This window comes from Cannabis sativa, chromosome 7, assembly GCF_029168945.1.
Source record: "Cannabis sativa cultivar Pink pepper isolate KNU-18-1 chromosome 7, ASM2916894v1, whole genome shotgun sequence".
In the NCBI taxonomy this organism is placed as follows: domain Eukaryota; kingdom Viridiplantae; phylum Streptophyta; class Magnoliopsida; order Rosales; family Cannabaceae; genus Cannabis; species Cannabis sativa.
Genome location: NC_083607.1, coordinates 4,174,826 through 4,232,395, shown reverse-complemented (window position 1 = coordinate 4,232,395; position 57,570 = coordinate 4,174,826). Strand labels below are relative to the sequence as shown.

General features: G+C 33.0%; 2 protein-coding genes across 2 annotated transcripts; both read right to left on the bottom strand.

Annotated features, from left to right (window-relative positions):
- Nucleotides 1-13,632: 13,632 nt before the first annotated feature.
- LOC115697042 (putative Myb family transcription factor At1g14600) lies at nucleotides 13,633-15,864 on the bottom strand. The gene is made up of 5 exons (XM_030623941.2): nucleotides 15,179-15,864; nucleotides 15,023-15,099; nucleotides 14,864-14,900; nucleotides 14,607-14,736; nucleotides 13,633-14,524 (listed from the first exon to the last, which is right to left on the bottom strand). The coding sequence occupies exons 1-5, from the start codon at nucleotides 15,519-15,521 to the stop codon at nucleotides 13,795-13,797; spliced, it is 1,317 nt and encodes a 438-aa protein (XP_030479801.1). The 5' UTR covers nucleotides 15,522-15,864; the 3' UTR covers nucleotides 13,633-13,794.
- Nucleotides 15,865-21,519: 5,655 nt separating this feature from the next.
- On the bottom strand, nucleotides 21,520-23,332 carry LOC133039575 (uncharacterized). The gene is made up of 5 exons (XM_061118465.1): nucleotides 23,198-23,332; nucleotides 22,092-22,781; nucleotides 21,806-21,997; nucleotides 21,584-21,718; nucleotides 21,520-21,537 (listed from the first exon to the last, which is right to left on the bottom strand). The coding sequence occupies exons 1-5, from the start codon at nucleotides 23,330-23,332 to the stop codon at nucleotides 21,520-21,522; spliced, it is 1,170 nt and encodes a 389-aa protein (XP_060974448.1).
- Nucleotides 23,333-57,570: the final 34,238 nt, after the last annotated feature.

The window sequence follows — 57,570 nt, the reverse complement described above, 5'->3', positions numbered from 1 at the left end:
TTTATTTATTTGGTTGAAATAAATGATTTGATTATTAGTTTTGAATATTTATTTTTTGGGTCAGCAAGACAAGTGAGACTTTAAATGTAGTGAGGTTTGTTAGGTAACTTTTTAATTGGTGGTTTTGTATTTGTACAGGCACAATATGATGTCATTAATTAATGTGTATTTAATCAATGGTCAAAGGACTAATAAGTTGACTTAACAAGTCTTCCTGTAATGGATTCAAGTTGAATTTTAGGAGTAGTAATTGACTGCCAAAATGTTAGTCCAATATCAAGCTTGTTGAATATTATGACCATATTACCAAACTGTTTGATCAAATTTGTTAGTTAAGTTAAACTAATAACACATGGACTTCTTTTCAGAAAAATTAAGATAAAATAACATATGGATTAAAAAGCTTTATAAAGGCTTTGATTTCAAATCCTTTTCCCGATCAGCCCCAAATTGGTAAGTAGACAATTTTTTCTTTTTTTTTTTAAGGAAAATAGTTTGTGTATAAATAAAAAATTAAACCTTATAGCATCATTACATAAAATGTTTATCAAGATTTAGGATATAGATAAGCAATCATATTGATTGTGGGTAAATGTCTACTTTGCCAAATTATGGGCAATAAAATTACATAGTCGATCAATACAGGAAAATAAACAACCCACAAAATAAGGCAAAAGACTTACAAAATGAAGAGTAATTCTCAACTTTCCATCGAGTCTCCTTGCCATTAAGAGAATTGATTACTACTTTTAAGTCACTCTCCACAATAATGAACCTACAATCTTTTACCTTGGCCTTGTCTAGGGCCAAACAACACGCAGCTGCCTAGCCACAAAGGGCATCAGAAAAATTCAACTTTGTGGTGCTTACCCAAGCCACCTCGCCTTCATGGTTCTTAGCTCATACTTTCTAAATCCACTTTTACTGTCGCAGTTCAAATTAATCCAATCATGAAGAGGAGGACGCCAAACTTCCACCAAAATTGGAGTAAGAGTAGAAATGAGGGAAGCTCTATAATTTACATAAGAGTGAGAAATATAGTTAATACAACGCCTCACATGTTATCTAGATTATTATTATATACCTTATCATTCTAGACTCTCCAAATAGTATCAACAACAATTGGAGCATACATAAAGACCTCATGTGCATTTACTCCTTTAGAATTTAAATTTTAGATGAATTTGACTCAGTCCCAAATTGATAAGTACTAGACAACTAATTAATTCAAGCTCATTTCATCTTTAATGTTTTATTAGAGCATTTCCAAAGTCCTAAAAATGGTGCTTTAGCACACTTAATAAAAGTTACTACTCTAATGATATTTTAAGAAGTGTGCTAATTTGACATATGTTAGAGTTACGCTAAATTTAGTACAAAATATAATATTGTGTCAAATTAAATTTACAGTAAATTATACTTTTTTATTTACCAAAATATCATTAATTATTATAATTCATTGACTTTTACTAATTTTTTCATTCATTATTTATCATATTACTATTATTTAAATAATAAAAATAATATTTTTTTATATATTTTCAACAAAATATAACTATCAATAAAATTAATTTTTTTTATTTATTTTACAACTTGTGCATTAAAACAGAATTGTGAGCTAAATATAACACAAACTCATTTTTAATGTCAAATTTAATATAAATTTTACATTTTACATTGGAGATGGTCTTACAATACTGCTAATACTAATAGTTAATAGTTACTAATAACTATTAAGTAGCTCTAATTATAATCTTTTTTTTTTATTTTTTGTTTTTTAACAGTAATTACAAAGAACTTTATGCATTTTTAATTTTTTTTTTGAATAATTTACAGCTTTTAATAATTTTTTTTCATATATATATTTATTTGAATAAAATTTAATATACTTCTTTTATTTTAATTTTTTGTCTTAGTTTGTAAAATATGTCTTATAGATTGTCAAAGATTTTTATTATTTATTTATATATTTTGTTCAAATGTAGCCGAATTTTGTACACTTCTTTCTCAAAGAAAGTTCTACAAGAAAAAAAAAATAAACATGTAAGGAATTTAATTTGGTTTTATACATTTCCATTTTTATATATTTTTTCTCCCTTAATAATAACATCCTAACTAACATCAATCTTGCCTCTTCTCAGAAAAAAAAAAAACATTAATTCTTGCCTACTAATCTAAACATGTTTTTATTATACTTAATTAGAATTAGAGGGTACATATTTATATATATATATATATATATATATATTTATACATGATTAGTATTACCATTTTTGACTTGGTATTATATCTTACGTACACCTCTTAACTATGACGTGTTTTCCTTGCAATAAATGATATAAATAGTCAAAAGTTTCAACCCAAAAACTTTGATAAAAGTCAAAGAATGACTTCTGTTTATACCCCACAATTGTCCTAATTATATTTTCTGGTCTTTTTTTAACACTTACTGAGCTATATACTTCCACTTGTTTATTAGCTTTTATTCTCATCTACTTAATTAATTTATCTCTAATAATTTTTAATCATAGGATATTGTACTTTATTTCCCAAAGAAAATACATTATCAAATTTGCCCAAAATTAACAAGCATTCAAGTCCTTTCACGAATAGTTAAATAAATTAAAGAGCAATTACGTACAAAGATAGATTTGATGTCACTTATTTCATTAAAAATTATGTTTAATCTAAAAATAATATTTTGTTGACAAATATTTAATTTCAATATCATTTTAATTTGTAGAAAAATAATGTGTAGTCACATTAAATAATAGTAGATTTTTCTAACGTAATGCTTGATTTCAGCAATGTACACTTGAAAAAATTAATGAGAAATATATGTTTACTACAACTAGTCCTATAAACAAAATTGAAATTATGACAAAAATACAACAAAATAGACGGGTCAGTAGGGTTGTACATAAATTTTTATAAACTGATCAACTTGAATAATCTGCCCAAATCAAATCGAATAACCCGACAAAAAATACAAACTGAAAAACCCGATGAAAATGTAATCCGTCCAATCTTTATATTGGGTGATTAAAAAAAATATCAGCCCGTCCAATCAACCCGAACTAACTCGACTAACCCATTTAAGAGGTTTTTATATATATATTTATTATATATAATATAATTTATATATATTTATAAAAAAAAATAAAAAGTTTCAACTACTATATTTTCTTCACGATGGTTAATTATTGAATTTTGAATTCAATTATATTTATCACATTATCACAATTATTAAAATATAACAATTGAATGTAAAAAAAAAAAAAATTAGTGCTCAGTTTGGACGGGTTACCCCGACCAAACCGACCAATTCATTAGGTGGGTTGAAGATTTATTTTTTCTTAATTAGACGTGTTGCACTTAGATTTTTATAACCTGACTTTTATGTTGGGTTGAATAAAATGTAACGTAAACTGACCAAATTGACCAATGTACACCCCTACCGGTCGGTAAAAACGAAAGACCATTTTTTTTTAAAGGATGGAAGACCACTTATTAAGAATTATCCTATAATTATGGCCGACCCTAAAATTTAATGGGTCATAGAAAAAAAAACTATTTTTGGACTCTTATTTAGAAAAAATGTGGTATTTTTCAAAATTAGTAAACATATTGTATATATTTAAAATAATTTTTTTTGGGCCCTTAGGCTATGTGCGCCCTAGCACAGGCCTAGTCCGTCTATGTCCAGGACCGGACCTGCCTATAATATATTTTGTTGACTAAATTTTAGGAAGTTTACAATAATGTATATTTTCTTGCATCTAATTTATAATAATAACGATACTATTTTTATTGACGTGCTACGTAAACTAAATCTAATATTTTCTAACATCTGTGACTTTTTTTTTTTTAATTTTTATGCATTTTTAAAAGTAACTTTTTGGTTATTAAAAGTGTTGATAAGAAACCGATTAGTTATCTTTACATAAAGAAATTTATTTTATATCGTATAATTTGAGATATATTTTGGTTGGCTCCAAAACTTATTTGTATACATCTTAGTAAGTAATTAATTATTTTTAAGTTACATTATGGTAGCTTATAATTTTAAAATGATAGCTTTAATATTTATTTTCGAGACTAATGAGTTACCATGTACGTAATAGAGCAATCGTACCAATTTTATATACCAATTATTTTTTATATATTTTTTATTTTGAAAATTAATTAATTATCATGTATAATATAATATAATTTAAATTGAACAAAATTCTAAAATAACTGTTAATATGATTAAGAAATATTATAAAATAGTAACTAATTTTTATATTAGTAACTAAATAGTTTCTTTTCTGAAAAATAGCGAAAAAAATATATATATATTATTTCTTACATCTTGAAATGTTCACATTGAAAAGTAAATTACAATGGTATTTTTTTAGGATCAACCAAAGAATGACCACGACGTGGCCAGAAATTATTTTTAAAGTTAACAAAAATAATTGAGAATAAGAGAGGAATGCATACATATATAACATTGAAACATACCCAATAAAAGAAAAATGTTATTAATATTTGACTAAATTACTTTTGTCGATTAAATTAAAAATAGGGTCTAAAATGTAAAAATCTCTAAAAAATTTTATTACATATATTTATTTATTTTTATTTTTTTTAAAAAAAGTCTTTTATAATTTTTTTAGTCATATTAATTATACATACGATTTTTTTACAGAAAAAAAAAAGAGATTTGGAATTTAAAATCTCAATAGAAATACCCAAAATCTTAGTAGCCACTCTAAGGTCCTTCTTAAACTTAGTAGCCATAATTTTGGGTATTTATTTTAAAATCTCATCAAGAAGATATATAATAAGTTTTTAGTCATGCTTAGTTGTTAACATGGTGAAATAATGGTACTTTATATTTTGAAAAGGAAATAGAGATATTTAAGTTTCAAAATAATAAAGATGAAAACTGTCTCTATGGTAAATAGCGGCATAAGTACCTAAAGTTTTATATTTGTAAGCGGCGTAAACCCAATATTTATTTTTAGCGGCATAATCTCTAATTTTGTCAGTACAGACTCTATATTGTCTTAAACAGGGTACATATAAAGCGTAAATTCTTGATCATTGGGTCTAGATAAAAATATGTAGTATCAGTTACTTCCAAATATTCTTTTAATAAATTCAAAATAGAGTCTGTACTGACGAAACTGGAAAAAAATTACAGTTTTACAAATATTGGGTACTTATGCTGCTAAAAATAAATATTGAGTTTATGCTGCTTACAAACATGAAACTTTAGGTACTTATGCCGTTATTTACCCTTATTTAAATAATAAATATGATTTAATTAATAGAGAATTAACTACTATTTAAGCCGAATTTGAGAAATCAGAATAAGCTTTTCACTATGTAATTTTTGAAATACACGGAGAAAAGGAAATTTTTTTTCTCTCAAATAGTTCTTGCTCATGTGTTGAGAATTTATCAAGAACAAATTATACACTTTATCTTAATAGCCCACACTATTCCTTGGTGAATCGATTTAGAAGATTATGGTGTGAGGATTATTGGATCTAACTTACAAAAAGAATAAAGGATATTTTGATAGGCTTCAAGAGGTATATATTTATTTCATGTAATTTAGTCTTTGATTTAGTGTATACACATTTAGAGATCTTTGGGACTATGGTATGATTATAATCAAATATACAAATCTTCCGTTACGTACCTGATTTAGTACCATAAAATCAACAGAAAGAACATAGGATTTTTGTCAAGGTTCACCCAAATATTGGGTGACATCCTTGTCGAGCTTGCCTCAGTGATGAAAGTTTCCACGATCGTCAAAAATAGGTACAGTTCTTCGTTTCTTTAAGATTTCATGCCACAAAATTTAGCAGATAATATTTTTCTCTCTTATATTTAGTTTACTTTCTTTTTATTTTACTATCTCTTTCTTTCATTTCTCTCTATACAACAATGGACAAACTCTCTCTCTCTTCTCAATTTCAACTTGTAGAGAATGAAAATTGCAGCAGGTAAATGATTTGGGTTTATATAGGCTTTAGGTTCTATTTTAAGTAGCTATTTTGTGTTAAGCTGGATCTATTGTAACTTATTTCAATTTTTGTAATTTCTATTTTTGAGAGAGAGGCAATGACAACCAGTGAGCTTGAGCAGTTGTGGTTTGTAACTTTTTTTCTATTGTAAGTTGACTTTAGCTTATGAGGGTATATAATAAATTCTACCTAAATACCCTTATAAGTGATGATAGTATAGTTCACTGAGGGTCTTAGCTCTCTGACCCTTAAGGTAACTTCCCTTGTCAATCCCTAACAAGTCCATACAGTGTTTGAACTTATGTAAGGGTATGAGTTTAGTTCCTATATCTGCGTGGTTGTGTTTTATGGGAGCTTTCTCCATTATAACTTCTTGTGTCACTTTGTCACGTATAAAGTAATACTAATTTCTATATGCTTGGTCCTGTCATGGAAGGCAAGGTTCTTCTAAATATGGATACAATTATGATTATTTGAGTAGATTGTAGGTCCCCATTTTCTTAGTTTTAGCTTTTCCATAGAGCCTTTAATTTATATAGCTTCTTTGATAGCCTCTGCAGTGGAAATATATTATTCTTCAGAAGTTGAGAGTGCAACAACAAGTTGCAATTGAACTCTCCAACTCACACATTTTCCACCTATTAAAAAATAATAGGCAGAATTAGATCTTCTGGTGTCTCTATCCCCAACATAGTTAGAGTCACAAAATACTTCTATTAGAGTTGGATTTTTTGTTTGTTTATAGATCAAACTAGTTTCAATAGTCCTAATTAGATACCTGGAAATCTATTTCATAGCAAACTAATATTTTTTTCCTAGATTAGCCATGTAACTACTAAGTACACTTATAGAAAAAGCAAGATCAGGTCTAGTGTTCACCATTTGGTACATAATTGACCTTACAACATTAGAATATGACACTTTACTCATCTATTCCTTCTCAGTCTTGGTAGTAGGGCAGTCTTTCCTAAATACTTGGTACTGATTAGTAATAGGCTGAATTTTTTTCTTAGCCTCCTTCATAGGAAACTTCTCAAATAGTTTCTCTACGTAGTCTTCTTTACACAACTTAAGGACTTCTTTTCTTCTATTCTTTTCAATAGAAATACCCAAAATCTTAGTAGCCACTCTAAGGTCCTTCTTAAACTTTGAACTTAGGAATTGCTTTACCATGTTAACTTTGACTCCTTCCTTGTTGATTATCAGCATGTCATGCATCAACATATATAGAGTAGCAAATAAATGACTTGTTTAATTCTGGTTCCATTAAAGTATAAGCATGTGTCATGGTAGCTTCTAGTAAAGCCTTACTTACTCATAAAACTATCAAAAATCTAGTTCCACTGCTTAGAAGACTGCTTGAGTCCATATAGTGACTTAATCAACTTACAAACCAGATCTCCTTTTCCTTTAACCTCATAGCCTTAGATTGTTCTATATAGATGTCATCTTCTAGTTCACCATGTAGAAAAGCACTAGTGACATTCCTTTGGTCAGCTTCCATGTTGTACTGATCAGCAGCTAAAGACAACATAATTATCATTGTTGTATTTGACTCAAGAGAGAAATCTCAGTGTAGTCAATACCTTTTTTTTTTCTTTGAGTAAACCTTTTGACCACTAGTCTTGTCTTGTATCTTATTGGATCACCTTTGTTTCTCCCTTCCTTCTATCTTTATAGCCACTTTTAGGAAACAATATTCTTCCCTTTACAAATATCCAAGTCTTATTATTTTAATTAGAGACTTCATCTCTGTTGGAATTTATTTTACCAGGATCTTAGATCTACTCACAAGTATGTTGTTTAACACCCTAAATATGAACTTTCTAAAACGATAATTAAACACATATAAAGTTAAGAAAACCTTACATTGGTTGCAGCGGAATATCTCCTTCCACTCAGATCTCTAACCTTTGTATCCTTTCTGTCGCAGAGTATTATCAAGATCTGAGCCTGAATGTCCTTCTCTTTGTGTATGATCCTTCACAGTCTTTCAATCTATGATTGAGGTACCACTTGCTGTGTGTGGGCACTACTCTATCACTAAGGTTCGAAATTAAGAAGAGGAAAAGAGAGAGGTATAGGGTCGGCTATAGAGAGAGAAGTGGAAGGCTCAATTTTTCTGAAAAGACAATCTTTGATTTTCTGAGAAAAAGGTTATTTTGAACTGAGCCATCACTTTCTATTTATAGGCAACTACTAGGTTTAGGTTAGTAATTATTTGACATTAAAATAATGAAAATATCAATTTGAAAAACCTGCTTAAGTGGCCGGCCAAGGTGTTTATTAGGCCTCACTTGGTTTTTCCAGTTTTCACAATTTTTATTTCTATTTTCTCAAAAACGCCAATTTTTCAAATTCTAACCTTTTAAATGCCAAAACTAATTATTTAATAACTAAAATAGATTATTAAATAATATTGTCATTTAATTTAATTATTAATTAGACATATAAAGTCTCTTAATTAATAAATAAACCTAGAATCCCTTTTCTTTACAATTTCACCCCTACTTAGTGAAAATTCACAAATTAGACATAGTCTAATTTTAGAATTATAATTGATTAATCACAAATCAATTATTGAGTCTTACAAGCAGTATAGTCTCAACTAGAATGGGGACCGTGGATCTATATGCTGAGCTTCCAATAAGTGAACCGAATTTACTAAGTAAATCTCTACTTATTAATTCCTCGTTGAATCCACTCTTAGAACTTAGAATTGCACTCTCAGACTTATATAGAGCATATTATATGTTCCACGATATAGATATGCTATCTCATTTAACCATTGTTATAATCTTATTGTGATCAAAGATCCTCTATATAGATGATTTACATCGAGATGGGATAATTTTACCGTTTTCACCCCTCAACGTATTTTGCCCCTTAAAACACTTAGCTACCTGTAAATGATGTTTAGTGATTTAAGAATTAGTCACTTAAACAAGAGCTCATCCATTTACTTCTATTTAGCTAAGCTCGAAGGGAATCATCACTTGAATTCTATACACTAGTAGAAGCTATAGATTCCATATTTATGTTCAGCACTCTCACTCAATCATACTATCATGTTCCCAAAATATACATCACCCTGACCCAAAAGTATGCTTAACTAATAAATCAAAGAACATGAATAGCACTCCTGAGTTGAGCCTAAGCATATCAGGATTTAGATTCTTTTAATCTTAAGATCAACTACTGATATTGACTTGGAAAGATACAACAGTGAGTTTATAATATCTTAGCTAAGTTCAATATCGGTCCAGTCCAATGTATACTCCATACATTCGAAACTAGTATACTTAACCAATGTCCTGGAAAGAACATAACACTTACTCCAAGTGTAAGTACACATCATCGCTGATTATCACATCAGTGTAAATCCAAAACACTGATGAAACATGGACTTATTCTTTTGATTCATATAATCACAATCACATTTCACTGTGTTGACAATACTATAATTGTGAATAAACATATGATCTGGACTTAACAGATTTTGTGTGTAAATGTAATAAACATATTAAACCATTAGCATGTAAAATTCATGCAAACATTAAATCACTTCAAATTTCTTATATTGATAACTAATCAGATTGTAAAGGGTTTTATTTAGGGCACAAAACCCAACAATCTCTTCATCCCATACTTGCATTTTATGGCATCTTCATTGGATTCAACTTGTTATCATATAGGGTGCTTAGTAAAGCATAGGCATTTTCTTCATTCCAAATATTATAGTTGTACTTAGAATTACGCTTAAGGACACTCTCCTTTCTGTGTCTCTAGCAAGTTTGTAGTTATCAAGTTCATTTCTAGTTTTCTCCATAGGTTCTTAAGGTTCCACCTGAAATGTGTTCTCTTCATTCTCTTCCCGTTCAACCTGAACAATATTTGCATTTAGTTTAGTATCATCAGTTCCTTCTAGATCAGGTACAACATCCTGTGTCCTAGTTCCAAGGTCAAAACTTACAATATTACATGCATTGTCAGTTTTAGAACTATTTTGAGCAACAGTAGAGTTTTTAGTAGCACAAGGGAAAAATATTTCATTGAATATAACATCTCTATTGTTACTAGTTTTTAAACCAGATTTTTTCCTCACCCATAGTCTATACTTTTCAATACCTTAGGGTATCCTATTAAAATACATTTTAGAGCTCTAGGCTCAATTTTACCAACACTCTGGTGTGCATAAGCTGCACACCCAAATACTCTTAAGTGAGACAGATCTTGTGGTTTACCACTCCACCTCTCTTTTGGATTCTTAAATTCTACTGCAATGGAGGGGCATTTGTTCATCAGATATGCTAAATGAGCACAACTTCTCCCCATAATCTAGTAGCCAATCCTCCTTGAAACAACATACATCTAGCTTTGTTTAGGATTGTCCTATTCAAGCTCTCTACCACACCACTCTATTGAGGTGTTAAAACTCACAATTTCATCCCTCTAAATACATGTCTTTCTACATTATGATTCAAACAAATCATTACAGAATTCTAGTCCATTATCTGGCCTTAAAGTCTTTAACCTATTGTTAGTCGAGTTTTTAATTAAAACTTTTTACTCTTGAAACTTAGAAAATTCATCATTTTTTATATTTTAATAGAAATACCCAGACCTTTCTTAAATAGTCATCAATTATAGATAAAAAGTAATTACAACCACCATGAGTAGAAGTCTTTTTAGGACCTCACAAGTCAGAATGTATATATTCTAAAATATCTTTAGATTTTTGAATCACAACTTTAAATTTCAACCTATGATGCATACCTAGGATGCATTGTTGAGAGAAATTAAATATACTTACTTTGTCTCTACATAATATAGGTCTTAAATCACTCACAATTTTCAAACCACTTTCACTTATGTGTCCCATCCTTCTATGCCATATGATTACTTTAGAGTCTTCTGGAGTCTTAGCTAAAGTATTGTGACAATTAGAAACTAGTTCTCCTTGTAAGTAATAATATAGGCCACCTTCTTTGTACCCTTTCATGATTTTCATAGCACCTTCGCTAAGTTTCATTGTACATACTTCAATCTTACTTACAACACTAAGATCATCAAGCACACTAATAGATGTTAGATTTCTATCTAAGTTAAGCACAAACCTTATTTCTGTTAGTATCCTTACCACACCATCCAACATCTTGAAACTTGAAGTTCCAGATCCTTTTATATAAGTTTGATTGTTGCTAGGATTACATTTTCACCTTTAGATTCATTGTAATTAGAAAGCATATTTTTATTGTTAGTCATCATATGAAATGTATAACCAGAATCTAGAGTCCATTCATTTTGAAATTTTAAAGCAACAATGTAGACTTCTCTACTGTCATGTCCATCACTTAAGCTAGCTTCTTGTTTCTTAGGTTTCTATTTTGTAAATCCCTGGTCAGTATTAGTTTCATTTCAATCAGACTTGTTCTTATTCCTATTCCAGAAATAAAAATCCCTCCTCAAATGTCCAAGTTTCCCTCAATGGTATAGCATCCATTTAGGTCTTTAGGCCCTTTAGATTGAGAACTTCCTTTTCCATGTTCTTCACCTCTGTTAGGACCTCTATTGTTAATTTTCACTCTATTGTTCCATGGATTTTTTTAATTATTTCTTCCACGACTTAAATTTACTTCTCCCTTGGAACTTCTTAGTTTTTCATTCTTCATCTTAAGATCCATAGACTTGATTCTCATCAATTAGAGCTTCATTTTCACCAGAATTTGAAAGCTTTTTGTGCATCCTAAAAAAATCATCTAGGTACTTTTCTAGATTCTTTGTCCTGTGCATCTTTAATCCAAAGATCTTTTCCTTGAGAAAATATCTTAGTTAAAGATTTTTGTTAAAATTGTTCTTTCAAATTCTTCCAGATTCTCGCTGGAGTTTCCTCCTTGTCCACCAACCTAATAATTGCATGATAAAGATTGAAAATAATGATCCCTGTTGCCATTTCAAGGATTTATTCTTTTTGAATGCTGGAGGTTACTTCTGGCCATTCAATAGGTTCTCCAAGAACTTTTAGAAGCTTCTATTGTGCCAACAATGATCTTATTTTTCTTCTCCAGATCCAATAATCACTTAAGCCATCAAATTTATCAATGTCAGTTTTAATGCTACTCATATGAAATTTGCTTGAATTAAATCAGAGATAGGGTTAGAGGTTTAAATAGGATCATTCAGTGGAATGTCCTCTAGTTCTCCAATATAAGGCCCATTTAGTAACATAAAATTTGGTGAAAAATCTTAAAATTCTTAATGCGTCTACTAAGAGAGTTGTAAAAGGCCTAACCACACCGACCCAAATTCATTACAAAGTGATCAAAACCGTAGCAACTCTTTAGGTTTAATCAGAACCTTCTTGAGCCTCTCCTTTGTGAATCTCAAACACGAAGAACATACACACACACATTCAAATTAGCATTTTTAGATTCAATCACACACAAATACACATAGATCTAAGAATCAAACTAGAAGTGAAGAGAGAGTGAAGAGAAGATGTAAACAAATCGAATCGAAAGAACACGAGATTTTTGTCAAGGTTCACCCAAATTTTAGGCTACGTCCTTGTCGAGCTCGCCTCAATGAAACTCGAGTTTCCACTATCGTCAAAAATAGGTACAATTCTTCGTTTCTGCAAGATTTCATGTCACATAATTTAGTAGATAATCTTTTCAGTGTTTTCCTCTATTGCATTTAGTTTCTGTTCTTTTTCTTTTACTATCCCTGTCTTTCTTTCTTTTCTCTCGGTACAACAATGGAGAAACTCTCTAGAAGAGAATGAAAATTGCAGCATGTAAACAATTCGGGCTTCAATCTGGGTTTATATAGGCTTTAGGTTCTGTTTTGAGTAGTTAGTTTATGCTGAGCTGGATCTATTATAATTTCTTTAATTTTTGTTATTTATGTTTTTGAGAGAAAGTAATCACAGTCATTGAGCTTAAACAGTAGTGATTTATAACTTTTTTTTTTTCTCTTGTACACTACCAAAAAATTTATTTTAAGTCACAACAAAATTTGTGACTAAAAATAAAAAAAAAAATTGTGACTAATTATAAAATATTATTCTTATGTTGCGACTAAAAGGTCCGTGGCTAAAGGTATTAGTCACAAAAATTACAATTTGTTGTGACTAAATGTGTTTTTAGTCACAATATATACTTGTTGTGACTAAAACTAAATTAGTGACAACTTGTAACTAAATGCTATGTTTTAATCATAAGTAACATTTGTTGTGACTAAAAGTCATATTTAGTCACAAAAAATTTATGTTGTGACTAAAAAATTGTCACTAAGAGTAGCTGTTTTTTGTAATGGTAAGTGTTCCATATATATAAATATCTATAAGCAATTATAATATATTCTCCTTTGTTTGGGAATTTGAGCTACCCATTTCAAGTGCAGATTGTTTCCAATTTAATTAATTAGCTTAATTTGCAACTTTCAATTTATAGGGATACTATACACATATATATAATTAATAATAAATATGGTGCTAGTAATATAATATATTGGTAATCTCTCTTTTTCTTCAATACAACATCATATGTTATAAATAATTAAATGAAAAACAACACACATATATTAAACATATAACTAGAAGAGAGAAGTAATAATGCTCAATTTTATTGATGATTTGTATGATAGTACACAAGAATTGAGAAAAAAAAAAGAAAAAAAAAATCAAAAGCTGATGAAGATAACATTTGTTTTAGAACAAGTACCACAAGATCTCACTTAGAATAATTATTAATAATAATATTTTAATTCATATAGTCAGATCCAGAGTACTTGCTCTCTTAATTATCACTTCCTTCTCACCATGATGATGATTTTTGCTAGGCTTTGATGAAGAGTTTGATGATGATGAGTTCAAAGATAAAGATAATAAACTACTATCATCAACTACTTCATCATGATCATCACTTGATGAACTAATAACCCTTTTTTTCTTATTATGATCATGAATTTCCACAATAGCATTATTATGATGAGTAGTATTTGTAGTAGTAGTTAGCCTTAGAGACAAATCTAGATCATTAGAATCTGATGAAGCTTTCCTTTTCATTGAAGAAGTAGAAGTAGTAGTAGTGCTAATTACTAAATCAGAATGTGTAACATTATTATTACTACTAGTAAGAAAATTTGTGAGCTCCTTTGGTTTGTTCACTTGAAGATGAGCAATGGAGTTTTGGTCAATTAGGGGGCTTAAAGAAGAGGAATGATCATCAATAATATCTTTGATGATGAGTTTGTTATTATGAGCTTTATTTCTCCAAGATGATGAATGTTGATGATTATTGATGATAGAAGAAATGGTATTACTAATGTTGTAATTTTTTGAAGGAATAAAATTGCAAGCATTATTAGTATTATTAATAGCTAAGATGTTCTTCCTTTCAGCCTCTGATGAAGCATAAAATCCAGCTCTAGAATATTGCCTTAAGTTGCCAAAAGAACTAGTTGTACTTATCCATGAAGGGTCACCAAATCCATATCTAGGGGGAATATAAAGAAACTAATCAATATATTAAATATATATTGTAAATTTAATTGATGTTTATCATAATTAATATTTACCTGAAGCTTGAGCTATGGCTAATTTGTTTGTATCCTTGAAGCATAGGAAGTTGGCTGAAGTTGTAAATATTTCTATCTCCACATTCCACTAGATGCCTATGATGATGATATTGATCATGTGAGCCAATAACTGTGTCAAAAAACAAAATCCATATATAATTAGGATATATATAAACCTAATTAAACCCATTTCTTTCATCAAATTAGACCTTAATTTAACTGTAGTAAAAAAGAAATCCATGTAATTATGTGTGTACCTTGGCCTGCATCATCAATCTTCTTGCTTCTATACATCTATAATATGACCAATCAAAAACCCAATTACAAGGAAATCATATATATGAACTATACCAATTAATATTTGTAAAAAAAAAAAAAAAAAAAAAAAAACCTTAAATTGATGAATAATTAATTACCTGTAAATGGCTCTTGACATGAGCAATACTTAATCCTTTAATATTCATCAATTGAAGAACCAACTTGGGTGTAGCTCCTATACATATATATACATATTAAAATCAAATTAATTAACAAATCAAACATATATATATGTATATATATATAGTACTTACTTTCTTGTCCACCGAGTCTTTCAACAGCATGAACAAAACGAAGATGAAGATCTGGAGTCCATCGAAGTCTTGGCATCTTGGATCTAACATAAGGCCTAACTGATGAAGATGATTTATTGACCTTATTATTATCATTATTGTCTTCCTCTTCCACTGTGCTATTGCTTGAGCTCAATCCTCCATTAATATTAGCCTTATTCTCTTCTCCACTTTGATAAACATGATCTTCATCTTCATCTTCTTCATATTCTAATCTTGTCTTTGAATACTCAGAATCATCACCACTACTACTACTACTACTACTTATTGATCTACTATTAATACTACTACTCTTAATCATCATGATAAAGTTTAGATCTTTAATTACCACCTAATAATAACAAGCCTTAATTAAGTAATAATAATAACCGTAATGAAATAATAGTAGTGAATAATATTAGAACTGTAATGAAATAATCTTGTCTTGTGTGAGTTTCTTCTATCTGTTTCTCTATCTTTTTCATGCTTGGACAGATTAAGAGAAACTGTGTAATGAATCACAATAATAAGAAACTATATTTCCCTCGAAAAAGGCATAATATAGATGTAAGTACTATTGAGAGAAGAAATGGAAAAACCCTAGATCTTAAGAGACAAGATATATAGAAAGACCTCAGGCAAAATGATATTTTATTTCATTATTACTTGATGGTATATATAGAGAGAGGATGTATATAGATATATATATATCTATAAGTATATGTATATATATTCCTTTAGTATACATATATGGTATATATGTGTCATGATGATATGCATGCATGCATTAATTAATGTCAGCTTAGCTAGCTAGGAATATTATTACAAGAAATTAAATATTGAAGAAAAAAAAATATTGTTGATGGGAAAAATCAATGTGTATATATATATTTATATCTATATATGAAACATATATATTTGGGCATGGCCACGTGATTCCAAATCCTTTTCATTTTCTATATGGGGTTTAAAAAAGAAACATTTGTCTTGTAATAAGTATTTCAATTCTCCCCGGTTAAATAATCTTACAATTATTATTATTATTATTAGGTTTTAATATGTGTTTCTTCTGTAAATAAACAACAATAAAGGTCAAAAGTTTACTAAATGTGAATGAGACTGAAGCTATACAAAATTAATATATTAATAATATTAGTGTTGTATATATAGTGGAGATTCAAGATATAACTTAATCATTACATTAAATTTAATATTATCTCTCATTATTATAAAAAAATCATATTAATTTGTGACTAAAAATAAAAGGGAAATTTCAATTTTTGACCCTAATAATACAACCTATATCAAAATTTATACCCCTTTATAATTTGTACAAATTTAGTCTATTAATTACATGAACTTCCCATTTTACCCTTTTTTTTAAAATAAAAAAAAAAAACAAGCTAAAATCTGAAAGTGTATTTCTCTCTCTCTCTTCCCTCTTCCCTCTCTCTCTCGTGCACCACTCTCTCTCTCTAGGAAAAAATTGAAAAATTTATGAAAAACCGAAGCTGAAATCCGTCCCACACGTAATTATTTGCTGTTGCATGGTTGTTTTCTCGGTGGGTGTTGGTGGAAAACCGAAGAACAATACAACATCACTCAAGAATCTTACACCATTATAATGGGTAAGTTGCATTTTAAGCATTTTGTTTGACTTTATGTAGTTTAAAATTGTTATACGTGTGTTTATTGTTGGAACTGCTGTTTTTTGGTCTGAAATTGTTGAGATCTGGCAGATCTGGTTTTCAGTTGATTTCTGGGTTTTCCAGTGTTATCGATGTTATGTCGATGATATGTCGATGGTTTGTCGATGATTATAAAGGAAAGGTCAGTGACGACCATTATCGACGTTATGTCGACGTTATGTCGACATGTTGTCGACATCATGCAACCAACTTTGGGATTAACTATTTGTCGACATTTTGTCGACATGTTTGTCGACAGAATGTCGACAACAAGCATTTTTTGTTGTTTTTGAGAAGTTGTCGATATTTTGTGGATGATGTCGACAAAATATCGATGCAATGGAAAAATACCGTAGATAAAACATAACATAACATTGACAGAAAATAAACTTCATTAAAAATAACAAAAAAAAAACATAAAAAAAAAACAGAAAATAAAAGTTCATAAAAATTAAAAAAAAAACATTAAATAAAACCCACAAACCATAACATAAGAAATTATTTTTTTTAAAATTCTTTGGCTTGTGGGTGAGCCTTGCAATACTTGCATAATGTTCCGTGCTTCACAGGTTTACCGTTGAAGATGCCCGATTTGCAACGACGGCATCCTTCTGGGAACCCGAGTGGTGGAGCCGGCCATTCACCGCTTTTGCAAATTCTCTTTCAAGTTGCATGAACCTGAACTCGTTACCGTTTCGCTCTCTTTCGAAAGCTCGAGCGGCGTCCAAAACTTTCTGCATTGCAGGAGTAACTATGCCAACATCCTCCTCCTGCTTCAGCTCCTCAGGAGTTAGGATGGGGAATTTGCCGTTCTTTCTTGGGGCCATATTTCAAACTTAAGAGAATAAGAGAAAATTTTTAAGAGTAAGAGATAGGTAGAATACAAGAGCACTTATGAATAAGATTTCCCTTTGCTTTTATAGAGCAGTAAAAATGTTGGGAATGTATGAAAATTTAATGGTCATTAAATGCGTAACTGTACAGGGAAAAACGCATGAAATGGCGTATTTATCGACAGAATGTCGATACTATGTCGACATCTTATCGACAACATGCCAATTTAGTGTCACTGCTAACACATTTGTCGACGACATGTCGACTTCATGTCGATATGTTGTCGATAGGACACGTGTCTGACATGCAACGTTTCAGTTGGGAAGGGTTGTTGGGAACGTATGTAAAATTTATTAACATTTAATGTGCAACCGTTTTTATTATCGATATAATGTCGATGGTATGTCGATAGTATGTCGATGACGAGCATGGTTGTTGTTGTTGTCGATTGTATGTCGATATTATGTCGACACAATGTCGACAATCAGTGCCCTAATTTCTGGTGTTGTGCTTCTCGACATTATGTCTATTGATATCGATGGGATGTCGATGTTTATTTTTTTTTGGTGTTTTTTCTTTTACTCACCTTGTTTTTTTGGTTTGCAATTGCAGGAGACAAAGTGTTCCTTGTTGTATCGTACGATGGTGTTTGGTTATGTGAGAATTATAATTGGATCTACAAAGCAAATAGCAGCTTGACGTTGACAGTTACAACCGAGACAACCCTACAAGAACTGCGACAAATTTTATATGAAGAGTTGGAAGTTGATCCGGTAGCGTATGATTTAAAGTTGGAGATTTGTTCCTTGTACATGAAGGGAAAAATGGTTGCGCCAGAGGTTATTAAGAGAGAACGCCAACTGAGAACGTTTTTAGAGATGAGGGCAACAATGTCAAATACAGAGTTTATGCCATTATTCGTGACCAAGGTGAGAAAAGTTGGGAATTCGGAGCCTACGCCGCCTACTAATCCTCTCCCTCGGAGTGTGGTAGGGTCTTGCGTTCCCGAAACAGATGTTGGGATTGGTGTGAATGAGGAGGTTCCGGCCAATTTAGAGGTTCCGACCAATTTTGATGTTCCGACCAATGTAGGGCAAGAACAAGAAGCGACAGGATTTCATCAGTTTGAAGAGTTCGATACACCCTTCTACAATAATGATCCTATTGTAGATTTGAATATGGACGATGACCATGATTTAGCAGTCGATGAACCCGTAGCGGGACCATTGTTGAGGTTAGAGTGTGTACCGAGTAACCAAGGTACACAGCGAGAACGACAACCTCGTAGTGAAAATCGCACTACACCTGGAACTAGCAGTAGTCGACAAGGCAAAACTGAAGAACATGCTCGTCATGCAACGTTCTCAACGTTCTCCTCTTTAGAAGTTTGTACCAAGTTCAAAGCTCCCATGTGGACAAAGGAAGATATAATGGAAAATCATGAGCTAACTACTTGTTTACAAAGTAAGGAAGCGGGGTGATAGAGCTTGGTAATTTTTATGAAAACAAGGAAGAACGGAGACAAGTTGTGGGTAGGTTTGCCCTTAATAACAATTTCGAGTGGATGGTGAAGAAGTCATCCCCTGATGTGTTGTACGTTACATGCAAGGCTCCAGATTGTAAATGGAGATTGAGGGGGAGGAAGAAGATGCATTCTGACAACTTTGAGGTCACTGTATTTCACAATGAACACACATGTAACTTGAATGCGAGACGTTCAGATCACCGTCAAGCAGCACCATGGGTAGTTGGCCACCTTATTAAGGGGAAGTACACCCAAGACGGAACTAAGTACAAGGCTAAAGACATACGAGAGGGACATGTTTGACAACTACGGTATCGCATGAGTTATGTGAAGGCGTGGAGGTGCGGGGAGATGGGACTTACGTATGCTAGGGGTACGCCCGAGTTTTCATACATGAAGCTTCTGGGTACTTGTACATGCCGGAACGAAGAATCCAGGTACCATTACCGACTTGTACTTAGAGGATGAGCGGTTCAAATCTTGTTTTATATCACTCGGTGCATGTAGAAGGGGCTTTTCTTTTTGTCGTCATGTTTTGAGTATCGATGGCACCTACTTGAAGACGAAGTACGGCGGTATAATGTTAGTTCTGTGGCATACGATGCGAACAACCAATTGTTGCGGTTGCTTATGGTATCATTGACAGTGAGAATAACGACTCCTGGACGTATTTCTTACAGAAGTTGAGGGTAGCAATTGGCGTGGTTGAGAACTTAGTGTTTGTGTCAGATAGGCATCAAAGCATTGATCATGCTGTTGAACTCGTTTTTCCCGAAGCAGTCCACTGTGCATGCTATCACCACATTGTTATGAACGTGAACGCCAAATTCAAGACTGATGCTTTTCACAACCAAATATATAATGTTGCTTACGCATGGTCGAAGGCCGAATGCGATAGAGAGTTCGAGAAGCTTAGAAAGATGAATCCGGCCATCGCTGCATATGTGGAGAGTATAGGGTTTGAGAAGTGGGCTCACCCTTATTGTTTGGGCGATAGATACAACATCATGACGAGCAACGCTGCTGAAAGCTTCAATAGTGTCACAGAAGAGTTCAGGAAATATCCAATAACTACTTTGGTTGAATTTATCAGGTTCACACTCCAATCGTGGTTCGCTGATCGCCTCGAAAATGCTGACAAATGTGCCACCCCTTTGGCCACGCTCTTCGAAAAAAACTTGGCAAAAATTCATGAAAATGCAAGGTACAGGCGCGTCCAACGAAATGGAGCCAATTTGTATAACGTTGGTAGGGGACCTAACGGTGAAAGAGGTGGTGATGTGAATCTAGTTGAAAAAACATGCACCTGCGGCGTGTTCACGTTATTGAAACTCCCTTGCCTTCATGCATGTGCCGCGGCATTGAAAACGAACACAAGTGTGTACACGCTTTGCTCACCTTATTATTCAAAAGAAACGTGGAGGAAGATTTACGATGATACCATCAATCTCGCTGGTGACGAGGATGATTGGGTTCTCCTAACACATCAAGAATATGAAAGTTGGGGTACTGTGGAAAAGAAGCCCGTAGGTCGTCCAAGAAAAAGCAACGGCCGGAAGAAGACGGGAGAACCGTTTCCGTCCGGTGATAAAAAGGTTCTGTACCACGAAACTGCAGCCGCTGTGGTGCTTCAGGCCACAACAGAGCAACATGCAAAGCCCGCATCTGAGGCGTCTTGTACGTATTCGTTGGGAAATTTGATATATTGTAATGACGCATATTTTGTCATAGTTATTTTTGTTGAGGTTGAATATTTTTCAAATATTTTAATTATTTTTAGGTTTAATAGTTATTTTTGTTGAATAATGTTGATATTTTATATTTGAAACCACGTATAATTATCAAAATTTGAACGAAAAGAAAATCTATATATACATAACTGTAATGTTAATTACACAAAATATACAATGTCCCAATAATTAAAAATATAATCGCTCGAGCATTTTGGTAAAATAAATCGACACACCACCGTTGACGAAACATGGCTATCCGGTCTGGCGTCACATCGGTCAATCCACGCTGCATCATGAGATGCTCCACATACTCAATGCAATACACGCCACAATCACCACTAAATGCAAAATAAAATGTAAAGTCAGTCTAACGTAAAACATATTTTAATACTATAGTACTTTTTTATCGCTATGTACCTGGTTGCTGACTTCGGAACTAAGTCGTGAGTGGCTCGACTCGCGTGCATTTTTGGAAGCACCGTGATGTCACCGTTAGCTAACGCCATGATCTGGTTGTTATGTGGAAATTCCCGATTGCAAGGATTAGCGAGGGCAGCAGTTCTGACCAAACATTCAAGATGGGTTCCATGGCGGTCCAATGACATACGATGGAATCACAGTCGTAGACATTAATTTTCCACAGCTCTATGTCCACTTCAACTGTGACCCAGTGTCTTGCCGTGGGAAGGTGCAGAACGAAGTAAATAAACTCGTTACCCCTCCATCTCTCAAAGACTTGGGACTGTAATTACAGGGAACAACGAAACAATTAACAAACCATAATAATCTTCCCAAACAATTAACATTTAAAATCTTACTAAAACAATACCTTATGAAACCCTGTGCAGTAGTCCAGGATATATTCCTCCCATTTAAAGTTTTTCCTCGGACCCTTGTGGCTCGTCCATGCACTGCTGATCATGGCGGTCACGAATGTGGAGAGAATGATACCCTTCTGAGGAAATGTCAGTGGATAGTCGGTGCGTCGCCTCCTCAGCATATGCATTGCTGCATCTATATGCTGCATATAAACGGAAATGTCAGTTACACAAAAAAATATATTAATTGCACATAAAGTTGTAAAGTGAAGTAATATTATAAAATACTTTACTTACGTCATCTGTAAGCCATTCCTTTGGTGTGAGCATTATCCAAAAGAATCCTGGACCGTAATCACCACTTCTCAAATCCCGAAGTCGGTGGTTCGGAATGAGTCCAACACACCACTTTCGGAAAGTGGTTAACAATTTCTCGTCCGGTGGCTCCAGGGGATCAAAAGTCGAAGATGGCCTATGTCTCCTCTTCATCTCCGTATAGTCACCGAACCATACAGGAGGCTTTCTCTTCCTCTTCCGACTCTTAACCACTGCAGGTTGTGCCTCTATGGACAGAATCTCACCCTGCGACTCGGTGTCATGTACATGGATAAGAGGTTGTGCCTCGATCGGAGTCGTTGGAGCTCCCTCATAAGGATCGTAATCGTCGGGGAAGACCTCATCCTCTTCTACTGGGGGTGAAGCAGCTGGTGGTGGGGTAGATGGATCTGCTGGGGCCTCCGGTGCTGAAGCTGTCGTTGGCGGACGATTCAACATGGCCAATATGTCTCTGAGCTGCTCCATAATTACGTTCTGACCACCCTTCAGCTCTACATGGCTGGTCTCGTATGCCTTCTTCAGCTCGACATGAGCAGCATACAGACCCTGAGTGTCACCCTCGATCCTATCCAACCGAGCCACTAAATCAGTGTACTCGGCACCCCGAACGCCTGATGAAGATGGTGCACCGGCCGAGGTTCGAACCATGGCCTGAAAAAATATATATCAAAAAATACGGTAAGCATACGATAATTCCACAATGTAACAAATATCACAAAACAAAAATAATAAAAAATGAAGACATAAAAAAAAGTTCCAAAAATTGGTACCTGATTGTCTCTTTCCTGAGTGTACGGGACCCGAGTCTACGGTACCCGACTACTGCCTCAGCCTCTGTGTCATCCACAGCATCATCAACCAGGTTCTCCACACCATCGTAAGAAATGGTCCTCACAAATGCCTCCTCCTCTGTCCGTGGAAGGAGCCCCTTCACCACTTCCAGATTCTGTTTATGGTTTAACAAATATCAAAATAAAACCATTTAGCATTTATTACAAGCAGTTATGTTAAATAATTATTCAGAACATAAGTGAAAATCATACCCGTCTAGAAAATAATGCGCTGACGTCTTTCTTCCCAATATCGCCTTTGCTCGTCCGGCTAAGCATCCTGGGGAACCGAATCCCGTGGTTCGTGCCATACCTCTTGCCAACCTCCAAAATGGCCTCGTACGCCCAATATTGACTGCGGTGCGAAGCCATATGCTGTGTATTTGCACTCGTGCTGAACATCCGAACTCAGCTTCTTCTCGTAGTTGGCCTTCTGTTTCAACATGTCTTTCTGAAGCGAGTGCATGAGTCTGGCGAATGAGTGCTTCCCCCAAGGAATCCGGAAGAAGAACTCGAGGTCTTCCACATATCTAATGATGTGAGGCGTGATCAGCGCGTTGGCCTCGCGGCCCAGAAGCACTGACTCCACAAACAAGCACAAGCCGAGCTTGTACAAGTCTTCCGGGTTCTGGCAGTTTGTGAACTGAAGTTGGAGTGCTTCTGTCTTCACACTATCAGACCGGTTGAAATATTTGTTGATCAATCGGTCTGACCCCGAGCGCGCGACTGCGCAGCCTTCTCCTCTTCTGTTGGCCCCGAGGAGAAGTCCAAACCCGTAATGAGTGCAAACTCCAGCACCCCGAATCGGACCTCCTTCCGACCAACATAAAACCTCATCCTCAACTCCTCCTGAGCATCCACTTTCATTTTGTGGAGCATCAGCTGGTGAAATAACACCGAGGAGAATGTCAGTGGTACGGCATTCCAGAAGCTCCCGAAACGGCTTTCCTTCGCCGTGTTGTTAAGGTTGAACTCCTCAAACCGAGCTTTAATTTTGGCAAAAATTCCAGTGCCTATATGTGACGCGGCCGGTGAAATGCTCGGGTCGGAATAATGAGTACCGGGAGCCATACGAAAAAACAAAAAACAAATCAATATAATCGCCACAAAAATTTAAAAAATAGTCGACATAACATCGACATCATGTCGATATTCTGTCGACATTATCAAACAGTAAGTATACAAAAAATTTGGTCGACAAACAGTCGACATACTGTCGACATGTAGTCGACATTATCACAGAAACAGTTTAAAATAACATTGTGGACAACATGTCGACAATCTGTCGACATCCTGTCGACATGTTGTCGACATTATCAAACATATGTCAACTACATAACAATAGTCGACAAGATATCGACATAAGGTAGATATCCTATCGATATTATAGACCTCCACTTTTATTCCAAATAAGGTCGACATCCGATCGACATACCAATGATATCCTATCGACATACACTAACATATATCAACTACATAACAATAGTCGACAAGATATCGACATAAGGTAGATATCCTATCGATATTGTAGACCTCCACTTTTATTCCAAATAAGGTCGACATCCTATCGACATACCAATGATATCCTATCGACATACACTAACAACACAGACTCAAACACTTCCAATCTTGTCGACATTATATCGATAACCTATAAACAGAAACCTATATATGTCGATATCCTATCGATATCCTATCGACATTTCATCGATAACTACGTAAAAACACACAAACACCATTGAAACATATCCAACATATACAACCTATCACAAGAAAGAGCACAAAATATACAAAAATTCCACTAATTTCAACAGCATGCAATATTTCACATCCAAATCTATTAAAAAATTAATTTTTTTTTTAAAAAGAAAAACTTACCTTTGACTGAGCTTTGTGGTGGTGGCGACGGTCCGTGGTTGTGGTGGCGATGGCCTGTGTTGGGTTTGGACGAGCACGGGTACTGGCGACGGCCTGTGTTGGCGACTGTTCGTGGTGGTTTCCACGAGCACGGGTCGAATTCAAGACCGAGATAGATAGAGAGAGAGAGGGAAAAATCGAGTGGGAAGAAGAGGGTTGTTGGGTTCGGCGTCTGCGTGGTCGTCGTCGTCGGGTTAGATTTCGTTGTTCGGTTGTTTTGTTTTTGGGCAGGGACGAAGAGGAAAAGTCGGAGAGAGAGTGGGAAAGACAGAGAGAGAGGGAAAGACAAAGTGGGAAAGAGAGAGTGGGAAAATTAAATGGAAGGGGTATTTTGGGTAGAATTTGAAAATAGTGGAATTGTTTTGTATAAATTAGTAAGGGGTATAAAATTTGATATAAGATATATTATTAAGGGCAAAAATTGAAATTTCCCAAATAAAAAAAATGTGACTAATTATAAATCACTATTCTTATTTTGTGACTGAAAGGTCCGTGAATAAAGATATTAGTCACAAAAATTACAATTTGTTGTGACTAAAAGTATTTTTAATCACAATACTTATTGTGACTAAAAGTAAATTAGTGACAATTTATATTTAAAAACTATATTTTAGTCACAAACAAATTTTTGTTGTGACTAAAAGTTACATTATATTTAGTCACAAAATTTATGTTATGACTAAATATTTGTCATTAAAAGTGCATAAATGTTTTTTGTAATGTCTATAAATATCTTTTATTATAAATAATTAACTATAAAATGTATATACATTGTTTTTCAAATTTTTTTTGTTTCTATGTGAGTCTGCCCTAATATTTATAATATATATAAATGGGACAAATTGCAAGGTTATTTACTATATATTTTAATAAATAAAACTAAGGACCGAGAAATTGTATTGCTAATTTATTACTACTTATGTCTTTCTTCTTGTCTCGTACATATATATCATACCAAGTAATTAATAGTTTGAACAAATTAATTAAGCTTTAATTATAGTAGACTTTTTGTTTCAATTTTTGTCCTTTATGCTTGGTCATGATGAAATGTCTATAAATATATATATATATATATATATATATTTATGAAATTCTCTCCTTAATTATTCTTTGTTACTTATAACAAGACAGATTTAATTTTACTACTTCCTTGGCTGTAGACTTTTACATATAGAAACAAAAATAAGCTACCAAAAACTGATGATGCATGATAGGCTTAATTTGTGTTGAGAATACTCGTGTGAAATCAAATAAATAAAAATAATGGTACAAATATTTGTCTCTAATTAATAATCATGAACTTCTTTTTACTCTTTAACCATATCAACAATAATATATAATAAATTTACTATTTGTGTAGAATTATAAGTTTTAATTAATTTCTGTAGTACTAATTAATCATCTATATATATAATAGAATACAAATAAGTACTGAAAATATGCACATTAAAATAATAAAAAAAATACATGATTATTATGCATGGTAGGTGTGTTTGTGCTGTGTTCTCACATAATTTATTGTTAATATATATACTATCTATAATATTCCAATTAATTTCTGACCAATTTCAACCTAGCTATATTATATATTCTGACATTTTTAGATTAATAATATATATTAGGAAGAGAAAAAACTAATCCAAATAATTATTAAATCCTGTAACAAGAATTAAACTATTAAAACATTTTTTTTATTTGGGATTAAATCCAATTTTCCAATACTATAAATATTTATAGTAATTAGAGATGGTGGGGCTATGCATGTGTTATTATGCAGAGACTCAAAAACTGAAAAAGATAATATATAATTAATTATATATAGCTCAATTTCGTCGGGAATCACGGGGCTTGTTCCTTCTTGAGATTTGAGGCTTTGTTCTTTTGCTATTATATATATATAAATAATAATTAAATTTATTTATAAAAACATTTCACCTTGGGATATTCATGATCATGCATATTTCCAATTCCACGCTGTTTTTCCAGGTTAATTATTTATTATTATTATTATTATTATTATTATCATTATTACAATAATATATTACTACGTGAAAAATACTATACCTATAGTTATGTGTGGCATATATTAGTGTCCATATACGTACAAAAACTTCTAATTAAGTCTTAATATTATTAATTTAATTGAAACCAAATTCGTAACTATATTTATATAAATATGTATAACAAGTTACCTAACTACAAACTAATTAAGATATAACAAGTTAACAACTGATTAATTATACTATTATTTTTTTTATAATAATTATAATTAATTAGTACTTATATTCACAACTAATTAATAATAATTAAGGATGCTATATATAGCTAACATATATACACTTTCATACTTTTGGTCACGATAATGTCATGATCACACACGTACCTTAAGGAAGTTTCCTCTTTTTCTTTTCTCTTGACCTATAATAGCCTCTTTTAAATTTATCACTAACTTAGATTAATATATAATTATAAAAATATAAATTTAAGAAATAATCTATAAGGGTTATATATGAATTAGTATATATATATATATATATATATATATATATGGAAACTCTATAAGAATATTATTTATGGTTGCTCGGCTTATATATACATATATTAATTCCTATTTTTGATAGTGAAAATACTTAAACATATTATACATACACCCCATACCAAATAATTAAATAATAATGAGTATATATATTCCTAGCATATATAATCTCAAAGATATATTTCTATGAATATGTATGTGTGCATATGTATATATATTTTTGAAATGGAATATAATTATGTCTGCTAGAAGTTTCTTGGAGCATGGGAGGGGGTAGTTTCTTGTTGGCAATAATATATAATTATAATAATAAAAATAAAAATAATATACTAATAATTTAGTTCTCATCTCATCCATGATATCATCATTCTAAATGAGAATCACTTGTTTTTAATTTTATGGTTTCAAAAAGTAGTATATACATATATATAGTAGCTAGGTAGTAGTCATTTTTTTCTTCTTTCTTTTTAATTTAATTTATCTGGAATTTAAATTATCATTTTCAAGATTTTTTTTATTTTTTTTTCCAATGATATGTATATATATATATATATATATATATAGTTGTGTTTCCCATGCATGACCATTAAATCAGATTCATATGCTCTGAAAACAAAAGCAGCTCACTTTTGAGTTGCAAGAGAACTTTTTCATTCCTCCCACGTGTGTATGTAACCATACATCCTAATTTCACCAAAACCATACATATATATATTTATATATATATTATATATGCCCTTACATATATACATGTATATATACACACACATCACACTCACGGGCCTCTCGTCTACTACAGATCATATATATGTACCATATCCTAGTAATGTAGATTATTACATTAGTAATATTATTTCTAAAAATTTGTAAGGCTCGATACCACAAAAGAAAAATACATTTAAATATATATATAATGAAAACAGATCAGAGAAAAAGAAATGATTACGGTCGATATTTTGATTATATATAAATATGTATCCGTAATAAACAATAATTGGATGATTAATATTGCGGAATAATGAATAAAGATGATCGAATATCTATTTTATATAAAGTGTGCCTATATAATTGAATTTTTGTGTTTATGAGAAATTCATGGATAATTTTTTTTTTAAAATAATTTTCTATTCAAAAATAATATATTTTTTTTATTAAGATGTATTTTAATATTAATTTTTAAATAAATTAATATTACTTTTAAATTTTAATCGGGTTTATGAGAAATTTATGGGTAACTTTTTTTTAAAATAATTTTCTATTCAAAAATAATAATTTTTTTTTTATGAAGATGTATTTTAATATTAATTTTCAAATACATTAATATTACTTTTAAATTTTAATCGTATAAACCTAACCGGAAACACAATCTCTGAAAATTCTCAATAAAATAACTAACCCCAAAAGGATGAGCAACCAATCGTGATTATTTAGGATAATCATTTATAATTTCTTTTTCTAAATATCAAACCCTCAAACCCTATATTGCTATTGAATTATTCCTCATCTTCTATGTCGTGATTCATGGCCTCTCTGCTGCGATTCCTCACTTTTTGTTTATTTGGGTGTAATATTCAGTGTTCTATTAGCGAGTTATCCTTTGTTGCTCAAGTAATTATTTATTTGAGTAAATCTTCTATTCCCTTGCTATATTGCTTTACTTTTAAACAGCTTTGAGATATGCGAAATATAATGTCATCCGTTAGAGAATTTGTTGGGCACACTAAAAGTAACAAGATATCCTTTTCAATTTATAATTCTTGAATTTTTGATGACGCTCATTTTGAAAGGCTAGGTGTAATTGTAATGTCAGAGTAGCTAAATTTTTCCCAGAAGATAAAACTCACATCAGCACCGCCATTGCTGGCACCCATTCTAACGAATACTATTCTTCTAAGCTCATATATCTAACACACAATCCTATGGGAACAACATAAAATTGGGTTGAACCAAGATGAGATAAATATTTTTAAGTGTATTACTTTTTAATATAATAAAAAAATACATAGCATAAAATTTAGTATACGTGCTTCGCACGTAACTTTTTACTAGTATATATATATATATATATATATATATATATACCCTAAGCCATTGATATGAATTTAAATTTATATCTCACAAATATGTTGATCGGATTTTTGAATTTGGAAAAATAAGAGAGAAAACACATATTAATGGATCTTCCAAGCTCTCTTTGATAATGATTTCATAGAAACTGAATGAGTAGATGCCTTATATTTATATAGATTTCATCAAAGTCTATATGTGCCATATTAATTATCATAATATTTAATTTAATAATATTATTATTTAAAAAATTAATTGAGAAATTAAATAAATGATGACTATCAATATTAGAATATTTAATCAATTATGAATTAATTTCTTCAATTTATCAAATCAAAATAAAATCAATCAATTCATTATATTATTAAATATAAAATATTCTACCATAATTATTTATATTATAAGATATTAAAAGATGCTGAATACAATGTACATATATATAAGTAGCACTACTAATGCTATAGTCTGGATCTCTTTGAATATTAATCATATTTTGACAGTTAATTTATAATTTACAATACATTTTAATTAAGCATATTATATATACATATAAATTTAAAAGAACACATACAGTTACGTGTACAGCTAGATAGACTTTAATCAAAATTAAGATTCATAAACTTTTCGAATTTGTACCAGGGAGAAATAATTTTTTTAATAAAGTGTGCCCTAGCTACGTACCTTAATCAGTACTTGTAATAATAATAACATTCTATATATATATAAATATGTATATATATATAAATCATCATTAACTTAATGCAATATTAATAATGCTATAGAAACCAATACTTGAAAGTTTGAAACCACCATATAGTTTTTTTATGGTGCCCTTAAATCTTAATTAATAAATAAACCCAATATTTCACAATTAATTAGAATTGAATTTGAATATGATGAGATTTCATGATCATTATAAATATTTAGTTATATATTTATATATATAAGATTTAAATGTATAATAATATTATATATGTTTACACAGATTGGGAGGACAGTATTAGTACCAATACTTTTTGTCATTATTTGAATAAAAGAATGGAAAAGATAACATAAAAAAGATTCAGTCCAACAGTTAGCCTGTGAAGATCGAAGGGTCAACGGCCAACAGTAGTTTTGTCTCTTTTTTTTTCTTGAGAAATAATATTAATTATTACATTTTATAAATATTTATATACTTAATAAAAATGAATTAAATTTGCATGAGAATACGTGAGCCTATTAATGCGGATCTAACCCCATTATTTGAGAATGAGGATGTCTGTCCTCTTCTTACATCGGTCTCCTGCTCCCTTTTTAATATATTCACACATCAACAAAAACTATATCTATATATGTAAATATATATATATCATATGCATGAGTCATATGATGCCATGCAGCCATATATATTATATATGATATGGTATGATATATGATGATATGATAAGATTAGGATTGATATATATTAAGTTTCAAAGAAGCTTCACACAACTACTCCGATTCAGATTGGTAGGAAGAATGGTATTATCATTAATATTATTATTAAAATGAGTATATTAATTAATTATATGTATACTTATAGTAAATTAAATTAAATAATAATTAATGTTAGTAATAAGAAATTAAAATGATCATCAGCTTGGAATATAAAGTAGATAGAGTGATGCTTTCGTGAAAAGTCTTTCTTATGCTTTGTTCTTCTATAACACTTTCGCAAGTGACAAATAATTCTCTCTATATATAATTTATTTAATGGAGGACTATATCTATACATATTATACCACAATATATATTATATATCCTCAACCAACAAGTTATGTGTATATATATATATTACATAAACTAAAGTATTTTTGTATAGTGTTTAATGTTTAATGAATAATTATCAAGTTGAATTTCTCACGGTTTGGTCAATGCATGATAATATATATAATTATTGTGACCAAATTTCCCACAAATTAGTTGGCTTTTCTATAGTAACTTCTTTTTTAATTAATATATCATTAATATAAGAAAGACATAGAATATTTTTAGAGAATTGTTATTAAATATTATTGGTGTCCAATACTTTTTATAGGTGACGTTTCACGATTAGTTAGCAATATTTCCTAAAAGTTGTTTCCTTAAGTTACATGGAATTCGATATTTAATTACATCAATAATAATATGACAGTGAGGAGAATGCTAAATACTAACTGTACTTTTTAGCAATTCTCATATTTTTATTGAGGCGTCAGGATCAAAGATTAATTTTAAATTATTAAGTACGATTAAGACCAATATTGTGTTATTTTTTAAAAAAGACACAAAATGATTTTTGGAGGAGCAATTAAAAAAAATAAAAATATATTAGATTATGTATCACAAAAATTAAAATATCTTATTTGATTGCTATATAAATCTCATATGATTTTCAATATTTATATTTTAATTTCATTAATTATCAAGCGGCATGACCAAATTTAGGGGGCTTTGGTTCGATATTTTAAGGTTGGAGTGGTCGTCGACCTTTCTCTTTAGGTTCTTTTGACATGGAGGGTGGTTAGCTTGGGTGCATTTGGTTTTTGTAGGCTAGCGTGGAGCGAGAGCTAGGGCTCGGCTAAGGGATCATGTGTATGATGCGTGTTGGAAGGTTGGCGGCGCTAAATAAGTCTTTTCTCAATTTATTGCCAAGAATTTTTCTTTTCGTTTTTTTTTTCCTATAATAATTTTTTTGTGGGTCTAATTAGTTGGTTCACCATTTGTGTGAACCATTTTTTAATTTTGGTCTCGTAACCATTTTAAACTGTCAAGAATGGTAAATAGCTGTTTAAAACTGTCAAGAATATTCCATTATAGTCAACAATTTTAACCAATCAGGAATTTTTATTAGCGACAGTCCAAAAATAGATTTGGGGACTAATGAAAATAGTATTTTTTATAATAGTAGCATAAGCAATAAAGTCAGCATAGCTAAATCTGTTTGGTGGCCTGCTCTTTATCCTTTCTCTATCTCTTGCTAGTTGGCAATTGCTAAGGTCACCGTAACTAGTCTTACATTCAGTCATCTCTTCTGGTTGATCTTGGTTTGTAGGGTAGCCATGTGAATGGTCCCCCTTAATGTGCATACCCTCTTGTTGGACAGTTTGAACATTGGTAGTAATAACCTTATCTTTCATGGACATCTCCGATCTTTCTTAGACACAACTTCCCTGCTTATCAAGCACTTCTTGTGTCCTGGTTCAAGGCACCATAATTTATAGCCCTTGACCTTATCTGGGTAGCCAAAAAATATACACTTCAATGTCATTGTCTGTAACTTATCTTCTTTGATATGAACATAAGTTTTACAATCAAATACTCTCAAGTGTTCAAACTTGGGTGGCTTCCCTGTCCACATATCTTGATGTGTCTTAAAATCGTTAGCAACTAAGGAACATCTGTTGATTAGTTAGCATGGTATCTTGAGATATTCTCCCCAAAATAGTCTCTCAAATCCATCACCTAACATTAGACACCTCACCCTTTCCAATGATATCATATTCATCCCTTCTATTATACCATTTTTTGTAGTAATGTCACCACTATTTTATGCTTCAAAATTCCCTCTTTCGCACAAAATTCTTTGAATTTATTTTAGCAATATTCTAGGAAATTATCTGCTATGAGCACCTTAAGTTTATTACCGATTTGGTTCTCCATAATTTTTTTCCACTCAATGAAAGTATCAAGGGCCTAGCTCTTGTTCTTCCGCAACTAGACCCATACTTTCCTACTAAAATCATATATTATGCTCATAAAGAAGTATGCCCCTCCAACGGTAGGTATTTCTAGCTGGTTCCCATATAGGTCAGAGTGAACATAGGCAAGTCTCTCTATGGTGGTGTGCTCTCCTTTATTAAATTTCACCCTGCGGAGCATCCTAAGCACACATTCATCACAAAACTTGAGCTTCTCTTTCAATTTCTCTATGAACAACCCTTGTCTGTCGAATTCTTCAAACCCTCTCTGACTAGCATGTCCAAGCCTGAGGTTCAATAGTCTGTTGTAGCATTACCTGTTACAGTCTCACCATCTAGGAAATAAAGACCATTGTTCAAATAACCTTTGACTGCAACTTGTGATCCCTGAGAAATTTTCATGATCTTATCATCTATTTTAACTATTAATCATGCTTTGTCAAACATTCCAATGGATAGTAAGTTTCTCTTAAGTTCAGAAAGAAACCTGTCTTGTCGCAAGGTCTTAATGTTGCCATCAAGAGTCTTGAACATAATAATGCTAGCTTATTACCTTGATATCACAAGCTTTATCATTTCTTAGCAAGATTAATGTTCCATTATGATCTTCTGAGAATGAGTTCAACATGCCTTTATTTGGTGTCATATGGAATGAGCACCATTAATCCAGAACCTTTCACTACCACAAATATTAGAATTCGCAACGGTCCTAAAAACAATTTTTTTCGGGGACCGTCACTAAAAAAATTAAGTAACTATTTAAAACCGTCTAGAAAAATTTAGTATTCCCGACGGTTTAAAATTGTAGTAAACAAAATAGGCAACGTTTTTTAATAAATTGCAATTTTTTAATGGACCCTTATAACCGTCGTCTATAAGGGTCCATTAAAAAATCATCACCTATTTCTCGCCACATTTCTCACGTGCCCACCTACTTTTTTTCTATTTCCCACATGCCTACCTATTTCTTCTCCATTTCCCACACCCTATAACGAAAATCTTAACTCTCTAAAACCCCACCCACGCCTCTACACTTTCGCCCTCCTCTCTCGTCGTCTTCCTCCCTCTCTCGATCTCCCTTTCTTCTCGTCTCTCTCGTCCATCGATCTCCACCCACCCCTCCTCCCATCGGTCTCCCTTTACTCTCCGTCGCATACGTCGGACCACCACCACCTCACGTCGGTGTCCCTCTCATCTTCGTCTCATTTGTCAGACCACCACCACCTCCCATCCGTCTCCCTCTCTCTCTTTCTCTCTCTCCGAGCTCGATATAAATATATTTATTTATTTACATACTTTTTTATTTATTATATATATTTATTTTGTTATTGTATAAATTTAATGTGTTTTAAAGTTAGTTGTTATTGTAACAAAATTAATTAGTTATTTTATTTTAAATTAGGTGAAATTATATAACTAATAGAGGAAAAAAATGGGAGAAAATACAGATTTTTCTGCCATTAACGGCAGGAAAATCTATATTTTTTTCTCTCTTTTTTTACATTCCTGACGGTTTAAAACCGTCGCCTACAACAAGGTAATGGCAACGGTTTAAAACCGTGCCCTATATATTCTCCACCTAAAACAGAATTTGATGCAACAAGGACATCAACATACCCATAACCATCAACTTCTCCACTGCTCTTGTTTTTTGTATGTTGGTTATCCCTTTTTAGTTTAGCCTTCAAGACTAGACATTCATCTCTGAAGTGTCATTCCTTTTTGCAGTAATAGCATTGTTATCTTGTTGTTCCTCTTAAATTTGATCCCCCAATAGGACCCTTTGAATTTGATCTTGACTGGTTTCCCGTGAAACCATTGGAATTTTTCTGATTTCCTTGTATTTTTTTCTTGAGATACTTTCCTTTAATAATCAACAACTCTTCTCCACTGCTTTCTTCTTTCTTATCCCTTGGAGCTAATGGCAGCCTTCACTTATATCATAGTTAGGGTATCTCTTTTATACATGATTATGTCTACAAAATGTTCATACATTTTTGATAATGAAATGAGAAAATATTATGGTTGGATCTTCATCATCAATCTTGACTCCAAGATTGTTAAGGTCTAGTATGATCCTATTGAAATCATCTAAGTACTTTCTCAATTCCCTGGTTTTATCCATTTGAAGAGTGTGGAATCTCTTCTTGAGATATAACTTATTGGCTAAGGATTTTTTCATATAGATGGAAGGCAATTTATTCCATAATCCAAGTTCCTTTTTCTCATCTGACACTTCCCTCAACACTTCATCCCCAAGAATAAAAAGAATGACAATGTGTGACTTGGCTTTAATCTCTAGTTTCTTCTTCTTGTCTTCAATAAGGTTCATGACTTCCGTATCTAAAGCTTCATAGATTTCATGATGCACTAGGGATGCTTTCATCTTAATCCTCCATAGACTGAAGCCATTGGTGCCACTAAACTTGTCCACCTCGAATCTTGGAGATGCCATCTGGTTCTTGAGTTCTTAATTGTTCAAATATGAATCTTAAGGGTTTGAATGTGGATCTTGAAACCTCTTCTTAGAGCCTAAAGCTCTAATACCATTTATAGTGAATTAATCACTATGAATATCACTTTTATGTCAACTAACAGTGTACAAGATTAGATAAAAATAATTAATAGAAAACAAAAAACTTAAAGATGAACTCAAAACAAAAACTAGGAAGAACTTAACTCAATGGCAAGGATGAATAGTCTTTATTGAAATCTTTGATTAGGAGTACAGAGATATAGTTTACAACTCTTCAAAAGTCAATTACATTGTGTTTAAGACTGAAATTGCATTAAGCCTTACACCGAGCTCTTTTAATCAAACACATGAAAGTAGTTGTACATCCCTCTTGAAAAATCGTATTTTTGCAAATGTCAGTTGTATATAAGAAAATATAAAAACTGTAAGCGTTTGCAGCAGCAGAAAGGAATTCTGCTACAACAAAACTGAACAGGCAGAATATAAAAATATTTGCAGAAAAATAAATAACTTGACACAAGAGATTTGTACGTGGTATCAGTGTTCTCCCGAACACTCCTAGTCCACGGGGCCACGGCCAGAGAATGAAATCAATTAATAAAGTATCAAAATTACAAAGACAATTGACTTAAACAAGTTTAGACTCCCTCTAAAGTATTGCCGCAATCCTTTGTAATCCGCTTTATGAATCTGACTTCTTGAAACACCTTCAAGCCCGAACTCCCTTCGTCTTTGAAGTGTGAGTGCTTACTTCCTCCCGAAGTAAGGCTTCAACAAGTCTTCTCCCGAAGACCAAATGCTTACTTCCTCCAGAAGTAAGGCTTTATCAAGTCTTCTCCCGAAGACCAATCTCTTGTTCAGTCAAGTAGTTCTTCACAACCTCTAAGATAGAGTAAGAACAGAAATAGAACAACTAGAACCTAGATGAACAACTAGGCTCTCACAAATCAAAGAAAGACTCTCTTCTCTCAAAAGATAAATGTAGAAAATGAATAATGGAAGAGGTAATTCGAATGGTTGCTCTCTAGGCTCTATTTATAGATCATAGAAACCAAAGAGGCAACCACAAGTTCGAATTAGCAGCTATACAAAAACTTTCCAAAAAAAAAACACGATCTGCTACATCAGATTCGGATGCTGACGAAGCAAATCTGCCCAGAAACGGGAAACTTACTAAAATCGGGTCCGATCTTCTTTCAATGCTTGATTCCTGCCAAAAACAGATTAGATATTCTGATTGTATCAAGATACAATCGAATTCAATAAGGAAAAGGCAATAAACAAAGTTTCCCTAAAAAAGACAACTTTCCAAAAGAGAATTCCTTCTCTTTTGAGAAGTTTTCAACAAAGGAAAGTTCAGCTAAAAGTGCAACTTTCCAAACAAGGAAAAGAGCAACTACAATCCGAATAAACAAGGTAAGAAATCGGTTTTGAATGCACAAGAATCTTACCATAAAAGAAAAAATATTTTGTCAACTAACTTGCCCAAAAAAAAGACTTTACAATCTCCCCCTTTGGCACTTTAGATGAACAAAATACTTTTTAACACAAAGTACCTGCAAATTAAAGTTAGCAAGAACAGATAAAAACTCCCCCTGAGTAACACACTCGAAATTGTAAAACAACAAAACAACATGCTAACTTTTAATCCAAATAAGTTCACAAGTACCAAACACAACTCCCCCTGGAAAAAGGGTCCAGAGTTGATAAAAACAAATTGAATGCTCAATAAAATGCACATTAATTAAAAAATATTTTGACAACTAAATTGCCAAAAAAGGACCTAACAATCTCCCCCTTTGGCACTTTAGATAATCAAAATATTATTAATTAACAAACACCTACAAAACAAAGTTAGCGAAACAAACATAAAAACTCCCCCTGAGAAGCACAACATTAAACCAAAATAAAACGCTAACTTTGACCAAAGACGAACACAAACACAAACCTCAACTCCCCCTAGACAGTTGAGTATACAATTACTCCCCCTTTTTGTTTATCTATAAGGGCCAAAGACAAAAAGAAATGAAAATATAGAAATATGTCCAACAAAAATAAAAAGAAAGAAAACTTATGCCCCATAAAGCTTGATCAATGAGGACAGCTGCTTGGACATCTCTTGCTGAACCTCCTCCATGGCAGCAAGACGATTGGAGTAGCAAGAAGAGCATTTGAGGGGGCTTGTTCAGATTTCACCATTTTCCTTGGATGCCCTAGGTTCTTAGTTGTAGCAATGAATTTCTAAAAGTAAGAATGAGAAACAAAGAAGCAAGAACACAAAAAATAGGGATCGGGTAGGTGGTGAGAGTGAATGACAAAAATTGGTTGAAATAAACATGGGAGAGTTTAGCAAAAAGGAAACCAATTTCAACATATTTGAGAAACCACCAGCCCACGATTACAAAAGGAAACTGCCCACTCCTTGCAACTTCTTTCCCCCCTTTTTTTTAAAAAAAAATAAAAGGAAACTAGAATTACCAATAATATTTCCAAAAATAAGTCAATCTTTCAAGATTAAAGACACATTACATATAAAAGATCAATCTTTAAATGGAAACATATCAAAAATAAATCAAAGAATGAATGTTGATACTTACCATTTATGCACAAGATTTTCTTGACCCATAAAGCAAGTCACACGCCTCCTTCTCTTTTTTTTTTATTTTTTTATTTTTTTTAATTAAAACCGAAAATAAAATACAATGTGTACAATAAATATATGTGATTCGAATCAAGCAAAGAAATCAAATATCATTGACAATTGACAAAATAAAATACATGTTATGCTTTTAAGGAAAATAACTAATTAGTATCTCATGAAATAATCATACTAATTGATGTTAAGGAAAAAGATATGCATGTTACTGAAAATTGTGTACCAGGATTATCAATTTAATTTTAATAGAGGAGACTTACAGAATTGAACACACTTGTCAGACATAAGTGTGTGCAGTGAAAATAGGATCATTGTCCTTGGCAAGATTTTTCATTTTCGCCTTTTTCAATTTGATCCCGCAACTGGATGCTTTCACACCATACTGAAGGTAGCCCTTTTCTATGGTAGTGCATCCTCATCATAGTTGCTAATTACAATGTTCCAGCTTACTCATCAGATGACTTTCACACCTCAGTATGGGTAGCTCTATTCCAGCAAGGGGTCTGACAAGACTGAAACAAAAATTGCTCAACTCTGTATAAGAACATTATTTAATCCTAGACACAAATAAAGAGTAACATGAACCTTTTAACACAACATCACAAAGTATGATCAGACTGAGATCCTAACTAATTATATTCCAAAAGCATAAACATGATTTGTCAAAATACAATGATAGAAGATTAAGAGCTAGAGATGAATCACATAACACTATTGTACACGACATATGAACAAATAAAATTAAACAATGCAAACTCCCAAAGACTTTCTGAGGGAGTCAAAGCGACTTGCATCTAGGGCCTTTGTGAAAATATCAGCTAATTGTTTTTCAGTATCAACATATTCTAATTGCAATGATTTATTTTCAACAAGTTCCCTGATAAAGTGGTGTCTTATGTCAATGTGCTTTGTTCTAGAATGTTGAACAGGATTTTTGGAAATATTTATGGCACTAGTATTGTCACAAAAAATAGTCAAAACACTCAATTCAAACCCATAATCAATCAACATTTGTTTCAACCACAATAGTTGAGTACAACAACTGCCAGCAGCGATGTACTCAGCTTCGGCAGTGGATAAGGAGATGGAATTCTGTTTCTTGCTATGCCAAGATACTAGATTATTCCCAAGAAAGAAACACCCTCCACTTGTGCTCTTTCGATCATCAGCATTTCCTGCCCAATCTGCATCACTAAAACAAGCAAGATTTGAATTGGTATCTTTCGAGTACCAAATTCCATAATCAGGAGTACTATTAATATATCTAATAATCCTTTTCACAGCTGATACATGAGATTCCATAGGATTACTTTGATATCTAGCACACACTCCCACACTGTAACAGATATCAGGACGACTAGCAGTTAAATACAAAAGACTTCCAATCATGCTACGATAGAGTGTAGTGTCTACCTTTACTCCATTCTCATCTTTTGTTAATTTCAGTGTGGTGCTCATAGGAGTTCTTACCTGCTTAGCCGATTCAAGGCCAAATTTCTTGACAAGGTTCTTAGCATACTTGCTTTGAGATACAAATGTACCTCCTTCCATTTGTCTCACTTGAAGACCCAGAAAGAAATTAAGCTCACCAACCATGCTCATTTCAAATTCACTCTTCATTTGATCAACAAATACTTGCACTTCATGGTTAGATGTAGAACCAAAAACTATATCATCAACATAAATTTGAGCAATGATAAAATCAGATTTTATATGTTTGATGAAAAGAGTTTTATCCACACTACCTCTGTGATAGCCATGAGAAAGTAAAAATTGAGTCAACCTTTCATAACAAGCTCGAGGAGCTTGTTTCAGACCATACAAAGCTTTTTCAAGTTTGTATACATGGTCTGGAAATTGAGGATCTTCGAATCCTTTTGGTTGCTCAACATAAACTTCCTCATTCAAAATACCATTTAGGAAGGCAGATTTCACATCCATTTGAAACAATTTAATATTCCGAATGCAAGCAATACACAAAAGTAAACGAATTGATTCTAATCTTGCAACAGGAGCAAAAGTTTCATCAAAATCAATACCTTCTACCTGTGTGTGCCCTTGAGCTACCAAACGAGCCTTGTTTCTCACAATTGTACCGAACTCATCACTTTTATTTTTAAACAACCACTTTGTTCCAATAACATTTATACCTTTTGGTCTTCGGACCAAAATCCATACCTTGTTGCGAACAAATTGGTTGAGTTCCTCTTGCATTGCATTGAGCCATTCCTCAAAGGTCATGGCTTCCTTCACATTTTTCGGTTCATATTGAGAGACAAAGCAAAGAAAGCTGATTAAATTAATATACCTTCTGCGAGTTACCATGCTTTCTTGAGGATTTCCAAGGATGAGATCTTTTGGATGATTCAGTTTGACTCTGGTGCTTGGTTCTTTCTGAATAGAGTCAGTGATGATGTTTGGATGAGTCAAGATAGACGGTTCTGGTTCTCCAGTTTCAGTTGCGACGACGGATTCGTCATTTGCAGCATCAGCAATGGGTTCTGCTGCATCAGGATCTGCTGTTACAACTTCTGGAGGAGCATCCATGAGACTATCTATCTTGGCTTCTGTGGAAAACTCTAAAAAATCTCTAAAATCATCAACAACCACATTAGCTGATTCCAAAACAGTTTGAGTTATCATGTTATAAACACGATAAGCTCTACTATTTAAGGAATATCCAATAAACACACCAACATCACTTTTAGCATCAAATTTACCAATATGCTCACGATCTCTATAGACATAACACACACATCCAAAAACATGAAAATGACTTACATTGGGGCGCTTACCTTTCCAGATTTCATAAGATGTTTTTGAGGTACCTTGACGAATAAACACTCTGTTTATTATGTAGCAAGCTATGTTAATAGCTTCAGCCCATAAGCACTTTGTCAACTTCTTGCTATTTAACATCACTCTTGCCATTTCCTGCAATGTTCGATTCTTCCTCTCAACAACTCCATTTTGTTGAGGAGTTTTGGGAGCTGAAAATTCATGAGTTATACCTGTAGACTTGCAAAAATCATCATACACAGAATTTTCAAACTCCTTACCATGATCACTTCGAATTCGAACAATTTTCCCAATATTACAACCTTTCTCAACTCTTAATCTCAGACAAAGAGTTTTAAAGGCATCAAAAGTGTCAGATTTTTCTCTTAAGAAATCTACCCAAGTAAAACGAGAGAAATCATCAACACACACAAAGATATATCGTTTACCATTCAAACTTTCAACTTGGATTGGACCCATAAGATCCATGTGAAGCAATTCCAATACCTTTGAGGTATTGATATCAGACACAGGCTTGTGAGTGATTTTTAATTGCTTCCCAAGTTGACACGGTTCACACTTACCTTCACTTTCCTTACCAAGCTTGGGAAGACCTCGAACAATACCTGCATTTGACAATTTTTTCAGGTTTTTAAAATTAATATGCCCAAGCTTGGCATGCCACAGATCTGTGGTGTTGTTGATAGTTGAGTGACAAGTAAACACAGGGGTTAGAGTGTAACAGTTATCATTGGATCGAAATCCTTGCAAGATACATTCATTGTCATCATCCAGAACATAACAATGATCACTATCAAAAGAAACAGTAAACCCTTGATCACAGATTTGACTGATGCTAAGTAAATTAGCCCTCAGTCCTTCAACTAACATCACATTTTTCAGTCTAGGTAACCCTTCAAAATTTAGAGTTCCCATACCAACAACTTTTCCAGATAATCCATTACCAAAAGTGACTTCTCCACATTGCATAGGCCGAATGTTAGTCAAAAAATCCTTGTCACCTGTCATATGTCTAGAGCAACCACTGTCAAAATACCACATTTGAGATACAGCAGTTTTATCAGAAAAACCAGCTAGACACTTCTTTTTCACCCATATTTGTTTCAAACCTTTATGTTTCTTTTGAGATTTTTTCAAATTATCAAAATAATTTGTTTTAAACAGATTGTTCAACGTGAAACATTTAGGTCTGATATGTCCTTTTCTACCACAAAAATGACAAATGGGAACAAATCTTTTTACCTGAGATCTTACCCTTTTCGAAAATCCTGGAGATTTTGCAGCATCAGATGCAGTTCTTGCCGCAACAGTCGTGAAAGCTCGTTACGGCAGAGTTTGTAGCCTCAAGGTGATTCGTTGGAATACTAGATTTTACAAACTTCGTGACTCCAGAACTTTCCATTCCATTAGAACCAAGGCCTGCAAAACCTCTCTGACCTGCATTCTGAGCTTTTTCAAAAATAGAAGATCCAGGATTAAGCATTTGAACATTTTTCTTAAAGTTGCAAGTTCCTTCTTTAATAGAGAGATTTTTTCATCTTTATCACAAAAACTTGTCTCATATTCTTTTATTTTCAAATTACACATTTCAATCTGATGAGACAATTTTTTATTCAATTTATTCAACTCTCTATTTTCAGAAGCAACCTGAATCCATTTTTCATACATGACTTTGTATGATTCAGCAAGAGATTCTTCACAGATTTCAGACTCATCTGAATCTGATTCCTCTTGTTTGGTGGTATTATTCATACATACCAATCTAGCTTTCACCTGTGAATCACACAACACATTAGTCATAACAGAGGTTAGGGCAACATTTTCAGCAATATCTTCATCACTTTCGGTTTCATCATCACTCCAAGTGACATTGAAACTTTTCTTATTCTTTTTCAAAGTGTTTGCACACTCAGCTTGAATATGCCCAAAACCTTCACATTCCCTGCACTGAATTCCCTTTTTGTTAGAGACAGATGGTTTAATGAAAGTATTACCTTTTGAACCTTTCGAAATATTCTTTTTATTTCCCATCTTTTTCATATATTTCTGAAAATTCTTAGTTAATAAAGCAATCTCATCATCACATTCACTATCAGAATTTTCATTATCAGCAACTTTCAAAGCAATACTTTTACCTTTATCAGCAATGGATTTGGGTTTGTCCTTTTGTTTAATCTGTTGATTTAATTCAAAAGTACATAAGGAACCCATCAATTCTTCCACTTTCATAGTGCTAAAATCTTTAGCTTCCTCCATTGCCAAAAGTTTAGTATCAAACCTTTCTGGAAGAACTCTAACAATTTTTCTCACAAGAACAGAATCACAAGCTTTTCTCCAAGAGCAAAATATTCATTAGCAATGTCAGATAATTTTTCATAGAATTCAGTTAAAGTTTCATTATCAGACATTCTAAGCTCATCAAATTTAGTTTGAAGCATGATAAATCTAGATCTTTTCACATCAGAAGTTCCTTCAAACTGAGTTTGAAGAATCTCCCAAGCTTCCTTAGCAGAAACACAAGATGATATAAGTTTAATGTAACCCTCACCTACACCATTAAAGATAGCATGCAAGGCTTTGCTATTGTAGGCAGATAGTTTATCATCTTCAATAGACCATTCCAGTTCAGATTTTATAGTAGTATTACCTGAAGAATCTGTCTCAACTGGAGGAGACCAACCTGATAGAACCATTCTCCACGCCTTCTCATCTTGAGATTTGATGAAGGCCCTCATTCTAACTTTCCAATAAGGATAGTTAGAGTCATTAAGCAACGGTGGTCTAGAAATAGAACTTCCTTCTGCAAAAAATGACATTCTAACAAAAACGTTATAGGACCACACTAAGAGTTTAGTGTCCCGCTCTGATACCAATTGAAAAATCGTGTTTTTGCAAATGTCAGTTGTATATAAGAAAATATAAAAACTGTAAGCGTTTGCAGCAGCAGAAAGGAATTCTGCTACTGCAAAACTGAACAGGCAGAATATAAAAATATTTGCAGAAAAATAAATAACTTGACACAAGAGATTTGTACGTGGTATCAGTGTTCTCCCGAACACTCCTAGTCCACGGGGCCACGCCCAGAGAATGAAATCAATTAATAAAGTATCAAAATTACAAAGACAATTGACTTAAACAAGTTTAGACTCCCTCTAAAGTATTGCCGCAATCCTTTGTAATCCACTTTATGAATCTGACTTCTTGAAACACCTTCAAGCCCGAACTCCCTTCGTCTTTGAAGTGTGAGTGCTTACTTCCTCCCGAAGTAAGGCTTCAACAAGTCTTCTCCCGAAGACCAAATGCTTACTTCCTCCAGAAGTAAGGCTTTATCAAGTCTTCTCCCGAAGACCAATCTCTTGTTCAGTCAAGTAGTTCTTCACAACCTCTAAGATAGAGTAAGAACAGAAATAGAACAACTAGAACCTAGATGAACAACTAGGCTCTCACAAATCAAAGAAAGACTCTCTTCTCTCAAAAGATAAATGTAGAAAATGAATAATGGAAGAGGTAATTCGAATGGTTGCTCTCTAGGCTCTATTTATAGATCATAGAAACCAAAGAGGCAACCACAAGTTCGAATTAGCAGCTGTACAAAAACTTTCCAAAAAAAAACACGATCTGCTACATCAGATTCGGATGCTGACGAAGCAGATCTGCCCAGAAACGGGAAACTTACTAAAATCGGGTCCGATCTTCTTTCAATGCTTGATTCCTGCCAAAAACAGATTAGATATTCTGATTGTATCAAGATACAATCGAATTCAATAAGGAAAAGTCAATAAACAAAGTTTCCCTTAAAAAGACAACTTTCCAAAAGAGAATTCCTTCTCTTTTGAGAAGTTTTCAACAAAGGAAAGTTCAGCTAAAAGTGCAACTTTCCAAACAAGGAAAAGAGCAACTACAATCCGAATAAACAAGGTAAGAAATCGGTTTTGAATGCACAAGAATCTTACCATAAAAGAAAAAATATTTTGTCAACTAACTTGCCCAAAAAAAAGACTTTACAATCTCCCCCTTTGGCACTTTAGATGAACAAAATACTTTTTAACACAAAGTACCTGCAAATTAAAGTTAGCAAGAACAGATAACAACTCCCCCTGAGTAACACACTCGAAATTGTAAAACAACAAAACAACATGCTAACTTTTAATCCAAATAAGTTCACAAGTACCAAACACAACTCCCCCTGGAAAAAGGGTCCAGAGTTGATAAAAACAAATTGAATGCTCAATAAAATGCACATTAATTAAAAAATATTTTGACAACTAAATTGCCAAAAAAGGACCTAACACCTCTTCTCTCTTAAAATGTTTTCTTGCTAAGAGAACACATCTAAATCTATGTATGAACTCTTCTAAGCTGATACCAATAAATAAAGTTGAGCTTGGTATTTATATATAGGTGTTGGTTACAGTGTAGATTCCAAATTAAAATAACTAATACCTTTCCACATAAGATTAGTTAGTGCGTCTCCCCTAGATGCACAATCAAAGTTGATATTAGCAAAGCTTATGATACTGTGAACTGAGAATTCATGGAAGCTCTCCTCATTGCTTATAACCTGCCAGCTAGGTTTATTTCTTGGGTGATGACCTATTTGAGAGCTACATCCTACTTTATTGTGATAAATGGAAGAGTACAAAGAAGTTTCAAAGGCAAGAAAGGTCTGAGACAATGTGATTCCCTTTCCCCTCTCTTATTTGTTTTGATCATGGAGTACCTAACAAAAAGGCTGCAATTGGCTGCATGCCAATCTACGTACAGGTTCCATCCTATGTGTAAGAGCCTAAAAATTAAAAATCTCTGTTTTGCTGATGATCTGATGTTATTTAGCAAAGGAAATATACAGTCGATTCAAGTGCTCAAGGAAATCTTAGATGAATTCAGTGCTACCATAGGGCTTGCTATCAATACCAATAAATCTTAGCTTTACTTTGGAGGGGTTGGAGTAGCGAAAAAATAGTTAATCTTGAGAGAGATGGCCCTCTTGGAAGGCAATTTTCCTCTAAAATATTTGGGAGTTTCTTTGAGACCCGCCAAATGGAGAGCTGAAGATTGTTGAGTGATTATTAAGAACATAAAACAAAGGCTTCACAATTGGGCTAGTAGACACCTTTCTTTTGCAGGAAGAGCTCAACTTATTCACTCAGTTTTACTTGGTCTGCGTAATTACTGGATGAGCATCTTCATTCTTCCTCATAGTGTCACTAAGGAAATAGAAAAACTTTGCAGAGAATTTCTCTAGGGTGGAATGGGAACAGAAGCAAGTTACATGTGGTAGCCTGAGAGAAAGTGTGCCTCCCAAAACCTATGGAGGCTTAGGTTTCAAAGATGGGATTAAATAGAATCAAGCTATTCTTGCTAAATATATTTGGGCCATTTCATCCAAAAGTGACTTACTTTGGGTGAAATGGATCAACAATATTTACTTAAAGAATAACTCCATTTGGTCGTATGAACTCAAAAATGATTCGAGTTGGTATTGAAAAAAATTATGCCACTTGAGAGACAAATTTGCTAGCACTAAAATCATAAAGGCAGGGGCTGTGGGAAGATTCAAGACAAATTGGTTATATAATAGTCGGTTGCCTCAAGTTCAATTCGAATTCAGCAAGGGTATTTGGAGCTCCTTAAACATGTCAAAGCACCATTTTATTCTTTGGAAAGCTATCAATGCCCAGCTGTTAACTCGTGATCAATTCATGCAATTTCACATTGCTTTGGATTGCATTATGTGCCAGGTTTGTGGAGTAACAGCAGAAACAAACCAACATCTTTTTTTCGACTGATGTTTCTCCCAAAGGGTAGCTGATCTGATCTTCAAATGGCTGGGTTCAAAAGCTTGGCTGACTGAATTCTATGGATGGAGGAATTGGTTAATGCTAAACAAGGAAAACAGGAAGCAAAGAGTGCACACAGCAATTATAGCAGTTGTGATCGATATACAGCTTGTGGATCAATAAGAACAATTACATTTTTAACAACTATTCGAGTACAATGTTATTTATTGTACATGGAATACAAAAAATAGTTTATTATAGATTAGAAATAATAAAAAAATAGAAGCCTTAATAGCTATGAGAGGATTTATGTAGAAAATTTATGTTGTAAATAGAGAAGAGCCGTGGCTGTGTAGGATTTAATTGCTTGTTTGTGATTAATGAAGTTAATACTTCTTTTGATAAAAGAAAAAAAAAATAGTTAGTGCTGATCCCCGATGGGGGCTATAAGGGATCAATTTCCTCTTAGTTTTATTGGATCAAAAACTATGTGACCAATGAGTATACGTGGCTGCAAAATAAATAAACTGCAAAAATATAAATATATATATAGTAGGTAATATATAGTTTTGTGTATTTTATATGGGAAATTTGATTTTCTATACTTAGAAAATCAAAAAATTTGATTCCTAAACCAATAATTTAAACCCTAAAAAAACTATACCTTTTTTTTCAAAACCCCAAAAATACCTCCAAACTCTCACAGCATCTCTCTTTCTCTCTCTATCTCGGCCGGTCCCAAGAATCCCACACCCCAGGTCCGATGGTCGGACCATGGGGTCCGATGGGGTCCGACCAATCGGACCCATCGGACCCCAAGGTCCGACCATCGGACCTCTCTCTTCCCCTCTCTCTCTCAAATCGCAGGAAAAAAAAAATTTAAAAGACGGTCGGACCTTGGGGTCCGATGGGTCCGATTGGTCGGACCCATCGGACCCCAAGGTCCGACCATCGGACCTCTTTCTTCCTCTCTCTCTCAAATCGCAGAAAAAAAAAAAAAAAATTCACACCGATGGTCGGACCTTCGGGTCCGATGGGTCCGACTCGGACCTCTGTCTTCCTCCCTCTCTCAAATCGCAGGAAAAAAAAAAGTTTCAGAGACGGTCGGACGGGTTGGGGTCGGACTGGGGTTGCTCTTTCGGGTTGGGGTTGGGGTCGGAGGGGTTGGGGTTCGGGTGGTGATCGGCGTTGGGGTCGGAGGGGTTGGGGTTCGGGTGGTGATCGGCGTTGGGGTCGGAGGGGTTGGGGTTCGGGTGTGAGATAGAGGGAGAGAGAGATGATGCAGAGAGAGAGAATATTGTGAGGGGGGTATTTTTGGGGTTTTGAAAAAAAAGGAATAGTTTTTTTAGGTTTTAAATTTTTGGTTTAGGGAAAAAAAATTTTGATTTTCTAAGTATAGAAAATCAAATTCCCTTTTATATTAATGTCAAAGGTTTAATTTGTCTCATTTTGATGAATCATACCACTGTGGAACCCTGTCACATCTCACCTATATCACCCTTTGATTGCCTCCCACCAATCTATTTATATTTTGATCAATTCCTTTTTATAAATTTCTATTAATATATATGGGTATGTTCTTGATGGGTATTACCCATTTATAGATATTTTATTTTTGACCATTAGATCAAATATCTAATGGTTGATATTTATAGTCATTAATTAAATATTAAAAAATTGATATTTTCTATTTTGTTATTCTCTATATTCCTAAAATACATAAAACTATTAATAGAAATAAAAATTTTATACATAGAATTGTTATTTAAAAAATAAAACACACCAAAAAAACTAACAAACTATTTTTTTTAATAGAAATCATTTTAAAGATTAAAAAGAAAAAAAAAAGTGTACATTTATCTTTTTATAAAATTTCTTCAAACTAGAATTTTAAATTGCATTACTGAGAACAAAAAAAAATAATTTTAAGCCTTAAGCTTTAATGCATATAAAATGAATAATATTTTTTCTAAACCTAAAATCTTTAATTTCATAATAATTAACAATCATTTATATGTTTTTATTTTTTTAAAATACTTGAGCTTACCAAAACTTATAAGAACAAAATTAATGAAGAAAATTTTAACAAAAAAAATGAATGAAGAAAAAAAAGTGTCATAAACATTATTGAATAATGACAGTTGCCAACAGAAGAATTTCAGCACAAAAAATTATACTTGACCACTAGACAAGATTATCATCTTCCAATCCTAAGAATATAAATAATGAACAACACCTCATTAGTTATTCTAGGAGAATGATGCATAGTAATGTCAAAAAAATCATTAGATGATAATAATATTTCTCTAACAATGATACCCTAAGTAAAAACTAAGAAGTATTGTGTAGAAACTTTATCAAGGCAAAACCAGAAAAGAAAGAAGCAGAGCAAATGCAGAGCAAGAAAACAATATTGCCAAGAAAAGCTTAACCCCAAAATGGGTTGCTTTGATGTTTATTTATATGCATTTACAATCAGATACAAGCTGAGAAAAAATAAACTAAGGCTAACAACTAACGGTCATAACAGAATGAAGCTAACACTTAGTTTACAAGGAAGAAAAATAAGAGACTAAACTTAACTAACAGATTCTGGTTTAATATCCCCCCTCAAACGAAATGGGGATGATGCCATATGAAGTTTGTCCTTTAAGTAGTTGAACCGATCTGTAGTTAACGGTTTAGTGAGAATGTCCGCAGCTTGATCGAAAGACGGAACATAGCAAACCAGGAGCTGTTTTGCCAAGATCTGATCACGAACGAAGTGAAGATCGATTTCAATGTGTTTGCACCTTGCATGAAACACAGGATTGGCAGCAAGGGCAGTGGCACCTTGATTGTCAACCCATAGAACCGGTGGTTTAGACTGAGATATTTGCAGTTCAGAGAGAAGAGACAATAACCATTGTACTTCGGCAGCAGCATTTGCAAGAGCTCTAAACTCGCTTTCTGTGCTTGATCGAGCAACAACATGTTGCTTTTTAGCAGACCAAGACACCAGATTGTCACCCAAAAACATGAGATAACCACCCCGTGGATCTTCTGTCGTCTATACAGCTTGCCCAATCTGCATCCGTGTAGCCTTTTAAGTGAAGATTGTCAGTCGGTCGAAGCCATATTCCTTCAGTAAGAGTGCCTTTTAGATACCGAAGTAACCTTTTGCATGCTTCCCAATGCTTGACAGTGGGAGCTTGAAGAAATTGACTTAACTTGTTGGTGATATAGGCTACATCAGGCCGAGTTAAACTCAAGTATTGTAAGGCTCCTATGGTGCTTCTATACAAAGTGACAACTTCAAAAGGATCCCCATCATGCAAACTCAACTTAGAAATGGAACTTGTAGGATTTGGACAGCTCTTGGCTCCCTCCATGTGAACTTTGGTGAGCAAGTCGGTAATGTATTTACTTTGACTGAGGTACATGCCATGGTGATCTCTGTAAACTTCAACTCCCAAAAAGTAGTGAATTGGCCCAAGATCCTTTAGAGAGAACTGAGTATTGAGAGCAGAGATGAAGTGGTTAAGGAGAGAAGTATTTGGACCTGTAAGTAATATGTCATCAACATATACTAGTAGATAAACAAGTGTGCTGCCCGATCCATGTATAAAGAGAGAGCTATCCGATTTTGAGTATGAAAATCCCCAATGGAGTAAGGTTTGCTTGAGCTTGTCATTCCATGCTCTTGGAGCTTGTTTCAAACCATATAAGGCCTTGTGAAGGAGACAAACATGGTCCGGTTTAGATGAATCAACAAAGCCAGGGGGCTGTTGCATGTAGACTGTTTCATTAAGAGTGCCATTGAGGAAAGCATTGCTGACATCTAATTGCTTTACAGACCAGTTATTGTGAACTGCAAGAGAAAGAACAACTCGAACAGTCACTGGCTTCACCACAGGGCTAAAGGTGTCTTCATAGTCAATCCCTGGAGTTTGAAGATAGCCTTTGGCAACCAATCTTGATTTACATCTGTCCAGTGAGCCATCTTTATTGAGTTTGACTCTATGAATCCATTTGTTGGTTATTACCTGCATATCTTTGGTAAAGGGAACCAATGTCCATGTTTTTTGGTTTGTAAGGGCTTTGAACTCAGTGTTCATGGCAGCAAGCCATTTAGGATCACTAAGAGCAGCTTTGAGGGACTTTGGTTCAGTGGGAATGAGAGATTCAGGGAGAGGGTGTCTTGTAGCAAGATATGCTTTTGGTTTAGTTATGCCACTTTGAGATCTGGTTTTCATTTGGTGAGTACGGCCTACTGAAAGAGTTGGGATGACATTTGTTTTATCTAATGAAATAGTGGTAGGAGTGGGATCATTGGGAAGGGAAGATGGGACACTAGGATGTATTGATAAAGCATCAGAGTAGGTTGGCAAGGAAAGAGACAAGTCATTGTTTGGAGATAAGGTGGAGGAAGGGACACGGGTTTCATGATGTGTAGAGTGTATAGGTATAGTACAAGGTGGTACAGGGATAGGCATGGACATGTCATTGTTGGGAGATAAAGTTGAGAAAGGAGCCGTTGGAATAGTGACATGTGATGAATCATGTCTAGGTAGGTGTGATGTCTCGGTTAAAGGGTGGGAATTTGTTAAAGGTGGGGACACATTATGGTCAAAAGTAGCAGGTACATTAGTGTTTGAATATAAAGGTGTAGTATTAAATGTATTAAGTGGGAAAGAGGTGGAGTGAGAAGATTGTACCTAATGGTCAATAGGAGAACTTTTTGCAGGATAAAGTTGTTCATTAAAAACAACATTTCTTGCAATGTAGACACGCCCTTCATGACTTTCACAAAGATATCCCTTATGGTGATTGGAGTATCCCAAAAATAGACATTGCTGAGACCTATAATCCATCTTATGGTGATTGTAAGGCCGTAGATGAGGATAGCATGCACATCCAAAGGACTTGAGAATATTGTAATCGGGTTTGATGAAATAGAGTTTCATAGGGTGATAGATAATGTAAGACTCTAGTAGGTAACCTGTTTATAGAGAACACAGCTGCACTAAAGGCATACCACCAATAGGATAGATCCAAACCAGATTGTGCAAGCAAAGTTAGACCAGTTTCAGTGATATGTCTATGTTTTCTCTCTGCCCTCCCATTTTGCTCATGAGTTCTTGGACAAGGGTGTTGAAAATGAATGCCCTGATCTTCTAAGAACTTTTTAAATGTTCTGTACTCTCCTCCCCAGTCTGCTTGGACAGACTTGATTGGGAGATTAAACTGCTTTTCAACTAGCCCTTTCCACTTAATAAACACATCAAAGGCTTGAGATTTCTGAGTTAATGGGAAAATCCATGTGTACCTACTATAATCATCAAGAAAGTGGACATAGTATTTGTATCCTTGTTTGGCATCAACATGGGATGGACCCCATAAATCGGTATGTATTGAGGGTAAAGGTTGGTTGGCTCTTGTGTCAGAAGTGGAAAAGGGTAGAGTATGGCTTTTACCCAACTGACACGCATGGCAAAAGGTGAGGTCTTTGATAGAACTAGTGTGGGGGAAGAGAGGGTAAAAGCTTTGTGAGAGTGTTTATGGCTGGGTGACCAAGTGTGCAGTGCCATGAATTAACATCTTTAGTGGTAAAAGAATGATACACCTCAGGAGAGTAAGCAATAGAAGTAGATGTTTTATTCATTTTAGGACTAGTACAATCGGTTGCTGCAGTAGCATCATGAATATTATTCATGTTATTACAGACACATTCATTTTCAGAAAATGGACTAGACACAAGATTGCATTGCAGTGTAGCTGAAGTGGATGATGCAGAGTCATCTCCCAACTGATACAGTCCATCTTTAACCTTCCCTTTGATCAGCACTTGTCCAGTTTCCTTGTCCTTGACAAAGCACCAGTGTTTATGAAATTCAAGAAACACATTGTTATCTTCTGTTAGTTTAGAAACACTAACTAGATTCTTTTTAATGGAAGGAATTTGAAGAACAGAATTTAATTTGAGGGAGTAATTATTTAGAGAAGGTAAAATAGCTGAACCAACATGAGAGATACAGATTTTCTTACCATCAGCGACAGCAAGTGTTTCGGGGCCATTGTAGGCAGTAGATGTGTCTAGAGTCTCAAGATTGTTTGTGATGTGATTAGTGGCCCCAGTATCAGCAAACCAAGAGAGGTCATCACCAAAATCAGGCAATACAGTAGGTTGATGAGAATCAGAAGCATCACATTCAGTAAGATAGGCACGGGGGGCAGACACATTCAGTTTGGGTGTTACCCAATTTTTGTCAAATCTGTAGTGGCACACAGCAGCTATGTGCCCAGATTTCATGCAAACTTGACAAATCAATCTAGAATTGGAGTAGAAGCCACGACCATAACCTCTAGGTTGATTCTTTGATTGACTGTCAGTAGAGGGATCTTTGTCGTGAGCTTGAAAAGGCCTGGAATGGTCATTTCTTGAATTTCTCAAAGCAAGATTGGCTTGCATTTTTAGTGTGAGTTCTGAGACAGAATTGTGATGATCAAGGCGGCTCTCGTGTGCCATGAGTAAGGCTTGAACTTCTTCAAGAGTAAGTTCATCACTTCGGGAGGTGATTCCTGAAACTACAGGATCATACTCAGGACCTAACCCGTTTAACAATTGCAAAATAAGATCTTGAATGCCTACTGCAGAACCAGCAATGGTAATTGCATCAGAAAGTGTTTGAATCTTTTCCACATAGTCAGAGATAGACAAAGAGCCTTTCTTGATGTGAGAAAATTGTCCTTTGAGTTGAAGAAGTCGCCCTCGAGATTGACTTGTGAATCTTTGTTCTAAGGCTTTCCATACAGAGTAAGAACTTGTGTAACTTGCAACAGAGGCCAAAACCCCTTCGGTCATGGAGGAGCGGAGCCAAGAAAGAAGCAGCTGGTCACGCTTCTTCCATTGTTGATGCTGGACATTTGGTTCGCCAATGATGAGATGTTGGGGAGGAGGAACACCGGTCAAGAGAATGTCATCTAGGTCGTGTCCGATGACGGTGGGGACGACCTGCGATTTCCAAGCAAGGAAATTCGTTCGATCCAGTTTGACAGTGAGAGAGGCAGAGAGGGAGTTCGAGAAAGGGTTCCAGTTGGTTGAAGAAGGAGCAGCAGGAGCCGATTGTAGGATCGGAGTGAACGCCGGAGGTGTTTTCAGTGGAGGCCATTAGAGACAGTCGTCAATGGCATCTGATACCATGTAGAAACTTTATCAAGGCAAAACCAGAAAAGAAAGAAGCAAAGCAAATGCAGAGCAAGAAAACAATATTGCCAAGAAAAGCTTAACCCCAAAATGGGTTGCTTTGATGTTTATTTATATGCATTTACAATCGGATACAAGCTGAGAAAAAACAAACTAAGGCTAACAACTAACGGTCATAACAGAATGAAGCTAACCGTTAGTTTAAGGAAGAAAAATAACAGACTAAACTTAACTAACAGATTCTGGTTTAATATATTGTAGCATTTTATTTTTAAGAGAATGAATAATATTAAGACAATTGGATTCCACAATCAAGCTCTTATTCTCCTTATAAAAAAAAATACATTAATATACATGTAAATGATTAATTCTTAGTTTTACAATAATAAATTATTAATAAACTCACAATTTCATAAAATAATAAAGTAGTAATTTCAATTAATTTTTAAAAATAATTTATAATTTTTTCAAACTATTGGTTGTAATTATTATTTCCAATTTTATAAAAAAAATAAATATAAATTTTTTTAAAAAAATAATTGTTGGAAACTTACCATAAAAGGTTATTAGATTATTACCTTATTAATTTTTTTTAGTGCCCATCAATGGGTATTACCCATTGAGAAGTGTTCCATATATATATATAAATATATATATATATATATTTCAACTTAAGTTAGTTATTATTATTTTGTTTTATTTTTTAATTAATTAGAACATGATCCTTTAGTTTAATTGGACATAATACGGTAAATAGCGGTATAAGTACTCAAAGTTTTATGTTTGTAAGCGGTATAAATTCAATGTTTATTTTTAGTGGTATAAGTACCTAATGTTTATAATTAAAACTGTAATTTTTCTCTAATTTTGTCAGTATAGACTCTGTTATTGTCTTCAACAAGACACATATAAGGCCTAAATTCTTGATCATTGGGTCTTGATAAAAATATGTAATCAGTTACTTTTAAATATTCTTTTAATAAAGTCAAAACAAAGTCTGTAGTGACGAAACTAGAAGAAAATTATAGTTTTACAAATATTAAGTACTTGTGGCGCTAAAAATAAACATTAGATTTATGCCGCTTACAAACATAAAACTTTGAGTACTTATACCGTTATTTACCCTAAATGTTGGTGAGTTAATGTGATTAGCTAGGTAATGAACGAAGCATATCATTCTAAAACTATCAATTCTCTCTATTAATTCTTCGTTTCAAAACTCAAATGACATTAATTATATACATATATATTTGCAATTTATATTAGGGAAAAAAACAAAAAAATACAAAAAAGGAAAAAAAATTACAAAAATACTTTGGGCCGGCCCATTAAACATTTATACAGTCCACATATAAATATTTACAAAAATACCACATGCACTAAGCCTTCAGCTGTACAGAGCGAACCATGAAGATGAAAATATGCGCTCGTTTCAAAACCGCAAAACAACCAAAATGAAACCAAAACGAGAAAAATACAACTATTAATTCTGGAAAAATCAACTGGAAAAGAATACCTGCAATGATCTAAACTGAAAATGACGAAAAAAAAATCAGAAAAACTGTGAAGAAACTGAAATTACACATTTGTTTTCTATTTTATTCGATCAAAATAACTCCCCCTAATATCGAAATCTATATTCATGAAATGTAGATCTGTAACAAACAGATCTGGAGCTCCCACTAAATCCAAAACAATGTATGATGTGAAAAATTTAAAAAAAAAAACCTCATGAATAATACATCTACGTTATATACAGTTGCATTTTGATTTATTTTTTGTTTTGGTTGCCTTATAGTTGCATTATCGTTTTATGATAGTTTATATATTATGCAAGAATTTAATTTGATGGGGACTAAGAAATAGTAGTTATACATAGTAAGTTTTGTGCAAATAGTTGCATATTAATTTCATAGTGAAATAACATATGCAAGTAGCAAAACTATAACAAAACTACAAAACAACTGTATGCAAGTGCAAATAGTTGCCTTATAGTTGCATTATCCTTTTATGATAGTTTATATATTATGCAAGAATTTAATTTGATGGGGACTAAGAAATAGTAGTTATACATAGTAAGTTTTGTGCAAATAGTTGTATATTAATTTTATAGTGAAATAACATATGCAAGTAGCAAAACTATAATAAAACTACAAAACAACTGTATGCAAGTGCAAATAGTTGCCTTATAGTTGCATTATCGTTTTATGATAGTTTATATATTATGCAAGAATTTAATTTGATGGGGACTAAGAAATAGTAGTTATACATAGTAAGTTTTGTGCAAATAGTTGCATATGAATTTTATAGTGAAATAACATATGCAAGTAGCAAAACTATAATAAAACTACAAAACAAGCCGTATACAAACTAAAATACGGGAAAAACTCTTTGAACATCAACATCCATGATAAATCTCATTGTTACCCATTGATGATATAAAAATGGGATCGACCGAGTTAATCTAATCTATTAGCTTTGCCACCTTCACTCATAAATCTTAATCATGTTTGTCCTAATACTTTTCTAATATTAATTTTATAACTCTACTCACGTCAATACTACTATAAGCATGAATTAGATCGTTTTCTTTTCAAGTATAGAATATCATCGGTAATTGTTTCTTATTATTTTATTTTGTTATCTAATTATTTCGACGTGGCTTTGAGCTAGTCCAGCGAGAATGAAACTGACATTAAAATTGTACGAATTTATTTGTACATGCTTATATCAGTTGAATGGCCTAGTCAAAGTCTTCTCTTTTGTCATGAAAGTATTTCAGAAGTTGTAAAGTTAAACTAATAAGTTAAAAAGATTTAATTAAAAACTGAAATAAAATTAAAAATAAAAAGGAAAGAAGAAAAAAAAAGAGTGAAATGATGGATTGATTGATAGAAGTCAATCCTAAACCTAAGCAACAATATATAAGAAACTAGCTTTACAATTAAAAATTAAAAATAAAAAGAAAAGAAGAATTGTTATGGAAAAAAAATAAAAAATTAAAAACTGAAAATAAAATAAAAAATTAAAAATTAAAAACTGAAATAAAATTAAAAATAAAAAATTAAAAACTGAAATAAAATTAAAAATAAAAAGAAAAGAAGAAAAAAAGAGAGTGAAATGATGGATTGATTGATAGAAAATGAAAAAAGAGAGGGAAGAGAGTAGGATTTGATTGATGATGGATGGAATGATGACTAAGTGGTATATGTGTAATAAAACAAACTTTGTAAGTAAAAAAGTAGGTATAAGCGTGTATGAGTAATTTTGTAATAAATTGTGTAAAATGAATTTTTCATGTAAAAATTTCTTTATATTATATAGTTAATTTTATATTAATTCATATTTTTCAAATGGTATAATATATATTATTTACATGGATGAACAAAAAGGAATATTTTGGGCGGCAAGTAATCAATGACAATGATAGAGTCACTCAATTCTTTAAAAGTTAAATTAGCATGTGTTATCAAATTTGTAATAATTCATTCA

What these genes read in the sequence shown, in the direction of transcription:
- LOC115697042 (XM_030623941.2), bottom strand. Translation starts at nt 15,521, where the DNA reads ATGATGATTAAGAGTAGTAGTATTAATAGTAGATCAATAAGTAGTAGT. An exon ending in AAGACTCGGTGGACAAGAAA is followed by an intron (nt 15,100 to 15,178) that starts GTAAGTACTATA and finishes ATATATGTATAG; the next exon opens with GAGCTACACCCAAGTTGGTT. An exon ending in ATGTCAAGAGCCATTTACAG is followed by an intron (nt 14,901 to 15,022) that starts GTAATTAATTAT and finishes GTCATATTATAG; the next exon opens with ATGTATAGAAGCAAGAAGAT.
- LOC133039575 (XM_061118465.1), bottom strand. Translation starts at nt 23,332, where the DNA reads ATGGCTTCGCACCGCAGTCAATATTGGGCGTACGAGGCCATTTTGGAG. An exon ending in AGGAATGGCTTACAGATGAC is followed by an intron (nt 21,998 to 22,091) that starts GTAAGTAAAGTA and finishes GTTTATATGCAG; the next exon opens with CATATAGATGCAGCAATGCA. An exon ending in ACTGCACAGGGTTTCATAAG is followed by an intron (nt 21,719 to 21,805) that starts GTATTGTTTTAG and finishes CTGTAATTACAG; the next exon opens with TCCCAAGTCTTTGAGAGATG.